General features: G+C 58.3%; 2 protein-coding genes across 3 annotated transcripts; both read left to right on the top strand.

Moving 5' to 3' along the window:
• Window positions 1-10,706: 10,706 nt before the first annotated feature.
• On the top strand, window positions 10,707-23,407 carry DDX59 (DEAD-box helicase 59). Of its 2 annotated transcripts, XR_005070074.1 has the most exons (9): window positions 10,707-11,036; window positions 12,020-12,819; window positions 13,573-13,740; window positions 15,168-15,257; window positions 17,150-17,401; window positions 17,658-17,810; window positions 18,241-18,369; window positions 20,332-21,005; window positions 22,966-23,407. XR_005070074.1 is itself a non-coding variant. In XM_037070513.1 (8 exons), exons 2-8 carry the CDS (start codon window positions 12,031-12,033, stop codon window positions 20,593-20,595), a joined length of 1,845 nt encoding a protein of 614 aa, XP_036926408.1. In that variant the 5' UTR covers window positions 11,139-11,293; window positions 12,020-12,030; the 3' UTR covers window positions 20,596-20,722. The 2 variants fall into 2 exon arrangements, 1 of the variants encoding a protein (XP_036926408.1); XM_037070513.1 differs by lacking the exons at window positions 10,707-11,036; window positions 22,966-23,407 and adding an exon at window positions 11,139-11,293 and having other exon boundaries at window positions 20,332-20,722.
• Window positions 23,408-31,129: 7,722 nt separating this feature from the next.
• On the top strand, window positions 31,130-58,072 carry KIF14 (kinesin family member 14). The gene is made up of 29 exons (XM_037070531.1): window positions 31,130-32,296; window positions 33,730-33,984; window positions 34,883-34,964; window positions 35,410-35,508; window positions 36,467-36,519; window positions 36,997-37,027; window positions 37,400-37,507; window positions 38,286-38,402; window positions 38,708-38,823; window positions 39,705-39,877; window positions 40,043-40,190; window positions 40,415-40,478; window positions 41,601-41,785; window positions 42,818-42,920; window positions 43,339-43,499; window positions 44,844-44,991; window positions 45,466-45,618; window positions 46,761-46,887; window positions 48,181-48,274; window positions 48,704-48,836; window positions 50,863-50,963; window positions 51,299-51,393; window positions 52,534-52,755; window positions 52,895-53,079; window positions 54,147-54,305; window positions 54,711-54,833; window positions 55,890-55,964; window positions 56,876-57,014; window positions 57,306-58,072. The coding sequence occupies exons 1-29, from the start codon at window positions 31,224-31,226 to the stop codon at window positions 57,647-57,649; spliced, it is 4,866 nt and encodes a 1,621-aa protein (XP_036926426.1). The 5' UTR covers window positions 31,130-31,223; the 3' UTR covers window positions 57,650-58,072.
• The last annotated feature ends 9,842 nt before the right edge of the window (window positions 58,073-67,914 follow it).

Here is a 67,914-nt window from a genome sequence, read left to right as displayed (position 1 = left end):
CGGGTTTGATTCCCAGTCAGGGCACATGCCTGGGTTGCAGGCCAGGTCCCCAGTAGGGGACACATGAGAGATAACCACACACTGATGTTTCTCTCCCACTCTTTCTCCTTGCCATTCCCTCTCTCCAAAAATAAATAAAATATTTTAAAAGTTTATCTTAATTGCATTTTTTTAAAGATTTTACTTATTTATCTTTAGAGGGGAAGGGAAGGAGAGAAGGAGAGAAATATCGATGTATGGTTGCCTCTCGTGTGTCCCCTGCCAGGAACCGGGAACTGGCCTGCAACCCAGGCATGTGCCCTGACTGGGAATGGAACCGCGATCGTGTGGTTTGCAGGCCCACGCTCAATCCACTGAGCTACACCAGCCAGGTTAATTGTATTTTTTTTTAAATGTGATTATTTTAGTTTAGAACAGGCATTATGTGGGTTTTACTCCAGTGTCTTTTGACCGATGCAGTAAAATCTGAGGTGCTTTTTCTTAGTGGACATTCTCCAAAGGAAACAAACGACCACACCTCCCCGCCCCCACCCGCGCCTTAGTTTTTCCTTGGTCCCAAAGGGCACTGAAGCTGCAGGATGTCGCTAACCCTTGCCAAGTATAGGATTGGTTTTTGATCAAAGCTCTTACTGAAACACCTTCTCTCCTAATTTCATCCTTTTCCCAAAATGTATTAACGTAAAAAGCAAGAACACGACTTAGGGAAGCAGAAAACCAGGCTGTCCCTAAAGTGTTGGTTTCATTGAACGTGGCGTGTGTGTCTTCAGAATTTGTAAAAAAATAAAAAATAAAAAATCCCCTGACCCCAAGTTTTGTGGTGAATACAGTGCTCCAGCTAAGTTATAAACCTGGGCAGAGGGCCTGGGAGGGACAGGGTTGGGCGGGACGGTGCCCTCACTGACTGCACATGAAACAAAGGAGCATTCACTAGCCCCGCCGGCCACTTCACGGGCCCGTCTGTCCCCAGCTACCATAAGGTCTCTGGAGCAGTCGATGACGTCCACCCAGAAAACTGAAAGTCTCGGAAAGAAATATATTAACATGTCCCTGGCAACTTCTCATTCCCCGGACTCCTGCAGACCCAGTGTTATTCTGGCATGCGTATTGCCTTGGGCCGTGGTGTGCTTTGTCAACAAAACCAAGAAACTTCAAGCTCCGTGTGTTACACAACCCATTTGGTTCTTGTTTGTTGGCTTTAATTTCATGCTCTGTGTTAAAGCAAATAACCACCTTCCCGCCAGACAACTCAAACATCCACTAAAAAACCATGGTTCACTGCTTCAGTTTGATTAAATTCACTTAAAAAAAAAAATCGCAGCCATTGCAACGGGGCTGTGTGTGTGCTCCTCCCCCACGGGTTTTATCTGAGTTAGGGCCTGGTGAGACTCCTCCCTGACACTTTGTCTCCTGGATTTCCAGGAATGTGTTACAGAGAGTGTTCTGGCGGAAAAGCGGACATAGAAATAGAGTAAGGATGGCTTAGTGGAACAGTTCTCAACATTTTTAGTTGTCGACTCCCCATGTTTGACTCTCCATCTCTCATCTGTCTATTAAAATGCCCAAGACAGCCCTGGCTGACTTAGCTCAGTGGATTGAGCACGGGCTTGTGAAGCAAAGGATCTCGGTTCGATTCCCAGTCAGGGCGCATGCCTGGGTTGCAGGCCAGGTGCCCAGCAGGAGGCACATGAGAGGCAACCACCCATTGATGTTTCTCTCCTTCTCTTTCTCCTTCCCTTCTCCTCTTTAAAAATAAATAAGTCTTTTAAAAAAATAAAATGCCTAACACAGAACAAGCAGGCCCCGTGAGCCTCTTTAAAAGAGGTTTAAAAACACAAGAGGAAGACCATGGAGGTGCAGTGGACGAGCTCCCTCTGGGTCACTGTTTCCAGGCATTTTCCTGCCCTGCACGCCCACTCACACCGCCCACAGCACGGCAGGCACCGGCGTGGGGTCTGAGAGATGGTGGACCCCCATTTCTGGTCTTCACAGCAGCACCGCCCCATGCTGCCCCAGCTCCTGTCCTGTCCACGGGGAAGAAAGCCTCAGGTCGTGTCTGTGAGCAACACCCTCTGGGCCCAGCTGCCTCCTGAGGAGCCCCCCCGACTCCCGCTCGTGGACCTCAAAGCAGCGGCGGTGCGCCCCACGCCAAGCTCACAGCTGCATTTCCCCATTCCTTTCGTGCGTCCGGACCTTCCCCTGCTAAATGGGGGCTGGGCCGCTCATGCCTCTGTGAGTCACCGACATACAAACACATACCTGGAACCAAAATTTCAGGGCCTCAGTTCTGTATCCCACGCGGGACTCCAACCCACCAAGTGACGCTTTGTGAGAACTCTCCCCCAGAGAATGTTCGGCCGGGGACACAGGGCGCGAGGAAGGGCGGATTGGCACGGTGGGATCTCCGGCTTTAGAGCGGAGTGGTTATGTGATCACCATGCAAACCTCAGCTGATTCCTTCTTTTTCTTTCTTTTTTCCCTTGTTTGAACCCTCTGGAAAGCTATAATTTGAGTTTAAGAGCAGCAGTTAGGAGAAAACATAATCAAAATCAGAAGCCCGTGCATTAACCTCCTCGTGACCGAGCACCATGTACAAGAGGACTTGGCCATTGTCGTCCCAGCCGGGAGGCTGTTTCCAAACCCCACACGAGCCCTCCTCACGCCCCGAATCCCCCCCTCCCCTGCCCCACGCATCTCTGGGGCTTTCCCCGCATCGCTTCTCTTCCTCGCTGTGGCTAGTCTGGTTTTGCTTCTAGAAAATTCTCCCCCGCCCCCATGGTTAGCCTCAAAGAGGTCTCCGCCCTGCTATTTTTGAAGCAAGCACACAACCTTTTCCATTTTTAGTGTTTTCCCTGCTTTTCATTCTTGAGAAATGGGGTCAAAATAACATTGGAAAAGCTGCAGAAGTTTGAGAATTCACCAAAAGTTCCATGAAGTGAGTGCCCTTGGGTGCAGCGCAAGGCGTGGGAGGGGGGAGGCCCTTTCTTTGGGAGCACAGAGAGCGAGCTAGGCACTCACCCCTCCCTGCTCCTCTTCGGTGTGTCTTTTGCTCGCCCTGCCCTGTCTGGTACCCTCGCCCTCTCCCCGTCCACCCGCCCCAGGCAGTGGCCGCCTCTCGTGGGTAGAACGGCCCTCCATTCAACGTGGGTCACCCCTGCCCTTGGGGAGGCTCTGTGCCTGTAACCTCCACACAGGACGCGTCCTGTGGGCTACCCCTTGACCACTGTCCTAGACTGAAGGAATTACGAAGACATTTGTCCTTTCTGTTCAGGAATGGCCAAGGTCCACGGTCACTCCCAGCTCCCAGCTGCATGGGACAGTGTGAGTTGAAGGCGAGGCTCAAAGGCAATTCAAAAGGTGGCAAAGGGTCTGGGAAACATGGCTGGGTGAGAACCAGGAGCAGAGTGTATCCACTGGCCTCGGGGGTGACTCTTCCGTGTGCGCACCCCTGTCCTGTGGGCTGCGGGGGGTGGCTGGCCTCCTCCCCCTGCCCTGGAACTCCCTGCTCCGGCTGTGACACCAGAAGAAGTCTGTGGACACTGTCCCCTGCGGGTAATCGCTCCCCCTGTGGAGAGTGGCAGGTCACAGGAGGTGGGATGTTCAGCGCGAAGCAGAGCTTCTGATCACAGAGCCTGCATACATCGGGGGCTCTCCCACCGATTCCCAGGGTCAGCCGCTCTCGGACTCCCCCCGGGAGCCGAAGGATTCCTGCCCAGGGGAGGGGATGCGGACAAGACCTCGCTGGTTAGAATCTCGGCAAGTTTGCGAGGGGACTGACACGGGTGACTGGGAAGGAACGCATTCCCACCCCCACCGGTCTGTGAAGCCACCGGAGCACCTTGGTCCCAGGACCACTCTGGCAGTCCTGCCCTGGAGCGCATGGGCGGGAGCCCCTCAGCCTGTCCTCTTCCCTGGGCAGGCTATGGGCCTTTCCGGGCAACGCTTCCCACCAGCACCGCCCACTCGTCCAAACAGACAACAGGGCGCGTGAATGGCTCCTGCTGGTCACCATCAGGAACAAGACAGGAGCCCGCAGAAAAGTCCTTCGGTGATTTCTTGTGCAGGCGCTCCTCAAGGGACCTGGACGACCTTGATTAGCTCTGTGTCCCCCGGATATTCGCTTACTCTGAATTATTGATTCGCTCTGCGTGGTGAGAAGAAGCACTGGTGTTTTTTACGAACCACACAGGGGTCTGTCCTTGGGGTAAGGGGGCTTGGCTTCCCGGGAAAGGAGCCGGGAGATAAAGAAAGACGTCGCTTGGTGCCTTTTGAACTTATGTACGCTCTCCCTTCCCTCTTTCCGGGAAGACTGAAGGCTGAACCCTGCATCAGGACCACAGCTGTAAGCTCTCCAGTCTTCGGGAATATTAGTTACTTAGTAATACCCACGAGAAAGGATTCCCGAAGCCGGAACCAGACAAGGGCGTCACGTTCTGGAAGCACCGTGTCCTGCAGGTTCTGCGTAGGGCAATGGTGCTGTGTCTTCCTTACGTCCTAACAGCTCGTTCACTGAAGCGTGTGAGCTAGTCAGACAGCCTACGTGGTTTTGAAGAATTGTTTTCATTCTCCCATCAGACTTTCCTGATGTGCGTTGACCCCGCCGCTCGCACTAAAGTAATTAATCAACATATACTACCCTTGAGAGAAAAATCCCAATTCTTTACAATGCTTTTCTATCCTCTTTTAGACTCTTCACCATCTATTTTAACGTAATAATTTTAATTCCCAACGTATATGGTTGTACCATCAAGTTGAAATTTAAGATTTTTCTTTGCAACACACATTTCTTGTTGCTTCGATCTATCACCATTACGAGGTTCTAACCGAGCGATGAGCAGTCAGGGGAGCGGAATGGAGCCGGGAATGCGATCCGCTGAAGCGCGTGGAAGCCCTGGGCTCCGCGGGCGAAGCCGCGCTCTCCGTGCTCCCACCCAGACCGAGAAGTCCAGAAGATTCTGGTGAGGCAGCGAACAAGGCGAAGTCAGAAATGGAAAGGCAGTCAGCCTGGAATGACTCACCACCCAAAATGAAAAAATAGAAGCGCCCACAGATTTTGTTATGGGAAGGAAAAAAGAAAGCTTCCTGTATTTTACAACGGAAACGACAGGAAGTTCCCTTAATGGGCTTGAATGGTCTTTGGCCCAGGGACCTCGGACACAATTCCAAGAAGTTACCTCGTTGAGATAAACCGTTTACACCAGTAACTTTGTTTCTTTTTCTTACAAGTAGAAACACTTGTTCTCTGGGGAAGATACTGATGAACAAAAAGCTCACCATCCAAAACCTGTTCCTCTGAAAGTGTTATTTAGAAGCTTTATTGAGTGCGACATACCATGCAATTCACCCATTTTAAGTGTACAGTTCAGTGTTTTTTAGTATTCAGCATTCACCGGGCTGCACAACACCATCGCCGCAGTGCCATTTGGAACATTGTGTCCCCCCCAAAAAAATCCCATCGGCCGTCACTCCTCATTTTTCCTACCCCACGGGCCCCCTGTTCTGCCCGGAACAACCACCCGCATTGTCTAAACATTTGCCTGTTCTGGACGTTTCGTATCAATGAAGTCACAGTGCGTGCCCGACCTCTCTCGCTCAGCTCGGTCTTTCCGACATCCCAGCCCATGTCCAAGCCTCCTGTTCCGTGCTACATTGTTACTCACCGGGCCTCCCTCGCCCACCGGTAATGGGCATTGCCCTGTTTCCACAGGCTGCCACCGGCAGCCCAGCCGTGAATACGGATGTGCGTGGTTTTGCTTCTCCGAGGAATCTAGGAGTAGCATTTCTGGGTCACATGGTAATTCTGGGCTTCATATTTGGAGGAGCTGCCAGACTGCGTTCCAAACGGCCTCAGCATTTTATGTTCCCACCAGCAACCCACAGAGGTCCCAGTTTGTCCGCCTCCCTGTCGGCACTTGTGATTGTCGGTCTGGTTTTTAAATAGCTGCCTTAACTAGTGTGGGGTGGTTTTGATTTGCGTTTCCCTGATAGCCAGTGATGTTGAGTAACTCTGCATGTAGGTATTGGCTATTCGTACATCTTCTGAGGAGAAATGTCTATTCGAATCCCTTGCCCTTTTAAAAACTGGGTTTCTTTTTTGATTGTTGAGTTGTAAGACTCCTTTATATGTCCTGGATACTAGACCCTTATCAGGTGGATATGTGAATTTCAAATCACTTCTCTCATTCTGTGGGTTGTCCTCCTGGATAGCATCGTATCTAGCACAAAAGTTTTCAATGTATCCATTTGTTCCTTTTGCCTTTAGATTTGGTAACTAGGGAGGTTTTGCCTACCCCAAGGTCATTGTCATTGAAGATTACTCCCAGGCTGTCTTCAAGAGTTTTTACACGTTAGCTCTGACATTTGAGCCTACCGTTTTGAGTCCATCTCTGTGTATGGAGTGAGGCAGGCATTCGACCTCGTTTTCTGCTGGAAACCTCTCTGCGCCCGACTCTGCTACGGTTTACGGAACTGGGCTTCGCAGCTCGGGCTTCGAAGCTCGGTACCAGTCTGCTCTTCCCACCCCCGATGACACCTTCCTAAAGTCCCGGTTTCAGGGTGAGTGTGGGGTAGTAAAATAGTCTTAAGGAGGCATCTCCTCAGGTGGCATCTCGGACGCTTCGCTGTTGAGAACTACGCACCTCGGTGAACATTATCTGTGCTTGGAGTTTGGGCAGAAAGAATAATATCGGTCACAGAGACCATAATGTCTGTAATGTACTTGAGAGAGGCGGGAAGACGTTGCTAAAGTTACTCACAATAAAATAATTACTGTTCCATTGCATTAAACCCATGGCTCTAAGAGCCTGTAGCCCCATGTTGCTCTGCGGCGAGTGGAGGGCCTCGCTGTGTAGGCTGCTTGTGTTCATCCCTGAGCCCTCTTCCAGGTCCACGTCCCCTCGGGACAAGCTGTCACCTGCCCTTGGTTCTGTCTACCTGTCCCCAACCCCGCTGCCGCTGCCTTAGCTCAGGCTGCCGTCTTCTCCAGCCGGGAGGACCATCTCGGCCTCTTCCTTCTGTTCTCGCCACTTCTCCACACGGCAACCTGAGTGAGAGAGGAACCCTCGTGGTCAGACGCTGCTGAGGTTCGGGGACCGTGTATTAGCGCCGGCGTAACTCGCCCTAACCGGACTCGGTCCCAATTTCGGTCAGTTCCTTGGACGCGCCCCACTCTCCCGGGAGCCTGTCCTCCCTTCTCTGTCCTGCGTGGCTGCCTCAATTGTCATTAGGCCTTCGGATCTCCGTGTCCTCGTCATGTCCTCTGGAATGCTCCTCCCGAACCCCACGTCTGGTGCACGTGCTGTCCTCTGTGTCCGGTGACACCCTGGGGCATCTCCCCTTCTCTAGGGGAAGCTTGGGTGAGGGCGGAGCCTGTTTTTCTGGTTCGTCATTGCGTTTGCAGCCTTCCACCTGGTAGAGTCCATAAAGCTGTCGAACGAGCCAATAATTCAGATTTTAGAACGTGGAGGCCTTGCCCCACTGTTTACCAGGGAAAGGACCGAAGGCAGTGGTCTGGGACCTTGCGATGACGAAGTGGGGGAAAAATATCAGTGGCCCTCAAGTGCTGTTGCCCTGTGCTTTCTGTCTTCCCATCACAAACATGTACACAGGTTTCCCAAGCCTCCCATATCACAAGAGTGAGGAGTGGCCGTAAACTGGGTGCCACCCCGAAGTTTCCTGGATGAAAGAATGATGGGCATTACTGCTTCTGTTCATGTCTCAACAGCACACGAGAATGACAGGCAGGTCGGCCCGCATTGTTACAGCGTTTCCTGTTCTGAGGCACGGCTTAAGGCAACCTCTGAGAAGGGGCATGTAGGGTATGAATTCCATAGCTCTCGTCTCACTGACTCACCCGGACGTTTTCCTGTCCCTCCCTGCCACAAAGCACCATGCAGACTGGGAGGGAACTTGGACCGTGTCTGTGGTTTCCACGTGAGCCACTTCAGCTAAGGCTTCCCGCGGCCCCGCCCCACAAAGAGGACAGTCACGCCCCGTGGGCGAAGACTTCTGGGAGGAAACACGGCCAGTGAGGTTTGGACCACACCGTGCTCTGGTGAGGGACACCTAATTGGGAATTCGAATCTGAGCTCCTGATGAAAGTGCACGTGGTGGCCAGAGGCACAGGCTCTGAGCTCCGACCCGCTAACCCCGGAAGGTGGGGGGCCTGCTGTACCCTACCAGGCTCCGTCCACGCACACGCAGGAGGGAGCTGTCACTCACTAGGTCGCGTGTTAAGAGAGAAGCATCCCGCGTGTAAGAACTGACGGGTTTTCCACAGGTAAATATGAACGCGTACGGCCAAGTCCCAGGTCTTCCGGAAGAAGGCTGCTGAAAGTCGGAACGTATGTTAGTGGGAGTTATTTCTGAGGTTTCCAGAGGGTTGGGAAGTGCCCGGCATTCTAAAAGTGGTGGCTAAAACCATGACCCTTGATTGGACTATATTAAACTTAAGAACTTTTTGATTCATTTAGAGCTGCCCTGGCTGGGTGGTAGCATGGTCCCACACACCAGAAGGCTGGGGGTTCGATTCCTGGTGAGGGCATATACCTAGATTGTGGGTTTGATCCCTGGTCAGGGCATGTATGGGAAGCAATCAGTATTTCTCTCTCACATCGATGTTTCTCCCTCTCTCTCTAAAGTCAGTAAACATATTTTTAAAAAAATTTAAAGGAAAAGTTAGCACAGAAATAAAGAAAGTGAAAGGATCTTGGACTGGATCCTGGATTGGGAGGAAAAAATTGCTCTAAATGATAGTATTGGAACAACTGATGAAATTTCTCTTACCATGGTTTGTTGAACATCTTTTTGTTATTAACATTTATGAAAAACATGTGTCTTCACATCCAGACTCACTGAAGTTTTGTAACAGGTTTGTGACCTACCAACTCATGGAGTCTGATATATTTTGTGTGTGAAAATGGGCGGGAGGTGCATAATCACACAATCATGAACACATTCCCGATGAGAGAGGACTTCCACTTGACTGGTCACTGCTCGGAGCTACGCACCCTGCCTACGACTTCACACACCCAGCGAACATTCTAGCTCCCTACAACTCAAATGGTTTCTCCCCCAGCATGCACTGCTTCCAGGGCTGGGTGCTGGGGGACATTGTCACACGCTGACAAGACATCTGTGCCCGTACCTCCCTGCTGTGGGGTGCAGGACAACGGCCTAATGTGAACACACTGGGAAACCTTGCTCACGCATGCTGCAGGAGTCAGTGTGGTCCATTCATCCCCCAACCCACCCCCCTTGGTGGGGTCCCCAGATGCCCGGGTGCAGCATCCATCAGCACCCAGGTTGAGACGCACTGCGAGTGTGGGCAGAAGGCAGCCCTAATCCATCGTGGCTCAAATATGTTCCTTTCGCAGCGTTTACAAAAATATACGACCATGTGAACACACGGCCAAGGGGCCCATGGGAGGGAGTGGCCCTGACGCTCAGATTTCATTAGCTTCATGGCGAATTTGCCTCTAATAATAAGAAAATACTGGCGACAACTCAAGCGTCTGCAGGGAAGTGGGCAAACAACTCCACACAAACTACAGGCCCACAATACAACAGCAGAACAAATGTATGTGCTCACACTTCGTGCACATGAGTCAGAAACTCGCTGATTGGCAAGGGTATACACATGTTATTTTCATGAAGCTCAAAAAGGAGAAAAATGAAACGACATCATTTAGGAACGTATCCAACTGTGCCAAAATACTGAAAACGACGAGGAGAGACACACCAAGCCCAGGACAGTGGTTCAGGGAAGCAGCAGGACCCCAGAGGGCACGGGTATGCGGGTGATACGGATAACATGACGCGGTCACAAACCGTCACTTCCTTAGTTTGCTTTAAAATTATTTATAGTCAATATATTACTTTGCATGCATCAAACGTCGGGCTGAAACTATCTAGAAATACTGAAGGCGCCCTGGCTGGTGTAGCTCAGTGGATTGAGCACCCGCCTGCAAACCAAACAACTGCGGTTCAATTCCCAGTCAGGGCACATGCCTGGGTTGCAGGCCAGTTCCCAGCAGAGGACTCACAAGAGGCAACCATACATTGATATTTCTCTCCCTCTCTCCTTCCCTTCCTCTCTAAAGAATAAAATATTTAAAAATATAGAAATAAAATACTGAAGGCACATGAAGATATTTCCTAAGCCATCAGCCTCATTCCCCTGCCCCTTACGTGCGCACGTGCACACGTGGCCCGCAGGGCTGCGCAGCAGAGCGGCGCAGGAGCTGTGGCTGCGTTATTCTTTCGGATGTCGCGATGGGTGTGGCAATGGCGGAACTATCACCCGGCAGGCATCTCACACACGCCACATGAAACGTCCTGTTTAATTTCAGAGTCATTCTGCCAGCCAAAGGCAGCAGGACTGTGTCCAGGCCTCCGGGGACTACGCCCCTCCCTTCACCCGCAGACTTCCCACTTCATGAGGTTGCCAGGCCCCGCACCGCCCCTTCCGCCCTTTGAGGCCGTCTGACTCTTTTTCACCAGCCCGGCCCACGCCATCGCGTCAATTCTTCCTACCGGATCCCCACACCCACCCCTCCTCGCGAGCCGTCCAGCCGAAATCTGGATTCGAGCTTTGCCTTAGGCCGGGAGCCGGGAAGGGGGCGTGGACGGCGCGCCGGGCTGCGGCCCCGCCCCTCCATAGCCCCACCTCCCTCTTGGCCCCGCCTTCCCTCCCAAATGCTGGAGAAGGGGCTTCTTTTCCCCACGCCGCTCCCAGTCGCAGTGAGGCGGAGCCTGTGGGCCGGAAGCCCAGTTCGACGCTTAGAGGAAAGTAGGCTCTGCGCTTCAGGGGACGCCGCGGGCCCGGCGGCTCGGGACTCCGCCTCTTCAGGGACCCGGGCCCTAGACCGCGGCCCTGGGATGGGCGTTCCCTCCCGCCCTCCGCAGCGCCCCTCCCGGCCCGTCTCCTAGCAGCCCCGTGATGCGCAGGCGCCCTGGGAGCTCCGCCGCCGTGATGCGCAGGCGCTCTCAGCGCGGGCCGCCGTGATGCGCAGGCGCTCTGGGTGCGGGCCGCGGTCAGGGTGAGGGCTGCGCGCTTGGGAGGGTCTGGGAGCGCGGGGTGGAGGCTCGGCGGGGGTAGGGCAGCGACAGCAAGGTGGTGGGGCGGCCGCGGGAGCCGGCTCCTGTGGGCCTTGGGCGACTTTGCGTCACCGGCTCTTAGCGCACCCAGAGAGTCTCCCTCCCCGGAGCCTTAGGGTAGCGGTTGCATACACGCAGCTGCGTTTCGGTGGAATCGGGCGGTTGTCCTGAGACCGACTTTTGAGAAAACTGTGCATGAGTACGTTGGTCCCCGAGTTGGGTGGAAGGTCGTCCTTCCCAGCCCCTGCCCTGGGCTGCACAGACGTGTCTGGTGACGGCGGGCACCGCGGAGTCCGGCCGGCCCCAGCGCTGAGGGGAGCCCTCGAGCCCCTGGTGTCCGCGTGGCCGGTGTCCTCCACGGACGCGCGTGTCTGGACTAAGGCTCGACACAGCACAATGTCTTACACACCCGCGTGTCTCTGTGCGGGCAGCCCCTGCCCTGGGAGCCCGCGAAGGGTAGGTGGCACGAGAGGCACTAAACACCGGGCTCGGGCACCCCAGCGCCGTCGCTGTTACTTATTGGGCCAGAGCAGCCCTTTCCTCTGTGCCCCGTGGTTTGGTTTTACAGATTCCCGTTGGGAAGTACCGCTCCTGTTTTGTGAAAAGGCGATAGGATTTACTCCCCATTTCCCTAATACGCTCTTTTGGAGCTCAAGCAGCCAGCAAGCAGGAGTAGGCTGTGCCTGTGTGCCCATGTGGTGTGCACCCGTGTGTGCACACGTGTGCTCTGAAAAGGAATCAGTCTTCTCAGCAGAGAACTGGTGGATGGGAGAGTAGCTTGATAACTGTGTGGTCACGATGCTCTCCCTGGTCCCCTGAGGCAAAGTCCAGGGACACTGGGCTGACTCTAGGATAGCCACCTGGTACTTGATACTTGAACTTGATGGCAGGTAAAATAAATCTCACTATGTACTTCCCTCCACAGCACATTGAAGGATGTTTGTTCCGCGCTCTCTCAAAGTCAAGAGGAACACTCACGAGGACGGCAAAGGCTGTGTGGCCAAGAGAGTGAAACCTGAAGTAGAAGGCCTCCGGTGGGACGAAGGCAGTGGTCACGGTCACCCAGCTGATGCTGGCAGTGCAGAAGAAGCCACGGCCAGCGGCAGGCCCAGTGCAGAACAGTGTCCCTGCCCCAGTCCCCAGGCGGGACCCGAGGCAGGTGCCACGGACAGCTGTCCGCCTGGAGAGCCTGTGAAGTCGTTTTCCAAGACTCAGCGCTGGGCAGAGCCCGGGGAGCCCGTGTGTGTGGTCTGTGGCCGATACGGAGAGTACATCTGCGACGAGACAGATGAGGACGTGTGCAGCCTGGAGTGCAAAGCGAAACATCTGCTGCAGGTTCAGGGGAAGGAGGAGACGGCCGCGGGGAGCCGCCCACAGGGAGCCGGCTCTCAGCCCGAGTCTGCGCTTCCCCTGCGGTATGTGTATCAAGAGCATCCCTTCATCTCGAGCCTTCAGGAGGACCAGGTGGAACACCTGAAACAGCAGCTGGGAATTTCAGTTCAAGGGCAAGATGTTGCCAGGCCCATTATTGACTTTGAGCACTGTGGTTTCCCGGAGGCCTTGAACCTCAACCTGAAGGCCTCGGGCTATGAAGTGCCAACCCCCATCCAAATGCAGATGACTCCGGTCGGTCTCCTGGGGAGGGACATCCTGGCCAGCGCTGACACCGGATCTGGGAAAACAGCTGCCTTTCTCCTTCCTGTGATCATCCGAGCTCTGCTGGAGGTGAGTTCAAGTTCAAGTGGACCCTTCTCAGAAACAAGGGAGGTATTTACCAGCTTTTATACTCAACCATGTTCGAGTTGCCAGCTGAAACTGAATATGTAGAAGTTTGTATTGTATCTGAAAAGCATAATTCTAAGGAATATTTGCTTACGTGATATCGAACAAAAGACCTTTACTGAAGATCTCAAAGATTGCTTTCCTTACAAAATGTTTTCTTCCTAACACATTTGAAAAACCAACGAGTAGGGGAAGGTAACATGAGAAAAAATGCAGCAGTCGACGGTCAAGATTCAGGGGACATTTCCTGCAGGGCCTGAACAGAGCGAAGGGCAGGAAATAGGGTGGGTGTGCCCACAAGTAAGTTCTCTGGACAGAGAACGTGAACCCGGAAGAAATCCAACAGGGAAGGTCAAGGGCAGACAGCCGGCCTTGACCTGGCTCCTCGCGGCCACGTGAGGAGTATCACGGCGTTTGAGTGCGACTTTGCCGGCCCAGCTTGGTCATGGTGGACGCCTCACCTGGGCCTGAGCTTGCACTGTGCAGAGTCTGCCCGTGTTCTGTGAGGCGAGGCTCTCTCCATGATGGCTTTTGCAGACAAACTCTGCAGCGGGCAGGAGGCGGGAGGACTCGCTTCCAGGCAGGCTCACGGGCACAGGCGGGAGCAGAGTGCTCGTGGGAGCTCCGAAGAGCTGGCCCGTATAGCCTTGGGGATGGGTGGCTGCCGTTCTGAGACTTGTTTCCCCGCCCTCGCAGAGCTCGGGTCCGTCCGCGCTCATTCTCACCCCGACGAGGGAGCTGGCCATTCAGATAGAGAGACAAGCCAAAGAGCTGATGAGAGGCCTGCCGCGCATGAAGACCGCGCTCCTGGTCGGGGGCTTGCCCTTGCCCCCCCAGCTGCACCGTTTGCGGCAGCACGTCAAGGTGAGCACCGATTCCATAGGCTGTCTCGGAGCAGCATGGACCTCAGGGGTCCTGTCTTGAGAAGGTTTCGTGGGTGAGTTTAGATGGCCCTTACGTTCTGGCCAAGTGTCGTTTTTATAAAGTTTGTTTTGTGTAGGAAAGGGAAGGACACATTCATCGGGTGCGCGTTGCGTGCCAGCAGCTGCTGGGTGTCTACGCAGGTGTCGTTTGACCGTCATGTCTGCTCCTGGGGCTGCGTGGCTGATTTCACCCTTATGGTCGAGAACGTGACTCTCGGAAAGATGGGATTTGTCGAAGGGTCCAAAGCTCATATACTCGAGGGTGTGACACCTGGGAATAGGGACGTTCTCCCGTGTGACCACAGTGCAGCTGCAGAACCGGGCGGGTCACATCCATGCACCGTGTGCGCACGGGGCTTAGGTGCTGTCATGTCCTCCTCGGGCCACTCGCGTTTGCGAATTGTCCTTTCAGACTCTGTGGCATGGGACTCCGGTTCAGAACCACACGGTGACCCCATGAGTGCACTGCTGGGCCCCCATCTGCAGAAACCCACNTAGGGACGTTCTCCCGTGTGACCACAGTGCAGCTGCAGAACCGGGCGGGTCACATCCATGCACCGTGTGCGCACGGGGCTTAGGTGCTGTCATGTCCTCCTCGGGCCACTCGCGTTTGCGAATTGTCCTTTCAGACTCTGTGGCATGGGACTCCGGTTCAGAACCACACGGTGACCCCGCGAGTGCACTGCTGGGCCCCCATCTGCAGAAACCCACTGATTCAGAAGCACACGTGCCCCCCGTGTCCACCGTAGCTTTCTTTGCAGTGGCCGCGCTTGGAGGCCACCTAAGTGCCCGTCACCAGACAGGTGGAGGGAAGGGCTGTGGTGTACTCACACAGTGGGGCAGGACGAGGCCGAGAAAGAAGGATGCACTCTCACATCTGCGACAGCGTGGGCGGACCAGGGCAGAGAACACGAATACCGCGTGTCCCTCGTGTGTGGAATCTAAAGAGCAAAACACACCAACAAACAAAACTGAAGAAAAAGAATCCCGCGTTGCGTTCAGTTGTCATGTCTCGTTCATCCCTTCCATTGGGGACGGTTCTTCAGTCTGTCCCCTCCCCCCCATCTGGACACTTGCAAGGACTGGAAATGACTTACTTTGACGAATGTTTTCTAACTGACGAAAGTGATGTCCTTTTGACAGGAACGTCACAGAAGAGATGCTTTGTCCTTCTCACACTGCCCTTTTAAAGGACACAGTTTCAGTTGGTTTTTTTCCCAGTGAGAGGACCTGCCAAGCTCCCTCAAGTTTTGTTTTTCCCTTTGTATTTACTCAGTATTTGGGGGGAGAACTTGCACACTGAATTGTCCTTCACCAGACTCCCAGCTTGCTCGTCAATGTTCCCCTTGGCCTGTCCCCTTCCTTCAGGTCGTCATAGCGACTCCTGGCCGCCTTCTGGACATCGTGAAGCAGAGCTCCGTCCAGCTCTGCGGCGTGAGGATCGTGGTGGTGGATGAGGTGAGTACGGCGAGTAGAAACAGGGTCACGCAGCGCCCTGCAGTTCAGGAAAAGCGCGTTCCATTACACGGCTCTGTTGTGTATCCAGGCGTTTCCCCCCCTCCCGAAGGAGAAGGACGGAGGGTCTTTTCTAAGGGCCGCGCTTGGGCTCGCGTGGTGCAGACCGCAGCCAGGCTCCGGGGGGGTGGGGGGGATGACAGGGAACTGCAGCTGTCGCAGTTTGTGAGGGGCAGAAGACACAGCTTGGCTGCACTGCGTTCTCAGGGGCGCCTGCCTTGAACGTGCTGGCTGCCACTTCCCTACAAACACAGCGGAGTCAGTGCAGGCCGCGGTCAGCAGGAGACTGGGAGGTAGTGATGACGCCAGTTGTGTGGCCTTTTAACTTTTCTCTCCACGGAGGCAGAAGTGTCTGTGGTATTCTGTGTTACAACAAGAGCACAGAGGCATTTTGCACTGTGGGCCGCCTGGCGTATTCAAAGAGGACACGTGTGTTGCGGGAGATCAAGCCAGTGCCAGAGCAGACAAGCGTGCGGCGGCCCATCTGCCTGCAGCACACAGCTGCCGTCACACGCGTCACAGCAGCAGCGGCAGAGCAGGGGCCTGGCGTCACCCAGCCACGATCGGAAACATGGGGTGCGAGGTGCTGGCCGGGCAGCCACCCTGCCTGCCTTCCCTGGGCCCCAGTACGCAGTGCTGGAAAGACTAGGTTTGGAGGCTTTGCTGCACCTGCCGTGAGGCCTCGGGGGAGTCGTGGGCCCCCGAGAGCTGTGGCCAGGGTGGCGTAGGGACTGTGACAACATCCTGTGGGCCGAGAACTCCTGTGTGAGGTCGAACAGCACGCCCAGCGCTCCGGATGGCAGTGCTCTGTCAGCCATGCCGCTGCCCCCAACGGGCGACCAGGCGCCCTCCCCTTTGCTGGGACCCCGCTCTTCCACTCTCCCCTCTTGAGAGCCTGAGAAGTGGCCTGGTGTGGAACTTGTGGTCAGCGTCCTTCTTGCTGGCTTCCCTGCACAGCATTTTCGTCATCTTCCACGAACAAGGTGGCTTGGGGCCCCTGCGAGGGAGGGAAACTCAGTGTTTGCGGTGTGGGGAGTGGCTGGCCAGTGGCGGTGCTGTCATTTAGAGGTATACTGTTTCAAGGACGTGCCCATCGCAGGTTTGGGTTGGCCCCTCAGCTTCCCTTCTAGACCCGCACGTCTCTGAAGGCAGGGTCCCTTCGTGCGTGCCAAGCGCAGAGCGGGGCGCAGGACGTGGCTGTGGAGCCAGGCCACCGGGTCCATGTCTCGGCTCCGCCAGGTTGCTGGTCGCCGTGCAACGGGCCCAGGGCCCTCCCCGTACAGTGGGGTTGCAGCGGGGCTGCCTCACGGGTGTCCTGAGGCGTGGCCAGTGCTCGGAACGCTGCCTGGCACGTGGCACACACTCAGCCTGACTGTCCAGCATGCTTGGCTGCTCAGTGAAGGTCTGGGGAGCGGAGGTGTGGCCCTGCGGGCCCTCAGAAGTGACGCTGGCAGTGCAGATGGCTGTTGCGCTGTCGGGGACCAAGGACATCATGAGCGACAAAGCCGTGGGGCGGCACTGAGCACAGAGCGTGCCCCAGAACGCTGGGCGAAGCTCACTGGGGACCGGGGGCGCCTGTGTGTGCCCCTCGGTCTGGTCTCCCCCGACTCGGTTCCGCTCTCGCTGTGTCTGAGGTGTGCACTGTTGCAAGCACATCGGTACGCCAAACGCAATGTTAGATTAACGGGTCTCGCTTCCCAGTCCGTCCTCTGTCTTCGGACGCTGTGGCCGGTACTTCCATGTAAGCGTTTCTCCCTTGTTAACAGCGGGTCTTTCCTTGGGTGGCTGGGGGTTTTCACGTCACGTCAGACGACCGTAGAATGACTTTCTTCCAGGCGGACACCATGTTAAAGATGGGCTTCCAGCAGCAAGTGCTGGACATCTTGGAACACATTCCTCGCGGCTCTCAGACCATTTTGGTCTCGGCCACAATCCCAGCCGGCATAGAGCAGCTTGCCGGCCAGCTTCTGCACAAGCCCGTGAGGATCGCCGCCGGCGAGAAGAACCTGCCGGGGGCCCACGTGCGGCAGATCGTCCTGTGGGTGGAGGAGCCCGCCAAGAAGAAGAAGCTGTTTGAAATCTTGAACGTGAGTTGGAGAGCTGCCGGCCCAGGTCAGCAGGGCAGGTCTGCACGTCTGGTGGACCTAGGAGGAGACTGGGTGTGTGGTGCAGCTTCGGGAAGATCTGGCTTCAGTGTTTGGTAATCAGCAGCCTTGCCTGGTCCAGGATTCTGTGAGAGCCACTTACAGCCTTGTTTGAGGGAAGCTATCCTGACGCCTCTGGAAACCTGAGCCGCGGTCAGCTGTGTTCCGCACAGTGTTAAGTGTGCGTTTTCCTTTTCAGGATGAGAGGCTGTTCCAGCCGCCTGTGCTGGTGTTCGTGGGCTGCAGGCTCGGAGCCGACCTGCTGAGCGAAGCGGTCCGCAAGGTCACGGGTCTGAAGAGCGCGTCCATGCACTCGGAGAAGTCCCAGGACGAGAGGAGGAGTGTAGTACAGGTCAGAGGCGCGGCGCCCTGTCTGTTTTGCGAGCATCTCCTTTTGGAAAGACGCTGTGTTGCCAGCTGGTGTTTGAAGCAGACCTTTTTAACCACTGAGAACTCGAGGGTGGCTGTGACTGCAGTGAACTGCCCCTCTCGCTGGCCTCTGTGGCTGGGAGCGGTCAGCCCGGGCCCCAGGGGGTGTCTGCTAGAGAGCCAACTGGCTCAGAAGCCCCGCTTCCTGACGTCTGGTCCATGTGGACCGGCGCAGGTTTGCCTGAGCACGTGAGGAGAAAAGTCACGTGGGGGCTTGGGAGGGACTCAGCGCCTCCTGTCCGGGACACTAAGACCCGAGTCCTGAAAAGCCGCTGCAGTGACGTGGAAGGAAGGTCAGAGAGGGGAAGGCCGCCCCAGTAGGTAACGCTGTGCTTTGTTGCTTTCCTGCGAAGGGCTTGCTGGACGGAGACCACGAGGTGGTGGTGAGCACGGGGGTCCTGGGACGAGGGCTGGACCTGGTCCGGGTCCGGCTGGTGGTGAACTTCGACATGCCCTCGAGCATGGACGAGTACGTGCACCAGGTGAGGCTTCAGTGTTGGCACCGCGCCTTTCCCTGGGCGAGGCGGGGTCAGTGTGGCGGAGAGAAGAGCAAGTTCTGAAATGGACGTAAAACCTGATTCTTCCTGCTTAGGTATACATGTATGTATGCGTGTAAACTAAATTTTGTTTTTGAAATGTTAGCTAAATTTCTGTAAGTAGTTGGGTTTTGGTTTCTTTCTGTTCCCTTTCTGTTTCTCACTCTCTGCCGCGAGCATGTTCCGTGGCTTTTATAACCAGAAAACAACGGGGCTTTGGTTCACGGTGCTGCGTCTGCCCGGACGAAGAGCACCCGTCAGAGTGTTGGTTGTTTCGGGAATCTCGCCTTCCTCGCCCCCGTGTCCGTGTCCGTTCTAGGCTTTCCCTTCTAAAGCTCCTCTCCCTGGTGCCAGAGACGCCAGCCAGGGGCCCCGCTTCCCCGCAGGAACAGAGCCTGCCCTCGGCGCTGCACAGCCTCCCTGCCGCCCGGCCCTCCTTCCCGGCTCCGCTTTCAGGCCCTTCAAGGAAACCCTTTCTCCGATGTCCTGGGCCTCAGCTCTGCCGCCCCCGCCCCCGGTGGCCCGCGGGACGCTCCCCGTGCCTTTGTTTAGTGTTGTCCCAGTGGCTCGTGCTGGACAGGCCCCTGTCCCAGGGGCCCCCCACCGCCCCCCCCTTCTGCCTGCCGTCACGTAACGGACCGAGACGTTTGCTTCCGAACTCGCAGTGGTTCCCGATGGGGATCTTCCCAAAATGTTGCAGCACTCGGAAGCGCCAGGGCTTCCTGCGGAGCGTGCCGATGTAACTTGAACCTTTTCCGGCCGCCCCCAGGTCAGCCCCGTGGATTTCCGTCACTCACAGGGCACTGTGCTGTCACTCTGCGGGGGGCCTAGGGCCGGGGGGCAGACGTGGAGACCTCCGGGCCTCCTTGAGGTGTGCCCGCGTGCTGGGGTGTGTGTGCCTGTGTCAGTAACCAAAGTGCACACGTGCATACACACACACGCCCGCGATCACAAATAACACAGACAGCAGGGCCATCAGAGGAGAAGTGAGCCTCTTCCCCTGAGTGACCCCCCAAGTTCATGGTCCGAGAAAATGCCTCGGTCTGTGTGTATGTGTCACACAGGCATGTGTGGGCCACCGAGGTGCAGCGTTGGCAGGGCCACGCCGTGCCGCCCGCGGGGGGCCTGGACCTCTTTGTGAAGTGTGTTGCAGATACCGGTGTGGCAGGATAAACGCTCATGTGTGTGCGGGCATGTGGCTGGTTCTGCTCCGCAGGCTGCTGGCGGGGACGTCGGGGCGCCCTGCAACCCGCAGACCCCCACGGAGGGGCCTCCCGGTGTTTGCGGTGTTGTGGTGTTCGCTGCGCGCCCGACGCAGCTCCTCCAGGGATACGTTCCTCGTTGCCACCCGGCTGGGTCAAAGGAGGGGTGCATTCTGCATTGTGATAGGTGTTCCCGTGCCTGTTTTTTTATTTGGGGGGTGGGGGCTCTGTGCTCTAGAGTTTGGAGACGGTGACAGTTGGTTTTCGACGGCTGCATACTGAGATATAAAACCTCTCCGTACAAAGGTCTCAGTAGGCCCGTTCCTGTGCAATTCGCCGGTGTGAAGGGTGGGGTCCGGTGGTTCAGGTTTCAGCCTTGTCATCGAGCTGCACTGCGGTCAGTGCCGGAGACTTCTCAGCGCCCCGGGGAGAAGCCACACCCCCCCCCAGCGGTCACCGCCCATTCCCGATCTCACACGTGTGTGCACACACGCACACACTGAAATGAAACAGGAGTTTCGCAGAAACTGCTTACTTTCACTGCGTGGGGTCACACCCTTCTTTTCTACTTGGGCTGTTTCTTAGAAACATGCCCGTGGCAGCCCCGTAAACCTATTTCCCAAACAGTGAGGTATTGATATAAATTGGGAAAAAGCGGTGTGCCGCGTCCTCGGGGACGCTCTGAAAGCCCCCTTGCTCCTTGCAGGTGGGAAGAGTGGGGAGGTTAGGCCAACACGGGACGGCCATCACCTTCGTCAACAACAGCTCCAAGCGGCTCTTCTGGGACATCGTGAAGAGGGTGAAGCCCACCGGGTCCCTCCTGCCCCCGCAGCTCCTGCTCTCCCCCTACCTGCGCGAGCAGCAGCGGCGGGAGCAGCGGCGGGACGGGCAGGCCCAGGGCCGCCTGGTCACGGGCGCCAACCTCATGGACATCATCCGGAAGCACGACAAAGCTCACGCTCCCAAGTGACCGTGGACCCGGCCTGCGCACCGGCTGTCGGCCCCGTCCGTGAATTTCTGCTTGTTGTTATCTGCGGGCGAGCCCACGGAATAAAAAACATTTCGGTTTTTTAACAGAATATCAAATTTATACAGCACTATCATGTTTATTTTTCTTTTAAATGCTCATACATTAAAAAGGACGTCAGAAAATGAATCGCTAAGTAGAAAACGGTTTTTTATTCCTCGGAGCGGCTGTCGGAACCAGCAGCCTGTGTGGCAGGAAGCGGGAGCAGGAAGGCGGCCCCTTTGCCCAGTGTCCCTGCCGTCCTGCCTGGACGCCGGCCTGGACGCTGGCCTGGAGCTCCTTGTCGGAGGGAGGGGTGCGAGGAAAAGCCAGTGGTAGAAGCAAGAAGAAATGGGAAGCGCACCTTTTACGCGGTAAGTTTGCCATTTCTTTTATTCCCAGTTTTCCTCTCACCGGCCTGGTGAACATACATCGGTCTCTGTTGAATGCGGGCCGCTGACTGAATGCCCGTCGCTGCGCTCATGCTGCTTCTCCGTTGCTGCTCCGGGTTCTGGCCCTTTTGCCGATGGGGCCGATGGTGTTCGATTCGGGAAGGACGGCTGTGCTTTGACATGACGCTGTCACGGCGAGACTCCACTGGCATCTGCTGGCTGGGGGATTGACTAGGGTTACACGTTACGTAAATGTCAACGCTTGAGCTTCGCACCCCAGCATGTGCCCAGAGGGCGGTGGGGCAGCATCTGCTGGCTACCTAGAGTCCCTTCGTCCCCCTGCAAAGGACAGCCTGGGGTCAGAGGTCCCCCGAAGGGCGTGAGCCCTCAAGGCTCTGGGCGTGCTCCCCATGTCTCCATCTGCTGACGTGGGAGGGGCACGTTCAGTGTCGGGGGAGGGGAGGAGGCCGCTGTTAAGACCCTGGTTGTGCCGAGAGGCAGAGACCGGAGCATCAGGGCTGTGCTTAATTTGTAGTGAGCACTGTGGAGCCGTGGGCCGCGTCCCCGGAGCAAGGGCGGTTTCTCACTGGACTCCGACTCCTGCGTCAGTTAAAGCAGGATTGCCCGGCGATCAGGTGGCTTTGCGAACCCGCTTTTTACAGGGGACCCAGCTTTTACAGGGCACGGCGTAAACCAAAGCAGGCGACGCTGGGCCATGGCGCAGCCTCGCCGGTCAGCTCTGGGTCTGGCAGTCTGTCCCCTGCCTCTGCTTAGTCCTTTCCATTCACCTTCCTGCGGCGGCAGTTGGCACTTGCGGCCGCATGGGGCCTGGCTGACCAGCCCTTTCAGACTCTGGGGGTGGCGGCAGCTGGGCGCGCAGTGGGGGGCAGAGTCCCCAGCTCGGGCGCACGGCCAGGGTCTCGCGTCCTGCGTCCTGCGTCCTGCACAGGTCGCGCTCCCAGGAAGCTCAGGGCAACTCAGCAGCTTCCTTTTCTTCCTCCTCCTGCTCCTTCTCTCGGTTCTTCCAGCTTCTCCCAATTTAGATCCTTGGTCCTCATCCCTCACGACCTTCCCTGGGGCACATCTGTCTCTCATGTGCTCCTCCTGCCATCGGGTCTGCAGGGATGTGGTTCCTCACTTGACGTGTTCTGCCGATCGCAGCTTGAGGCTTTTCTTTAACCAGTCCCCGTGTTGCTGAAGTGTCCCCCGCTTAAAGACGTAAAAAGCTACCTTCGGTTCTGGCCGGCAGCTCGGTTGGTGAGAATGTCCTCCCAGTACACCAAGGTTGTGGGTCTGATCCCCAGTGAGGACACATGCAAGAACCAACCAAGTAAGTGGGACGACAAAGGATGTTTCCATCTCTCTCTCTCAAAGCAATTAAAAAAATACGAAAATAAAATAATAAACAGTGCCGTCCAGCATGTCACGAGAGGAAGGACGTGAGATGGTGACCACGGAGGAAGGGCACGCCGAGGAGGGGCCGGCTCTCCTGGGGGCGTGGTGGCGGCCTCACGCCGGCGGGTGGTATTCTGCCACCGTGATTGTTCAGCGTGTGAGGGAATCGCCTGGCTGGAATTTTCCCTGGCCGATTCACGCAGTCACGTGTGCTCCCAGACCTTGCTTCACTCTGCCGGCAACTGGGTTATTGGACAGAAAAACTGAGTTAGGTCTTTAATTGCTTGATTGCCAGGTTGAAGCAAGCATCTTTTTTAAAAATGATTTTATTTACTTGTTTTTAGAGAGAGGGGAAGGGAGGGAGAGAAACATCAATGTGTGGCTGCCTCTCGTGTTCCCCCTACTAGGGACCTGGCCTGCAACCCAGGCACGTGCCCTGACTGGGAATCGAACTGGCGACCCTTTGGTATGCAGGCTGGTGCTCAATCCACTGAGCTACACCTGCCAGGTCTTCTTCGCTGATAAACTGTTCTGTGTTCGTCCGCAGGCTGACTCGCACTCCCCTGTGCCCGTCGGTGAATTCACGGCAACTCCCCTGTTGCCTCTGATGTTTCCTACTGGCCACAGTCAGCACGTTTGCTGCTCGAGGGAGGCAGCTAAGGGACAAGAGGTGACGTGTCATTCAAGGTGACTTTGCTGGCAGCCACAGGTAAACTGACTCCAGGCAGATAGGGCTCCTTTGTTGTCACCAGGACATACTTAGCGTGACTCCAGCGGGCTGGGCCGCAGTGTGAAAACCAGCCAGTGATAATTAGGAGTTCGCGCCAGGGCCTGGTGCGCAGTGGCCTTTCGCAACGTGGCGCAGGGCGTCACCGCCCAGAATGGCACGTGACGGAGGAGGCGAGAGTTTACGTTTGACGGGCTGACGAAGAACAGTGTAACCGTGTCTGCAAACAATTGTAAAATGTCAGCCTGAGCTTTCTGGAAAATCTGCACAGCGTCCTTATTTTTCTTGGTGTCTCAGAAGGAAGAAAACTTGCCAGAGCCGCTTGCAGGTGCCTGCGTCCCAGGTTCAGCTCCAGCGGTTCTGCTTTTCCATTCCGGGGAGTTCGTTCCGGCCTCTCCTCGTCCGCTTGGCTCATCATAGGGGAGGAGGTGTCCCCGAAACTCCTCTCAGATCCGCCCAAGTCTGCACTTTCTCTGCGTCGTACCTCGTGCCCCACCCCCGCCCCCCAAGTCTAGATTCAGGATAACATGCGCTGGGGGCTCTGGGGGGAGCAGGGGGTCGTTACCGAGGCCAGGAAGTTCATTACTGTTTGGTCTGCATGGGCTGTGTTTGAAATGCTCTGTAACAGAGACACATTCACACACGATACATAACAGGATGGGGGAGGCCTACCTTTTGACCTTTGACCTATGCCCCAGCTGTGTGTCTTCAGTTTCCCGCTGAACCTTTTCTTCTTGAACTCGGCCCGACAGCCAACCCACAGGCTTCCTTACGAACAGGCAAATTTCCCTTTTCCGGCTGCCGCCTCGCCCTGACTCGCCTCTCGCCCCGATCCCCATGTCTGCTGAGTCCGCAAGCCCTGTCTGTCTCCTTTCAACGCATCCCCATGTCCGATGCCCCAGGAGCGCGGGCCTCCACCCGAAGTCCAGTGTCACTGGACCCTCACCCTGTCCTGCAGCCTCCCTCCCCCCGGAGCCAGGACTGTTTTTAGGGTTTTGACCTCCCTGCTTCCCTGACCGTTCCTCGCTCAGCAGAGCCTGGCAGTCCCCTGCTGACGGCGACACCGCGTCTGAGGTCTAGGGGACATCTGACACCCACTCACCTCCTTCCCCAAATCATGTGCCTGTCACCTCAGTGGGCTGGCCCTCACTGCAGAGCGTCTGTCGTATTAATCCCCTCATTTCTGTCCCCACGTCACTCTGGCTGCTCCTGACCCCCACGGGGCCCACACTGTGGCCTCATCGGGCTCCCGGTCTCTGCCTCCCCCCCCCCCCCCCCCGTCTCCCATTCCCACCGCTGTGCCTGCTCGCCTCCCCTGAAGCCTAGATCTTACCTTGAAACACACCCAGGGGCCAGGGCCCGGCTTTGAAGTCCAGTCGGCCCGTTCCCTCATTGGCCAGTTTTGGCCACTGTGGTTAAACACGAAATGGGCGGGGGCGTCTGGAGCTGGGCCCCAGCTCAGCCCACGGCTCGGAGTTGGGCAGAGAGTCGGCCTAGAGCTCGGGCTNCCCCCCCCCCCCCCCCCCCCGTCTCCCATTCCCACCGCTGTGCCTGCTCGCCTCCCCTGAAGCCTAGATCTTACCTTGAAACACACCCAGGGGCCAGGGCCCGGCTTTGAAGTCCAGTCGGCCCGTTCCCTCATTGGCCAGTTTTGGCCACTGTGGTTAAATACGAAATGGGCGGGGGGGTCTGGAGCTGGGCCCCAGCTCAGCCCACGGCTCGGAGTTGGGCAGAGAGTCGGCCTAGAGCTCGGGCTGCCCTGGCAGCGGCGGGCGGGGTTGGGGCGGGGGGCGAGCTGCCCTCAGAGATGCCAGCTGGGGCTCAGTCAGCAGTCGGGAGGGCGACCTGGAAGGGTGGGGGGTGACGGAGAGGGAGGGACCCCACACCCACTGCCTATTTCATTTCTCGGTGAAACCCTCTCCCTCCACAGAAAGGGAAGCGGAAGTGGAATGTGGGCAGGAAGGCTCTGTGAGCATGGACCCAGGACCCCAAATGGCCCGGTGCAGGGGGGGGTCAGGAGCACAGGCCGGGGGCCCCACACAGGCCCGCACCCAGCACAGCAGGCAAGCAGGTCCCCACAGTCAGTGCGCCTGTGCGGGGGGCCTTCAGCACCATGGGCACACAGAGCCGACAGTGTCCTCGGGACGAGAGTCGGGTTTCGGGTGGACCTGTGATGGGGGGTATCAGCTCCCAATTCTGGGAACAGTTCTGATCACTCACGATGGAAGCAGGTGAGGGAGTAGGCGGAAATGGGGCTAACTGCGTTCAGCCCCACGGCGCGGGCGGGGCCTGCACCAAGTCCATCTCTCCAGTGTGTGTCAGTGGAGCGAGCCTTCACAGAATTGCCAAAAATTACGAGGAGAGAGCCCTGGGCCCAGGTCACCGTGTCCTCGCTTGAAATGGGGACTTCCTTCTGGAGCAGAGGAAGGGACTGCCCCTGTCTGTGAGGGAATGGGGTGCTCACAGCCTGTTCGGAGTCCGGGCCAGTGCTGGGCCGTTGCTGCCCGGAAAGTGAGCGTCGAGTGACAGAGTGGAGTGGCGGAGGCCACGGGGGAGGTTGGCCCGGGGCTCAGGAATGTGCTGGACTGTTTCTCGAAGGCATTTTTCACCCTCTTTCTGAGCTGACGGCAAAAAGCATCTCTCAGCTTCGGCTCAGGGGCCAGGTGTGCACATGGGGGCTGGGTGTGCACAGAATTCTTTCCATGCTTTTGTGCTCATGCCTTTGCTGACTCGGATCTTGGCCGTGCTCTGTAGTTCTGTGATGAGGCTTCTAGATTAATTACAGGGAGAGAGCAAGGCACTTGACCTGAGCCCAAAGCGTAATTTTGAAGTTTGTGCTACTTTGAGCATAGATAGTCAGGGACATGTGAGCTCCGGCTGGCCTTCAACTTCATAAAGTCAGAAACAGCCTCAAACCACGGACCAGCCCCAAAGAGAGGGCCCACAAAGCCAGATGGATGAAGATGGGGGCCCAGAGGGTGTGGCCAGTGACTGGGAGCCGGAGAGTTCCGTTTCTGTTCGCCCAGCTACCATGCAATGGTCTCACGATTGACTGGCACATTTGTAACCCGACCTGAAGGCCCCTCCCTCCTTCCTATAATGGAGGACGGAGAGAGACAGATGGACCCCTGAGACCAGCACTGTGCCCACTGGGCTCTTAGGGTGGAGCTGGGCCCGCAAGCCCGTAGTGATCGTTTTTATGTTGATTACATGGCTGAAGTTATATTTTTGATGTGTTACATTGAATAAAATACATTACTGAAACGAATTACCGTTTTCTCAACACACCACTCGAAGACTGCAGTCACAGGTAGCTTCCGTGACACTGGACAGGCTGCTTCTGGCTTTCAGGAGGGGGACAGGTTCCTCGGGTAGCAGTTTGCATCCCCCTTGGGAAATCTCAGGAGAGGGGGAGAAACTGACCGACTAGAAGTGAGTTTTCGTTTCCTTCTCTCGCGGGTGCATCGGGCTGCTCGGCCCGACCTCTCCTCGGGTGGGTGTCTGGGACACTTGTGGTGCAGGAATTCGAGAGTGATTCTGAGAAACGCACTGGGAGACGGAAGGACAGAGCGAACGGGACTAATTCTTTGGGCATAATTTCTCGTGAATGAAACCCGTAAGTCCATATGGGCTTACACCATGGCTTCTGAAACCCCTGTTTGTCATGGGAGACAGTGAAGCGCCACCCTCGACTCGTTTGTATTCCAGGGGAAACTGAGAAAATGCCTGTCCAAACAGAACTCCGAACTGTCCCTTGTGCCCCAAACCGTTGTGTCTGGGGCGGGGCAGGGCTGCAAATAAGCAGAAGTTTTTCTGATGGTGGATTTCTTTGTTTCTGGAGTGAGTCAGAGGACCGGCTGTGATTAAGCCTTATGCAAACGGCCGGGGCAGGCAGAGGCGTGTGGCTGGGTGCTGAGTGCCGCCACGAGGCCCAGAAATGCTTCACTCCCCTCAGGACACGCTCTGAGTGCGATTCCTGCCATCCAGGGGGCTTCTTGCAATCAGCTGCTCTTTTTTAAAAAAAATATTTAATTTATTTATTTAGAGAGAGGGGAAGGGAAGGAGAAAAAGTGGGAGAGAAACATCAGTGTGTGGTTGCCTCTCACATATCCCCTAATGGGCACCTGGCCCGCAACCCAGGCATGTGCCCTGACTGGGAATTGAACCGGCCACCCTTTGCTTCACAGGCCTGTGCTCAAGCCACTGAGCTACACCAGCCAGGGCTCAGCTGCCCTTTTAAAGCCACAAATATGAGAAGCAATCACTTGGCAAAATCTTTTTCTCTTCTGTTTTCCAAATGAGAAAACTAATTTCTATAAATGTGCAAATTACAGGAGATTGTAATTTGCTAGCATTTGCTAGCAAGTTTGTAATTTGCTAGGAGACACTGCTAGCGTTAAAATTCACCAATAAAAGAAATGAGATGTTGAACGATTTAGGGGCAAACACGGACAGCTGAGTGACTGACTGGGACACACTCAACATCCTTCCTGAGACCGTGAAATACCTGTTGCTATACTTACTCCGCGACCATTTCATTCTCCAATGTAGGAAGACAGCTACAATTCCACTGGGACGAGTCAGCATTGGTCCCAACAGGGTGTCAGAAATGACCTTGAGCCATGTCGGCAGGGCACAGTGGGAGGAAGGTACCTGACTGAAGGTCAGACTTGGCCTTTTGGAGAAATTTTCCATCCTAAGTGGACCTTTGAGCTTCCTTTAGGTAAAAATAGGTTACCCTATAGGCTCTGAGGCTGACAATGGTTTCTGAACATTACTAATCGTCTCTGGGATGAAACCTGCATGATTCAAAGAGGAAAGAGCGTCTGGAACATTTGCTAACCCCTGAGCTCTCTTCTTTCTATATTAAGAAAGGATTACCAGCTTAATGTAATTGTCTCTTTTCAAATTACTGGCAGAATTGCTAAATGCATTTAGACTGAATCACTGAGTGATCACAACTGATCTCATAAAGACTTCATCCACCAGACCAGACCAAAAAAGAACCCAAGACTCCTGGTCTAATGTATATTCATTCAAATTTAGAAAGTACACATTTAAAACGGTTTTTGTTTGTTTAACTCAGCTTACCAAAGAGTCACAGAAATTTGAGACCCAGAAAGAATCTTCATAGAAGCAGTCATGCTGGGTAGTGCTGGGGAGCCTGGGCAATGACACCCAATTTCCCAAGCTCTGAACTTGACTGTGACTTAAGCGATGTGTAATATCAGGCAAGCTACTCAACTTCCTGGAGACTCAGTTTCCCTCACCTGTGAGAGAGCAATCGTCATAACTGCAGCAGCTCCCTGCAGGGTTGTGCACAAGGAAGGGACTCGGGAATCGCCAGCTGTGACGGTTTAATCTGGGGACTGAGCCTCCCGGATGAAGGGGCTGCAGGAAAGGGATGGGGTGGTCCCACCATTAGGGCCTGGGGGGGCCACAGCTGCAATCAGGTGCTGTGCTCTGAGCACTTCTCAACTTAGTCCTTTGGATTTTAAAACCATTCCTTTCCATTGACCTATTTGTTATCGGACCCAAAGGCAACTCAACACCCACAAAGCAGGAAACTGCAGCGCACATTCTAATAATGAAGAAACGATGAAATCGAGTCAATTGTAGTAAATTTGTATTCTAAGAGGCTGTTAATTGGTCCAAGAGAGTGGTTTTTCTTTAAACCTTAACCTAATCTAGAAGGCTTCCAAAGCACTTGCTTCGCTTCTGAACGGTTTTCTTTCCGTTTGTCTCCCTCTGGTGGATTAAAAAAATACATGTTTTTGTTTTCAGAATAAGTGGATTATTGGGGATAGGTTTTGCTCGAGTTCGGGTAGTGAAATTGCTAGAAAAACGTCTTGCCAGGTTGGGAGTCTTTGCACTGTTTAATTCGTAATTTCATAATTATTATGGAGTGGAGACTTAACAGTTGTAATGAGTGTTATTTTTCCACGTTTTTAGAGCATTTAAGGCACTGAGAGCTTTTCCGGTTTGGGATTTTCAGGATTAAGTGGGAAATGGTCCGTATCAGAGAGTTCCCATTTAGGCGCTCTGCATCGGAAATACTGGAAAAGGGTCGTTGTGATTCACTTGGGGACAAACAGCCGTTTTTACGATGCGGAAGTGGGTAAACTACGCCTCTTTTATGCGGAGGATCGACAGGTGTCATTGTCCTTGTCCTCACTAAGCACCCAGGTTAGCGTTGGCCACCTGCGGCGTAGACCCCCTGCCGTGGGTCGGGCATGCCCACCGTCCACATTCAGGACGAGCCAACTACCCCGGCTTCTAGGGGGCGGTGACCGAAAGTGAATACGCAACTCTCTACGCGACGTCCAGCAGCCAGTCAGAAGGCGGTGTCGACGCGACGTAACCAGATAATAATAACGCGACGTCCACCAGCCAATCAGAAGGCGGGGCGCCTATTCAAATTGTGGGCATCCGGGGAGCGGGCAGTAAGCGCTGCGGCGCGGTGTCGGGGCGACTCCGCGGTGGGGAACCTGAGAGGTATGGGTGCCGTGCGGGGCGCGCGGCCGTGGGGGTGCGGGCGGCGGTGTCGGCTCACGGCGACCCCGAGCCCCGGCGTTCCGTCGCGGCCCCAGAGCAGGTTCCGGTCCCTGGCAGCCGGGAAAGAGGGGAGGGCGGGCGGGCGTGGCGGCTGGACCTCAGGCCGGGTGCTGTCACCGCCAGAGGCTCGCCCGGCGGCGCGGGAAGCTCCCTTCGCTATCCCGCCCTCGCGGTGACGGGCTGAGAACCGAATCCGGGAACGCTAGGGAAGGACGGGCGGTGATTCTTTCCCTGGCGTAGGTCCCGGTCTGATGTAGAAACTCCCCAAATTTTCCATCGCTTCGCGCGAGGAGCAAAGAGTTTTCAGCTGCGGTGGAGCGTCTTGCCTTCCCATTTTCTGCCACCGCAGGAGGAAGGCTCTCTACTTGGAGCCGAAAGCTGGACTGGAGGTGTTCATGCCCAGGTGGTTGTTGGCTGGGAACTTGGAAAGACCTCCTTAAAAATTAACTTACTTTGTTCCCGACAGCAGACACTCCAGGGAGTAGTTTGAGCAGGTGTCACTGTACAAGTGAACTAGGCAGGGAATGCGAAGGCTTGTTTGCCCGGACACGGCCCGTTTGGGCAGAGTTGGCTGCACGCACCGCTGTTCTCTCCCCACTTCCGCCCCGGGCCCCCAGTTTTGATCCTTGGTAGACGCAGATAACCAGTGGTTGGCAGGACCAGCCCTCTGGTTCCAGCTGGGACTGCAAGGTGCCCCGCGGCGGTGCCCATCAGGAAACTTTGAGATGAGTACAGGTTCATTACCCACAGCACCCCGGGGCTGCTTCCACTGCTGGGGAGGGTGATGCCAGGGTCCTGGTCCGTTTGGAGCCGTGGCCCTGGGGGCCACCCAGGAAGCTTCCCTGGTGTTTGGGGTTTACCAAGTTGCAGGTTCCAACTCCCAGGGACCCTATGAATGAGTGATGTCCACAATGTCCTGTCCTCACAGCCCTGCTCTGCCCTGTGGACGCAGCCTGCGGCCCCTTTCCTGGAGTCTGTCCACCTCCCAGTTGGTCCCCTCTTTCCGGCTGCCTCTGTTGTTCCCAGCGTTCATCTTGTCCGACATCGCTGCCTTCTCATGACGAGCCCGAAATAGGACAGACTCAGCGCTGCCGGTCTGTCTCCAGGGTCTGGTTATTCTAGTGCAGGGTGTCAAACTCATTGTCACCGGGGCCACATCAGCCTCGTGGTTGCCTTCAAAGGGCTGAATGTAATGTTAGGACTGTTTATGTGTGACTACTCCTTAACTGTTAAGCGAGAGAGCTCAGTGCTGCTGCTGGGTAGAAACCAGGAGGAGGGCGGCTGGATCTGGCCCTCGGCCCCGTGTTTGCCACCTGTGTTCTAGTGCATTCCTCTGGGAAGCTACTTTCACGGTGAAGGGTTCTCATATTTTTAAAGCCTGTTTGTAGTCTGTGCAATAACATTTTTTTCTCTTTGTAATTTAACAGACACTTTTGGAGACTGATAGGCTGGAAGTCAAACAAACATCCAGAGCAGAGCTTAGGTTCTTCGACAGCCTTCTTTGGAAATAACTCGCTGCCACAATGTCAGCACGCACGGCACACAGTCGAAATAACGGTGATGTCCTCAGCACTTCTCCTTCCCAAAAGGGCTCATCTGCGAACAACCTCAGCCTCAGGAGCAGCCTGAAGCTGCGCGTGAAGTCAGACATGTGTGAGCGTGAGAACGATGACCCGTCGCTGGGCTCTGCCGGGAGGCGTGGAGACATAAACTGCACCTACGTTATCTCTGCCTGTAAAAGGCCCGGGGATGCGGCCCTCACCCCTCGCCCTGCTGGCCGACTGGCCCTTCAGAGGAGAGTTACAAGGAGCAAAGAGTCCTCGCTGCTCGGGAGTGAAATGGGAGAGTCGCCCAAGAAAGTGGCAGAAACGCGCCTCACGCTGCAGCGGCGTGCTCGGACCGGCTCCACGGACCCGCGGACAGCGGTGCGTGCCGTGGGAGGAGCTCCGCGGGAGACCGCTGCAGGCCCAACAGCGGTCAGTGCAGACACCAGCTCACTCACTGCACCGTTGGCACCCTTGACTGCAGGTACGAAAGACACTGAGCTGGTGGCTGGTGAAGAAGGGAAGGAAAGGCTTTCCACCCCCCGCCGGGCAGACGACAGTGCGACACTGACGTTGAAGTGCCTGAGCCACAGCACGCCTGTTGGTCCCCGGAGTCGGACTGAAGTTGTGCGATCAGGACACTTGGCCACGAAACCCGTGCAGAACAAGTGGGATCTCGGGGTGTCGGGACCGGGAAACTTGCGTCATACAAGCACTGGGAAGGACATCGCGAAAAACACAAATGAATTTGGGAGCCTAGAAAAAAGGACACCCACCCAGTGTCCCGCGGAAGGCAGGCTGACCCCGTGGAGCTGCACGCCGCAGCTCAAGAAGCCAGCCACGGCTGCCCCAAAAGCCAGCACGCCCGGCGGCCAAGTCCAGCCAAAGCCGGAAGGCTCTCTTCTCGCAAACAAGAGGGAAGGGCCCCCAGAACACACACTCCCTCCCCCGGAGGAAAGTGCGGGTCGGGGCGGCCCTACAGAGAGAGACCCCTTAAAGGTGGAGAGCAGCCAGGTGACCGTGGCCGTGCGCGTGAGGCCTTTCAGCAAGAGGTACGGGTGTTTTCGCACAGAGAGAATCGCGAGGCTGTGTTGTAGTCTGCTGGTCATTTTGGGTGATTGGCTGTAAAGGTAGAAAGTTGAAATCGCCACAATTTGCAAACGCAGGTTTTTCTAGACCTGCTGCTTTTGGAAAGCCTCTCACGCGGTCTGCTCTCAAGTGTGCACCCTACAGTGGGGTTGCCGGCCGCCCCTTCACAGGCGCCGCCGGGGTCTCTCACCACAAAGGGGTCCTTCCAAACCCTTCCGAGCGGCAGCCGTCCCCACCGGCACCTCTGATGCAGGTGCTTGTCAGGGCGGCCACTTGTCAGACGCGGTTCTGATGGCAGAACGGTCTCTCGTTGAAGTGTCATGGGCAGGGCAGGCACAGGTGACAAGTCTGGGTTGAGAAGATGGACGTGACAAAACGTGCTCCTGGCATCTAGTCATTTTCAAACACTTTGCGGGGCGACTGGACAGCCCAGTTGGTGGCTTTCCCCTCTTTGCGTATGAGCAGGAGGGTCTGCTGGCCACTGTGCTGGGCTCAGCCTCTGGTTAGAACCTGGACCGTCAGTGGTCACAGGCAAGTCACACAGCGAAACACGGCCTTTTGGGGACAGAGTGGGATTGGTGATAGGAGGGCCGAGAGTGCGCAGTCAGAGTGGGGAAGCCCGACAGAAAAGCCGCAGGAGTCGTGGAGGGGAGCGAGGCAGTCAGGGTGAGGGGGGCAGGCTGGTGGGGCCGGGCCCCGGGTGGGTGGAACGTCCCTGGGCTCAGTGGGTGTGCCCTGTCAGCACGGTGGGTGCAGGATGCGCCCCCCCCCCCCCCCCCCNACCCCCCCCCCAGCGAGGTGGCTTCCAGGGCTGATTCTGATCTGAAGCAGAGTCGGGGGCAACAAAGGGACATCGGGGGCCAGACCAGGACATACTACCTTCTGCGGATCTTGAGCAAGTTAGAGATTTCCTCCGAGTCTGTGGTGCATGGAGGGTGGACGTGAAGGTCGTGGATCTGAGGGTGGGAGGGACCCATGGGGTGGTGGGGACACCGCGAGTCACACCAACGTTTACCTGGGTTTGCTGAGATGACCCCTTTCTGTAGATTCGCACATCTGCAATCGCTTTACAGCGTGTTATAAATAAGTGTCTGGCCTTGAACCAGGTGTCCGGTGGGTCACAGGAGTGGGAGAGGGAGAGTCTGAGAGGAAAGTGTGGGGAGACCGTGGGAGCCGGGTCGGCTTTCTGGGGACAGGCCTGAGCTGCACTGTCCCCCGCAGAGCCCAGCCCTCGGTCTGCACACACACCGCAGTCTGTTTGCGGCTCAGCACTCTCCACGGGAAACAAAGGTGTGAGCTTGCCCCGGAGGACGGCCGCCCTCACCGAGGCCCGCGGTGCCGGTGCTGCTCACACCAACAGCAGTGACGTGGCATTTTCCTCTGCTCCTTCCGGAAGGGAGAGGGATGAGGACGCGGCCCAGGTGGTCTTCGTGAACGGGGAGGAGATAGCCGTGCGACACCCTGACATGAGGCATGTGTACACCTTCGTTTACGACGTCTCCTTCTGGTCCTTTGACGAGGGTCACCCGCGATACGCCAGCCAGGCCGCAGTGTACGGGACCCTGGCGGCGCCCCTCCTCGCCCGCGCCCTGGAGGGTTACAACGCCTGCCTCTTCGCCTACGGGCAGACCGGCTCTGGGAAGTCCTACACGTGAGTTTCCTCGCAAGTGCAACTCTGCAGACAGGTTCACATTTTTTTGTTTTAATCTTCACCTGAGGACACACTTACTGATTTTAGAGAGAGGGGGAGGGAGTGAGGGAGAGACATTGGTCAGTTGCCTTTCATACCTGCCTAGACCTGGGACTCAACCCAGAGCCCAGGCATGGGCCCTGACTGGGAATTGGACTGGTGACCTTTCAGTTTATGGGATGAGGCTCCACCCACTGGACCACACCAGCGGGGGCGGTGCACACCCTCCGTGAGAAGCACTGTGGTTGACAGGAAGCACGTTTTGAAACCACCTGGGTCTGGGCTCCAGTCTCCTGGGTTTTCCAGACCGGCTCCACGAACGTGGTGCATTTGCTCAGCCTCTGGGCTTCAGTTCACGTGGCCCCAGGAGCACCGTCAGCCCCATTTCGCCATGCATGTGTTTGTCACCTGGACCGGAGCCCGGTGAGGCTCTGTCGTGAGTGTCGTCCTGAGAATTAGAAGTCAGCCACCTGGCTGGAGGTTCCACGGGCACGCCTGCCCGGAAGGGAGCAGTGGGCGGTTCCACCGCGGCCACACTTTGCGGAGGTTTAACCGTGGTGCAGGGACTGTGCTGGAGCTTTCTCACACAGCCCTCCACACTGGAGAGTTCTCGTGGGCCCCCTTTTTAGTTGAGGACACGAGGCTCACTGGGGCCAAGTGTCTGTCCAAGGTCCCAGAGCTGACGAGGGTGGAATCGAGATTAAGCTTGGGCTGATGGGGCTCCAGAGCCCTGGTCCTTAGACACGAATGACGAGGTTTAATTAGCTGCTCCCGCGCCCTCCTCAACCTGGTTCCACAAGCAAGAGTTTTAAAAACCTGGTTCGTTTCACTTCTGCTCTGTCCACATTGTACTTTCCAGGATGATGGGGTTTGGTGAAGAACCAGGAATAATACCAAGATTCTGTGAAGACCTTTTTGCTCAAGTAGCCAAAACCCCAGAGGTAGGTCCCCACAGGACCTGCAGGCCTTTGAGTGGGGCTAGAGAGGAGGCTGAAATTCGGTCCTGCGTGGTCTGGGCTCAGCTCTGGCCCTCGGCCGGGCACCACACTGGTGGGAGACCCCAGCCCCCCGGGTCAGGTGGCCGCACTCCAGGGCCCCTTCTCCGCCTCCCCAGCCTTTCCCGGGCCCTGCTGCCGGTGGGGCCACTTTGTTCCCGGCCAGGATCCCTCATTAGGGGTCTGGACGTCTGGTTGCTGCTCTCGCCCACCAGAGGGTGTGTTTCTCTGCTCTGGGGCCTCATGGAAAGAGGCTTGTCTGATTTCCATTGGGCTGTTGGGCTGTTGGAGTTTTTACATGTTCTGGGTGCTGGGCTCTTATCAGGTACACACTTTGCAAAGAATGCAAAGACTTTAGAAGTGAATTGCATGCTGTTTCTGTTCTGACCAGGCTAAATACCACATTGAAATGAGCTTCTTTGAAGTATACAATGAGAAAATCCATGACCTTCTGGTTTGTAAAGGTGAAAGTGGACAGACAAAGCAGCCGGTAAGGTCAAAGCCATTTATTATTGGTCTTAATTTCTGCTTTCGTGATGTGTGTAGTTATGCTCGATCTTGAGATGACACGTGTGGCCCAGGCTTCCCCGAAGGGCTGTTACGGGACGGCGGTGCCGGGCTGCGCTGTCTGACTGCATCAGCGCTGCTTGAATAGTGGGGGTTCAGTTCCTTATTCAGTTCCACCTTCTTATTTCAAGCAAGTGTTGTGTGAATTAAAGATGAAACACTTGTCCCAAGATGTGGCTGGGCAACCTAACCACTCAGTCCCCAGAGTCCGCAGAGCTCACACTACCGCAGTGGCAGACAGATGTGCTGTTGCTGAAGCCATGGGTTCCGCGGGACTGTCTGGCAAACCGCTGTCCCGTAGGTAGCGTTTCCTGGGAAACTGAAAAAATTCACAACTACGTGAGCTTTCTAAAAAGCTGCTGTTAGAATTAAAAGTCTTTAATTCTGAAAAGGGCCTCGGAGCGCAAGCTGCTGTCTTCAGAGGCCCCTGCTCTCACCCCGCCCCCTGACTGGGGAGACACCCCAGACTCCAAACCTGCCCGGGCGTTCTCCTCTGTGTCTCTGCGTGGCTGGGGGTTCTGGTCGCAGCGCGCGAGCCGCGTTGTGTAAGTGGACACGGTGTGAGGTGTCTGGGCTGTAGCGGACATGGTCTGCAGAGGCACGTCAGGCCCATGAGTGGCGGCTGCCGTGGGGGGTCGGTGTGCACAACCCGGGACGGGGGGACATGGGGACACTGGGCAGCCGCCGGGCCTGCGCAGGTGGCGGCTCGGATGCAAGGCTGTCTCAGTGCCTCTGGGTCCACGCCTGAGAAGCCACAGGTCTAGTTCTGTGCAGGGCGAGGACACCTGCACGTTAAACTCAGGACGCAGGAAACGCCACCGCACACTGTGTTCCGTGCGCATTGTCTGCACCCTCACTGCCGCTCTGCTTGCTCCCTGCAGCTGCGCGTCAGGGAGCACCCTGTGTCCGGGCCGTACGTCGAAGCTCTGGCCGTGTAAGTAGTGTGGGGGCTCTGTGTTGGCCTGGTGGTCAGGCCCTTCTCAGCCCCCACGGAGGCCTGGCCTGCAGCGTTCACCGTGCTGAGTGGGAAATACTGCCCCATTCTACTCTTCGCACCGATTCCTCCAAGCCGACCAGGGGAGGAGGGGCTCTGATGTGCTGCACGCCCCGAGTGTGAGGCAAGATGAGGGTCACTCACTTCTCCTGTCCACAATCCGAGAGCTTTCTAGAAGGACGGGGCGTGGTGAGGTGCAGACGTAGCTCATCCAGGGAATCTAGGGTTGCGCTGCAGCCCACACACACCAACATGCCCCCACTCCCGAACACACTGTACGTGTCGCCGTGTGTGTGCCCGTGGTCTTAGGCCTAGACTTGCACTCTGCTGGGTTAGGGACAATCACCGTGTAGCTCGCGAGAGCAAGAGTGCAGGCGGCAGTAAAGCCGATTCTGTCTTCCTCCTTTTTGAACACAGGAATGCCGTCAGCTGCTACTCTGACGTCCAGGTAAGGGGGGTACTTTGTTTCTTCCACAGACAGAATGATCGTGACCACATGTGTATGAAAGAACGTTTCTCCTCCCCCGCCATCTGCGTCAGCAGAAGGTCAATCTTGCTGCTATCTCTGAGACTTGCTCTGCCGAACCGGAAGTGAGGGTTCACTGTCGTGTCAGCTCAGGGTCACGGACACTGCCTGTGGAAGTTGTCACTCTCCGACTCCCAGTGCAGTGGTGGTGGGCGGTGGGCGGTGGGGGCATGGGCTGCCGGATGCTACACATTGACTGATGGTCTCCGTTTATGAACCAGCACACGTGTGTCTCCGTGCCGCTCAGGGCACGTGCTCCCGGTGTGACCCGGCCCCGCCGACCTCTCTCCCCAGGGCTGGCTGGAGCTGGGCAGCAAGCAGAGGGCCACGGCCGCCACGGGGATGAACGACAAGAGCTCCCGGTCCCACGCGGTGCTCTCCCTGCTGATGACCCGCACGCAGGTGGGCCGCCCGGGTTTCTCTGGATCTGGGGGGGGGGTCAGTGCGAGATAACGGGTCTAGGAGAGCCACACAACGAGGGGACCAGTTGTGGTGTACGTGGCTCTATGTCTTTCTCGCTGTGTCAGAAACCGGTAATATATTCCGTTGATTTGCCATGGTGTCATTGGTATTGCCTCAGTATGCGATGGTACGTTATCAGTGACACGTGGGACTATTGGACAGTATTCAGAAAATTGTATCGGAAAGTAAAAGGTTTTTAAAGACTCAGCGTGGGTCCCGTCACTGCAGTCAAGCCCCTCTAAACATTTAGTGACTACCGTCTCAGCTGTGTCACAACCCCTGAGTCTGTGTCATGTGAACAGTCCACAGGGCCCGCGACAGCTGTCAGCCACCGAAACTGCATAGTATTTTTTACGTCTGCCGAGTGTGGCACTGACAGTTCCTCGAGGCTCTTCGCCGCCGTTGGGTGTTTATGTTGCTTTTAAGCCCTTGCTCCTTTAATGCTGGGACACACAACCCATCTGGGGCGTGTCCTCGATGTAGTCGTGTCCTCCGGACTTCGTCCCTTCCAAGTCAGGCCCTTCCTTCTGGCCTGTCCCAGTGCTGTGCATGCAGCCTGGGTTCCTTCGCGGTGGCCCCTTATCGCAGGCTCGGGGAGGACCCTTTCAGAAACAAGTGGCTGGCTTGTACCCTTGTACAGCTCTCCCTTTTGAAGGCTCATGTTGGCAGCAAGTCATGGGGACTTACCATGTGTCCTTTCCATGCCGTTTTGCCACAGACGGAGTGTGTGGATGGGGAGGAGCTCGAGCACAGGGTGACCAGCCGCGTCAACCTCGTGGACCTGGCAGGCAGCGAGCGCTGCGGCCCGGCTGGGACCTGCGGGCAGCAGCTCAGGGTGAGGCGCGTCCCCAGGGAGCGGGGCACCTCCCAGGGCTCGGTCTCTAGGGGACTGTAAACGCAGTAGACCCGCAACGACAACCAGGTCTGCACTCGCCTGCAGCTCCTGGGCCGCACTGCAGGGATCGGCGGGAAAGCCGCGCTTTGGGGTGTGAGTGCTCTCTAGTACAGCTGGTGGTTTGGGGGAGACGGGTTAGTCTGTGGCCATGGGGGAGGAGCATGGTTGCGGGGCAGGTGCGTCGTGGGGCAGGTGCGTTCCCGGTAGTGACTGGGCACTGGACTGCGCTTTTCTCCCGCACACAGGAAGGTGTGAGCATCAACAAGTCCTTGCTGACTCTGGGCAAGGTGGTGTCTGCACTCGCCGAACATGGACGCCGGAAGGGAGTGTTTGTCCCCTACCGCGAGTCGGTGCTCACATGGCAAGTGTCCTTTGAACTTGAAAGGGTCGTTGTGTAGCCTGGGGCCACACCGCCTGGGCTGGGCCTCCCTTTGGGAGGTGGGCGGCGACCGCGCTGCCCTCGGAGCAGCAGCGAGGAGGGAACCAGAAGGGAACGGGCCACGCAGGGATCCGCGGTGTCGCTGTCAGCAGGCGAGCTGCGCCCGGAGGCCCCAAGACACACACGGACTACGAGCAGCCAGGCCGGACGGTTTGGGCGCGAGTTTCTCACCAAGGACACGCACTGCATGCACTTCCGATCCCTCACCCTAAGGCTGCACCCGCGGGGTTGACCGCCCGCCCCGAGGCCCCGCGCCGCCACCGCACAGCACCCTCCCTGGCTGCTGCCGTGGTGTTGCCCCCGCAGACCCGGGCAGGAGTACAGGATCCGTTTAAAACCCTCGAAAGTTAGGAGCCGTGGTGTTCACTCTTCATGAATCAAGACGGACTTTTTAGCCGCGCACCCTTTTTCCCTCTAAAATAAGGCCTTTGCGTCTAGTCGGAAACAATGCTTGAGTCTGTGTCGGTGCGGCATCTTCACCATGCACCGGCTCCACAAGGCCGTGGAGTAGCGCTGCACGGAAGTGACCGAGACAGCCGGTCCTTTTCCGGAGCTGCCCGGAGCGCCGAGTGCCCGGGCGCCACCGCTGCCCGCAGTGGAACCCTGGGTGCAGGCGGCCGCACAGCACGCACAGCACGCAAGCGCCGGCGGCGCCGCAGTGCTCGCGAGATCTGGGGGGAGCTTGTGCTGGGGCCAAGGGCGCTGCACAGCCTCCTGGGCCCCCCGTGCGGCTTCGTGCTGCCCGGAAAGTCGCCGATCGGGGCCGTCGAAGCGGAGCCTGATGACGGTCTTTTCTCTCGAAGGCTGTTGAAGGAGAGCCTGGGCGGCAACTCGAAGACGGCCATGGTGGCCACGGTCAGCCCGGCCGCCAGCAGCGTGGAGGAGACCCTGAGCACGCTGCGCTACGCGCGCCAGGCCCGCAGCATCGTCAACGTGGCGCGCGTGAACGAGGACGCGAGCGCGCAGCTCATCCGAGGTGGGCGGGCGGCCGGCGTGGCGCGGGCTCCCGCGCAGGGCGAGGCCGGGTGGGGGTCCGTGGGCATCGGAGGGGCAGGGAAGCCGAAGTTGGAGGAGTGTGCCAACGGCGGGAATTGTTCTATATCGAGTACCACCGGTCATGCGAGTTTCTATAAATATTTAGACCTGAAAGCAGAAATTGAAAAGCTGAAAGCGGCCCAAAGGTGCCATCCGAACATCGACCCGGAACGATACCGGCTCTGTCGGCAAGAAATAACTGCGCTGAGAATGCAGCTGCATCGGCAGGAGCGGGACATGGCGGAAATGCAGAGGTGGGCGGCGGCGTCTGTCCCGGTGGTGGGACGCGACGGGGCAGGGGGTCCGCGCGCTGTCCTTCCCGTCGTCCCACGGGGATGCAGCAGCCGCCTGCAGTCCACCTCGTTCGTTCCCAAGTGGTTTCGTAATCCCTGTGGACTGTCTGTTGACTCTTAGTCACGTGGATGTAAATATACGTGTGTGTGTTTGTAGCTCTTTTATTTTGTTTGTCTTTGGAAAGAGCGTGGAAAGAAAAATTTGAAGAAGCGGAAAAAAGAAAACAGCAGGAGATGAAGGAGTTACAGGTACGGTCTCGCCGTTCTCACTGACGGAGAAGGTGCGGTCGCCGGGAGACCCGTGCTTGCTGCGCCCGATCCACCGGACGCGGGGCTGGAGGGGGTCGGTGCAGTGGTGCCCGGTCAGGGTGTGACGGCTTCGGCCCTCAGCTCGCGGGACAGCCCGTAGACGAGCGAGCTGCACAGCCACTCGCTAAGTGCCTCTGCTCTGCGGGCGTGGGCACTTCTCCTTCCTTAAGGCACGAGGGAGACTCGAACATTTTATAGGGACCGGTCCTGAGGGGGAGCCGAGCGGGCGGTCTGGGCAGAGGTCGGGGAGATCAGGGCAGTGTTTCAGGCGGTCGGTGGGTCTGTGAGGATGCAGAGTGAGAGGCTCCCCGGGGACGGTCTGTCCAGCTTCCGGGAGAGGCGGGATGGGAGTGGGGCTTGGAGGCAGGGTGAGCGTCGATGGGGGCGGGCAGGAAGCGCGGGGCCAGGAGGCAGCTGCTGCAGGGTGGGGAGCAAGGGGTGTGAGGGGCCCGGAGAGTGGGTGTGGCCCTGCGTCATTGCAGCGGCGTGGGGAAGGCCAGAAGGAGCTAAGTGGGGGGTGGTTCTGGTTTGGGGGTAAGGGCTTTGAGTCTGGGCCCAGGGATCTGGGTTTACTCTGTAGGGCACAGGAGGTCTTGGGAAGTGTGGGGCCAGGAGCTGGGTGTTTTGAGGACGTGTTCGGGAGTTAAGTCTGGTAGCAGGTGGAGGGGACTGGAACTGGGCGAGACTGTGGAGCAGGGACCTTGAGGAGCCATCCCGGTGTCTCAGGTGGTTCAGGCCCTGACGTCAGGTGACAGCTGTGAAGGGTGTGGCTCCTGGCAGAAAGGACGGATGGGTCAGGGGAACTGGCCCCGCGTACAGACGGCGGGTGGGAGTGTGCGTGGGCCGGGGATGCCGCAGGACAGAGAGGGAGCCTGGCAGTTGAAGAGAACCGAGGTGCGGGGGCCGACTCCGGACGTCTGCGAGGAGAGGTTCTCGGCAACCGTGACTCAGGGAGACTTCGAGTAGAGCGACCTTAGCGTCCAGCAGAGAGCCCTCACTGTAAGTGGATTTAGCAGCCTGGTGCTCATAGTCATGGGTGGCCTCGTCTCCACCCTCCACCAGAAAGCAGGCATCACCTTCCACATGGACGCCCACTCGCCAAGCCTGGTCAACCTCAGCGCAGACCCCCAGCTGTCGGAGACGCTGTTCTACGTGATAAAAGAAGGCACCACCACCGTGGGCAAGTGGGGCCCCACCTCCAGCCCCGACATCCGGCTGTCTGGGGTGCTGGTGGCTGAGGACCACTGGTAAGTCCGTCCTCTCAGAAAACACGGCACCTGGCCGGTTTCCCGTTGGTGTGCAGACCCCAGTCCAGGGTGTGGGGGCATCAGACTGTGGGGTCGTCCTTCACTCGCAGCTCTTACGGGAAATGGTGTCTGAGTGTCCTGTAAGGATGGGGTGGGTGTGAAGTCACGGCACCCTCGCTTGTGTCTCTGGTGGAGGCTGCCCGCTGGTGGGGAGGCGAGCTCTCTTGGTGCTGCGGGCACAGACGTGGAGCTGAGGGCCTGGGTGGACAGACCACCGTGGAGCTCCGTGCTGTGTGCACTCCGTGCCCCTGTGTCTGGCCTGGCAGCAGCTGCTGTTGGTGTAGTGACACATGTGTGACCTGTCTGGGGCCTGTTGTGTTCTTGGGAGACATCGCTACTTATGTGACTGGCTGTGCTCACACAGAGCACGTCCCAGAGTGGGGCGTCGCTGTTTCCCCATTTCCCCCTGTCCCGTCGATCCAGAGATGAGTTGCACTTTGGGGCTTTTTTTCTGTTCTCCGAATAAAATGACCTGAAGGACCACTGAGCGTCTGCAGCTGCTGCTGCAGAGTCTCACTTGCCAGTCGGGTCCAGCCCGGTGCCCTCATCTCCACTCCCCCCCCCCGGGGGAAAAGCTGCGGCACCCTGTCCCTTGTCTCAACTGTGTGTCAGCCCGGAAAGTCAGAAATGTAGAGAATAACACTGTAAATCTCGTCCATTTAGAGGTAAACCATTATCGATGTTTCAATGTTTTTGTTGAATTTTCTCTGTCTTGGGTGTTTTTTTCCCAAGCAATTATGCTGGAAACGCAGGCACTGCCCTTCCTCCCTGCCTGGTGGGTGAAGGGCCGGGGAGGCCGGGCTGTTCCGGCAACACTCCCGAGTGGGGTCGGAGGGTGGGAGGGAATCTCAGGTTGTGCTGTGGCGAGGGATTGGACCCTTAACACGGGGCGCACGGCCGACCGCCCCCGCTCTCCTCTGGCCCAGCCCGCCGTCCGTGCCGCCCTGGCAGCAGCGCGCTTCTCTCCCGCAGCACCATCCAGCGCGCTGGCGGGGCCGTGAGCCTCTTCCCGGTCGGGGAGGCCAAGACCTACGTGAACGGCAGGCTGGTTTTGGAGCCCACGGCGCTGCACCACGTAAGTCGGCGGGTGCCGTGGTGGGAGGAGGCGCTGGGCTCTTTCTTTGCGGTTCAGCCCGGGAACTCCCTGTCTGGCCCACCTGCCGGGGCGGTGAGGGGCCTCGTTGGGTCCTGGTGCTGACTTGGTGTCTGCAGGAGGGCCTCATGGCCTGCCCGCCGCTGCCGTCAGGGGCCTACACTCCAGTCTCCTCGCTCCAAAGCTGGGTGATGACTCGCTGTTAGGAGGAGCATGGGAGACGTGTGGGGCATGGGCCCCGCGGTTGCTGGCGTGATGACAGCATGAGCAAGTGGTGGTGGCCGTGGCCCTTGTGTCTCGCACTGACGCCGTGCTCTGTGGGGGCCCCGAGTGTGTCAGTTCGTCCGAGCGGTTTCTGGGTCCCACTTGCCACCAGCAGTGACTCTCGTGTGTGCTCCAGGGCGACCGTGTGGTGCTCGGGGGAGACCACTACTTCAGGTTCAGCCACCCAGCAGAGGTCCAGGCAGGGAAGAGGCCGGCCGGGGCAGACGCCCCGGCACGTGAGGGCCCGGAGGACTTTGAATTTGCCAAGAATGAGCTGCTCGCGGCCCAGAGAACGCAGTGAGTGTCATGGTCGGTCTGCAGCAGTGAGGGGTCTCGGGGGGGGACGGGGGGCAGCATCCACCCAAGTCCTCAGGGAGCTCAGCACACGGGGCTCAGCGGCTTGGCACGGGTGCCTCGGCCTGGGTGCTGCCTCCTGGGCACCCACGTGGGCTCCACAGACAGCTGTCCAGCAGGTGCTGGGCGCGGGGGCACTGGGGGGAGGCGTGGCCCCCGGGCCCAGAAGTGGACAGTTTCGACCATGTCCGGCCCTGTGTGGAGCCTGTGGGTGACTCACAGCCCCGACCAGGGACCAGCGGAGCTCTCTAGAGGATGCGAAGGCATCGTTCTACGGGAGGCCTCGGGGACAGTCGGGGGCTCATGTGGACGGGGGACCAGGGTGGGCTGCCCTGCAGGTTCCTGTGGGCAGTGTGGTGGGTTTAAACAGCGTCCTCGGAAGCTCCAGGGTGAAACGGGCCTGAAGGAAGGACTGAGTCTGGGTTTCGTCTGAAAGACATGGGGTCACGGGGCAGTGCAGGCGGACACGAGACGGACGAGAGACAGTGTTGTGTGCTGGGGGACGAGGACGATGAGGGATGTCAGCGTGGTGACCACAGGGGTGGACAGGGCAGGGGGTCCGGGTGGCCAGTGCGGGCTGCTCGTGCTTGTGGCGCGACCCCTTCAAAGTCCGGCCTTGCTCGCGCCTTCCTCTGTGCAGCACGCAGCCCACCGTCTGACCTTCTCGGGGGTGGGGGGCAGCTCAGTGGTCTGCATGGGTCTGCGTGGTTGTGCAGCCCACCCCTGCTGGCTCCCGCCTCCTTGTGGTCCCCTGACCCCCGTCCTGTGCTGCCCCTGCAGCTGGGGGCATCGTCTGCCACGTGAGTGCACACGGTTCGGGCTGCGCGCATGCTCTATGCCGCCACCCGTGCCCTGTGTGTGCACAGCCACGTCAGTCCTTTTCTCATCTGCAGCCCGGACGTGCGGGACACTGGTGGATGCAGTGCTGCCCCTGCTGCACAGCGCCCCCTGGGGGTGTCCGCTAGAGTGTCCACTTGCGCCCTTGCTGCCCCGCACCCCTGGGGCCGCCTGCTCTCACCCAGCGCACCTCCCTCCTCACGAGAGCGGGGTGTGTGCTCACGTGTCCGCACACACGTGCTGAGGGGCACACGCGCACCCCCTCCCCCTCTTCTGTGGTCTCCGTGCAAACGGCGCTCCAGCCACTGGCAGTGTGAGCGCACCACTGACGGCGGGTGGGGGTTCGGTTCTGAGACGTGTGCTGCTGTTCCACGGGAGACACGTGCGCACAGTGGGGGGGCCGAGACTGGGGTAGCTCTGAGGTGGGAGCCCCCGCCCCGTACTTCGCAGGCTGGAGGCGGAGGTGAAGGAGGCGCAGCTGCGAGCCAAGCAGGAGCTGCTGCGTGGCGCCCAGCTGGCCCAGGAGGTGGCCGCGCAGGAGCTGGCCCAGCAGCGGGCCGCCTACGAGCACAGGATCGAGGCCCTGGAGGCGCAGCTGGTACCGGCAGGCTTCTTCCTCCCGTCCACCCCAGTGGCCCCTGTCCCTGCGAGCGGCTGGGGAGGGTGTCGTGGGGGCAGCACGTCCACAGCGGGGGTCGGCCTCAGGTGGCACACGGGAGGCTTCTCAACCCACGTTACTTTCGCTCTTCTGCACCCCCTCTGCCGCGTCCATCAGGGTCCTTCCCCTCCCCCAGGGTCTCAGTGCACACCAGGGCCTTGATAGGCGGTCCCCAAAGCAGAACATCGTCTTTGATGATGTTCTTCCCCTCCCCCAGGGTCCCCTCCCCCAGGGTCTCAGTGGGGAAGCGCCCAGAGCTGCCTGGCGGAAGGGCTGGCCTCCAGCCACGTGGGCCCCCTCCCTGGCCACCTGCTCCCCCAGGGACCCAGGCAGAGACTGTCTGTCCATTGGGGGTAGCTTTTAAAAAAGGCTTTGTATTTCGGCCCTCACTGTTTTTATTACCATCCCTGGAAGAAAGAGGAGTCCCGGAGGAAGGAGGTGCAGGCGATAACCAACCAGAAAGCCGCCCACAGAATCGAGGAGCTGGAACAGGCCAGGCGGCGTCTGGAGCAGGAGGTGCACGTCAGCAGGCGGCGGCTGGAGCTGGAGAGTCTGGCTGCCAAGCAGGCGAGTGCCCTGCTGCGGCGGGGGCTTCTGTCACCCCCCCCACCCCCAGTCGGGGACACGGCCTGCCGGGTCACGTCACTCCAGGGGAGAGTCGAGGGTGTTCTATCAGCTCAGGGGGCAGGGCTTCCTCCAGGGGCTGAGTTCACAGTCCACAGGGCCACCTTTCTTTCTGTCCACCTGGTGGCCTTTCTTCTTCCGTGCGGTGGTGGCTCTCCGAGTGGCATCCTAGGCCAGTGGGGGACTCAGAACAGGTGCGGGCACTCTGAGCGCAGGTGCGGGGTCTGACGGTGCCTGAAGTGTGGTGGCCACCACTGTGGCGTCTCTGCCCTCCTGTCTCGGACCTCAACCTTGTGGTTTATTGGGAAGGGCAGGTTCATTCCTCTCTCATCCAGGTTTGGGGTGGGGGTGGGAGAAAATGGTCCAGAACCCCGATTCCGGGCGCTGTACTAACTCGGTCCCGTGTCCCAGGTCAGCTCTGGGGCACAAAGAGCACATGCTCCCCCCGCCTCCCCCGGAGTTCAGGGGGAAAGCAGAGCCATTTCAACCCTGGGAGCGCTGTGAGTGGGCTGCCACAAGGCTTCTTGATGACCAGGGAAGGGTTTGGGGGCCTTTTAAATGTAACTTTTTTATTTAGTCAAAGGTCCTTGGATGTGAGCTTTTTTGAGTTTTTCCTCTTTTTTTCTAAAGGTTTTTTTAAAATTTTATCAGTGGAAAACAAAAGATTAATCTTTGCTATCAAAAACCCCTGCCCTGGCTGGCGTAGCTCAGTGGATTGAGCGCGGGCTTTCGAACCACAGGATCGCGGTTCGATTCCCAGTCAGGGCACATGCCTGGGTTGCAGGCCAGTTCCCAGCAGGGGACTCACGAGAGGCAACCATACATGGATATTTCTCTCCTTCTTTCCTTCTCTCCTTCCCTTCCCCTCTAAAGATAAAGAAATAAAATCTTTTAAGAAAAAACAAAAACAAAAAATAAACCTAATGATTTTGTTGAAGGGAAAATCACCTTGTAAAGATACTTTATGTATCTTTAATGGCCTTCTGGGCTTATCAAGTGTGTCTAAGGTGCAGTTAACGACCGTGCGTTGGGGTCCTCAGCCTGCTCTGCCGTCTCCCTGCGCGTCTCTCACGCGTGTCCTGCAGGCTCTGGAAGACCACAGCATCCGCCACACGAGGATCCTAGAGGCCCTGGAGGCTGAGAAGCAGAAACTCGCCGAGGAAGTACAGGCCCTGCAGCGCGGTCGGGGCACCGGGGACGAGACCCCCACAGGTGTGTGTGAGACGCCTGAGCCGGCGTCTTCCGAGGCGGGGTCATTCCGTGTGGCCCCCGCAAGGTTAGCGAGAGTTGCCTTTGTTCGTTAAAAGCGTTTTGTTCCAGATGTTGCTGACTTCTGGATCTAAAGTGTGTGAATGACTACTCTAAAATACTCGGTTTTCAGAGTAGTTACGTAAGCAGGTACCAGAGACAGCTGCAAGTCTTGGGTCAGCACGCACCGTGTTTTACACCCCCTCCTTGCGGCCCTCGGCTCTTTATCTGTGGGAGGTGCTCCAGCCGCGGCGCTTGGGCGTCCGTCTCACTTTGACATCGTTGCTGCGTGCCCTTGTGTGTTTCTGTGTAGAGCACACGTGTTGTTGCTGGGACTGGGGTTTTCACTGGGAAGTTCGGTCCCTAGAAGTGCAGTGGTCCCCCGCAAGCCCCCGAGTGCCCGCCACTCGGTCAGCCGCCTCGCTGCGTCGCTGCGTCAGCGGAGCGCTCACCCCTCTCTCACTCTTTGAGGCGCGACCGCGGCGTTACTACTGCCCGAGAAACACTAGTGATTTCTTACCCTCCTTAGGTGCCTGGTCCGTAGTCAAACTTCCATGAGCATTTGTATGGTTCCGTGTTTAAGTTACTTTCGAACTGTTGGTTCTCTCCCTGTTGAGAGGAACAGGGAAATGCGGGGTGTAAATGCGTGTCTTGCTGCTGTTAGGGCCTAACCCAGCCGCGCAGTGAGCACCCGGCCTTTTAGATTCACGCAGACAGCGAACCTCGTTCTCCCGAAGAAGTGTTCACGGTGGAGCCCTGGTCGTAGGTTGGAGCGAACCATATAAAAATGCCTGTGGTAGAGTCTCCCGTTTAAGTTAGGAGAGTGGAGTCGCAGACTCATCCGTTTCCTTTTCATTGTTGTTTTTGTGTCCTGGTCATAAGTGTGGTTATGCTTTTAAGTTTTAGGCCGCTGTAAAAAGGACTGGTTCTGCATCAGCGAGGCTGTGGCCCATTTCCGTAGTCAGGGGACAGAAGGTCCCCAAACCTGTCGGAAGGGGAAGGGTAGTTGGTGGGGTCCCCTGTCCTCTGACCGTGTCACCCTGAGCAGCCTCAGGTGTGTCCCTGGCCTCCGCCGGGGGAAGACCTCGTTTTACGGGAAGGAGATGCTGTTTCACCCACGAGGGCGAAAACAGTGACCCCACGCTGCCCTCACCACGTGTGGCCCTTGGTTGAAGCCACTGGCGGAGAGCGGACGCCTCCCCTAGGGCCGCGCGCCCGGGCTGTGCGTCCCGCTCACGCCCGCGCCCCGCCCCGCAGCGCAGCCCGGCTGGGGCGCCCTGAAGCTGTCGCTGATGCTGCAGGAGGCCAACGCCGTCAGCCGCCGGCTCCACGGGCGGTTCGTGTTCGGCAGGTGGGCGACCGGTCACCCCGAGTGCAGTCACGCCGTGTCTGGGAGGGCTTCGCCTCCGTGTTTTCTCTAAGTTGTTATTTCTTTGGTTTCCCCCAAGACTCGGCTTTCGCAGCACCTGTCCTTGAAGGGGCTGGTGGGAGGGGCGGCCCCCCAGCTGGGCGGGGTGGGGTGGGGCCTCTGAAAGGGCTGTAGGGATGCCCAGGAGCTTCCCGTGGAGGTGAAAATCCATCAGAATTTCACATTGTAAAGGGAATGTCCCTGCTGGACATTTTTTAACCTGTTTTTTAGACATGATTTCACGGTAATAAACTCGTTTACCTGTGAAAAGATTTAATCGGGGTCCGTATTTCTGGGGAAGCTCCTCCCATTGGGCAGCTCCTGGCGTTGCGACCCGGGTGTCTCAGGGTGACCCTTCCGTGGTGTTTCCAGACACGAGCCGCCAGACAGAGGCTGCGGCGCCGAGGCCCGGGTCCGGGTGTGGAACCTGCAGCTGGGCGTCTCCACCGTCTGGAGCCTGGAGAAGTTCGAATCGAAGCTCGCCGCGATGAAGGAACTTTATGAGGTGCGGGCATTATTGAAATCCCTCTCAACCTCGAAATAAAAATGTGAAACTGACACGTTCTCAGGAAAGTCTAGCAGAGAAAAGGCGGGTCTTGTACCCAAACTGACCCCTATTAACAGCCGTGCACTTTTGCAGAAGGGTTCGTGCCGCACCTGTCCCCTCGCGGTTCTGCGGCTCTGACACCTGACACCGATGCCCAAGGAGGCAGGAGGTGGGGCCGGGGACGGGGCCGTTCCCACCGCGTTGAAGGGGGGCAGCGCCCAGCGCGACGCGTCCTCACGGGCTCTGCTCCCGTGCCCCGGGGGCTGTGCCGTGGGTGTTCGCGGTTCACTGTTTCTGTTGTCATGGCTGTGAAAATATCTCAGCATGTGATCTTTTTAATAGCTTCTGTCCTGTCTTCCTTCTTCTACAATTGCACTGAAAATGTGAAATTTCAGCCACACTTTGATGCTGACAATTTGATTGTCAAAAATATTGCCATTTACCAATTTTACCAGTTTGTTTTAATTTGTATTTAATAACTGGTGAATCTGAGGATTTCACTGTTTCCTTGTGGGAAAAGTGTGTGTTCAATCTGGAAAATAACAAAATGAAACAAAGGAAAGCAAATGAGAGAGTCATTAAAATAAAAGTGATAATGGATAAATTGGAAACCTGTGAACTCAAGCTCTGGTTCTTTGGAAAGGGGACCGCGGGGCTTTAGGGCCTTTAAACAAAGAATGTGAACGCCTCTTAAAATCCTGTTACATACGGAACCGTATGTAACAAACTTGGTCACTTTCCAGAAAGGAAAGACTGTGGTAGAGGAAGAATTACGGAAGTTGCCTTAGTCGACAAATAGCAATAAAGTGGGAAGTTTGTCAACAACCAGCCTCAAAAACCAACAAACAAACCCCACGGAGGGACGGGAGCTAGTCCCAGGCAGGTTTGTGAGGGGCCCTTTGGACCCTCCGAGGGCAGACGCCCCGTGAGCGGTCCCAGAGCCTGGCGGGTGACAGCAGTGTCACCGCTGCCTCGATGTCCGGTGCTCGGTCAGGACGAGCCGACACCCACAGGGCCTGGCGGGACGAGTCAGAGGGGCCCCAAGCTCCCTGCACTCTGAGCGCAGCGCCTGTTGGTCCAACCCAAACATGGGCTCACAGAGCGCCTGGCCGGGACCGGTGCAGGGTGTTCACGCGGAGACCCCGCAGCGCAGCCCCGCCACGGGGGCCGACCTCTGTCCCCCCGACGAGGCCGTGGGCAGGAAACGACTGCCTTGAGGTCACTGGGTCATTCTCGCCGTGGCGTGAGTGGCACTGAGACCTGCTCGGTGAGCCGCCCTGCCGACCACCTCACTTCCTGGTTTGCCGGTCACTGCGACGCTCGTCACTCACTTTTCCACGTAGTCGTACTGTCTCTGAGGCCAGTGCTGCGGAGTGTTCTGCTAGAGCTGTGTTAGTGGAGTTAAAATACACTGTTAATCACGGTCAGTGTGTCCAACCCGTAGCTGATTCTTAACATGGGGGATTGTCTCACTTCTCTCCCGAGGGTTTTGTCCTTTTTGTTCTTACTGTCTTGTAAATTACAAGCTTATTATTTGTGAGTTACTGACTGATTTCTGTTGCTGCTATTAATAGATCTTTTTATTTTTATTTATTTTACTTATTTACTTTTAGAGAGAGGGGCAAGGAGGGAGAAAGGGGAAACATCAACGTGTGGCTGTCTCGTGCGCCCCCTACTGGGGACCTGGCTTGCAACCCAGGCGTGTGCCCTGACTGGGAATTGAACCTGTGACCCTTAGGTTCCCAGGCTGCTGCCCAATCTATGGAGCCACACCAGCCAGGGCAGTAGATCACTTATATAAATCCTGCTAGCCTTAAATAATGGATTTTTTTTGACTAGGAATGTGATCTTTTTTAGACTTCTGTCAGATGACCTGTGATTTTGCCAATTTTACATTTTAAGTGTAACAGTACTTTAGAATGTTTTCTTACTGCTAACACTTTCAGACCCCCACGAGCAGGAACCGTGTCTGCTATTTTCGTAGAGTGACCGCACCAGCCAGAGCGAGGACCTCTTCTGCGACCCCGAGGACGAGTGGGAGGCTGATCTGGCGGGGGTCCCCGACTCCTCGCTGTCTAGAAGGAGGTGAGGACGCGTTGGTTACTGGCCTCCTGGTTCTGGGTGCGCAGGGGGCCACCTCCTCAGTTGGGAGGACTACCTGCCGTCCTGAGGGGCACGTCGGTGAGGGGCCCGGCAGAGGCTGCCCTTGGGCCTCCCTGAGTGACCGACTGTGCTTAGGGCGGTGCCTGCAAGTAGTGAAACTTCCTCAGTGAGCCCAGCGAGGTGAGGCCTTGATGAAATATGTCCGTGCAAAGTACACACGTGTGCACCCCTTTTCTTTAGAGAATCTGTGAGTTTGTGGTCTCACGCACACGCCTCCTGTGCTGGGGACCAACCCTCACACCTGCGTCCTCCTTCAGGAGCAGGAGCTTGGTGAGGACCAGGCGGGTCTCTGGCTTCCTGCACGGTGTCCAGGCTCCGTCCACCCGGAAGTCTCCTCCCTCCCGTGCACCAGGTACGTTTCCGGCACCTGCTCTTGCACCCCGAGAACCACGCCAAGTCCCGGCCCCCACCCTGACGTTTCATGTCCTGGAGCAAGTGATTTCAGTAGAAGCTTCCGCCTCCTCTGTAGTGAGGGACGGGCTGCCCCCCCGCCCCCCCATAAAATTCGTGCTGTGTAGTTCATCTTGGTGCCTGAGCGGCGTGGCTGATTGCAGGGTGGAAGGCGTGTGTGTGCACAAATGCTCAAGATTATTACCTTCTTGTGAGAAAAAGCCAAGTGCAGCAGATTATCTGCTGTTACCTGTGTGAGGGGGAGGAGGAGGGGGGGTGCACCCCAGTGCTGTCTCCCGCGTGGGGCGCTGGCAGGGAGAGCCCTCTGGAGACTCATTCCCCCTAGGGTGCCGCGTGCAGCTCTTGGCTCCAGAATAATTGCTTCAGGTACCAAAACTGCTAAAAGAGCCGTTACAGGATCCACCACTCTGCAGAGGACCCCCACTCCCATCAGTGCTGACTGCAGTGCTCACCGCCCTGGAGAGAGGGGGGCACTGTGAACTCATGCCAGCGTGGGAGGCAGCACCCCTGTCTGTTCCAGGCTCTTCCTAGCCCCCACCCCGTGCTTCCCTCCACCTTCCGTTTAGTTTGCTGGTTCTGTTCGCCTGCGGACCGGACCAGAATGTGGTCTTGCTCGTTGGACGAGAACCACTGCGCTCGTGTGGGGCGTCCAGGGTAGTAGTGCGCCTTCCCGAGACACGGAGGGGCTCTTCCAGGCTTGTCCGCCTGCTCGAGTCTGGGCGTCTCCCAGGGGTGCGAGGTGTCGGCCGGTTTTTATCACGTGGACACTGTTGTCCCTAACTGCCAGTGTTCTCGCCGGCTCGGTGTCTTAGGTCTCACGGAGAGGTAAGCGAAGAAGGCCGTTCGTTACCTGAAGGGCCCGCGGGATAGTTGCGTTCTCTGTCACTCACACTGTGGCCGAGGATGGGTGTCGTCGGCAGGGTGGCTGGTCTCAGGGAACTGCGTTTCCACCTTGGCGTCCAGAGATCGGGAGGGACCGACGGGACCCGGCAGCTGATTGTAGAGTGGGCCCGCGCACGCGCATTCGCTGGCGGTGCCGTGTGGGAGAGGCAGGCCGACGGGCGGTCTTCTGTTGCAGCAGGCTCGACGGGGGAGTCAGGCTGCATGAGCTCCGGTTCCTGGGGAGCCCGCCTGCCCGGAATCTGCAGAGACGCCATCGGCTCCTCGCTGGCTGTTCTCGAGCAGAGTCATGAAGACAAGACGGTGGCTGACAGCCTGATGCGCCACCTCCTTGAAGTCCATCGCGGGCTGCTCGCTGTTTCCCAGGCTCACGCGGACCAGGACGAGGACAGCCAGGATGACCGTAAGCAGGCCCTGCGCCGCGCCCACGGGGAAGGCATGGGGTCCCGGTCACGCCTTCCCCGTGTTGAGTGTGTGAGTGGCACAGTGTGAGTCCTTCTCTGTGAAGGGGCTTTCCAGTAACTTCCCTCCTTCTTTCAAAGTGTTCTCCTCCGACTGCGATACCCAGGCGCAGGTGGTCCAGGTCGCCTGTGCCTTCGGACGGCTCGCCGTGCTCGCCGCACACTGGCCGGGTGACGCCCCTCCCGGCCCCAGCGCAGCAAGGCCGGGGGACGGGCTGAGGCAGGAGGTGAGGAAGCTGGGCAGCTACTTACAGGTGTTTCTGCAGGTGAGTCGATCTGCTGACTGTTGTGGGAGGTGTTGACCACGTCCTGCCTGCATCTCCAGATGAGAGCGGTGGGGGGCTGGCGGGTGCAGAGCTAGGGGGTGGAACTGTGGTCCAGCTGAGGCCCAAGCCCGGCGGGGCGGGGCTAAGGGTGGTCTGGGCAGAAATGACGGGGCAGCCACCGAGCTGGCGCTCAGGGTGCAGAGGGGCATGGGGACCGTACACAACTCAGCCCCAACCCCCACTGGCATGTGGGGGCTGTCCTGTGGGCTCAGGTGAACTGCCCACACTTCCTGTCCCTAACCCCCCCCTGGAAAACAGAACCGTGCCTGCTGGCCGGGCCGCTGTGCAGATAGAGGCGCAGCGTCCTGAGACCGTACCTGTGAGTCCCCAGTCCGCGGTTTCTCCCTGTGACTCTCCGGAAAGGACACTCTGAACTCGTTAGGGGTGGAGTCCTGTGGCCCTGAGAGAGGTTTTGCAGAGGGGCCGGGGTGGAGGTTTCAGGTGCCTGGAGGGGACTCCCGCTGAGCCCAGGCGAGACGCACAGCCTCCGTGTGGTCAGCGTTGCTGGCATGCTCCGGAACACTGGCCGGTGACGGCACAGCTTGGGCGAGGCCTCTCGTCCCTCCTGGGTTTGTGCACGCTGGTGCACAGGCCTTGCCAGAAGGGGTGTCCCTGTCCCTTCTGTCCCCTCTCCCCTGCTCCTTCTCCTGGACGCAAGGGCACAGCTTTGTCAGCCACCATCAGGCAGGTGTAGGGACAGGAAAGGGCAGAAGAGCCACCGATGCGTCCTCTCTGGGCACTCACTCCCAGTCCTGTGTCACCACTCGTCCCTGCGCATGTGCTGCGTGGCCTGCTTGTGGGTGATGTCCCGGAGGGAAGAGGGGCCATGTGTCCTAGTCATCCTGCCACTGAGGGTGGCTGAGGCCGGCCTGCCTCGGTGCTGAGACCTGTGTGCGGCCTAGCACCGCATCACTGAGAGCGGTTTGTTTCCTTCACCCTCCCCCTTGCCTGCTCTCCCTGCCTGCCCTCCCACGCGTGGGCTGTCCCGGCCCATCGCCATCTCACAGGGGTGCTGCTCGGACCTCCCGTTGGTGGTGGAGGACGCTCAGAAGAGAGTCACCCGGGCCATGCTGCAGGCTGCGACTCAGGTGGGACAGCTGGCGGTTCTCAGCGGGAGTGACCTGCACCTCCCGCAGGACAGCCGAGGCCCAGGCGCTGGCCTCCAGGTGAGTGGGCGTGGGACGTGCCGGGCAGTCTGCAGTCCCCGCCCCAGCTCGCCGACTGTGGCTGGATGGTGACAGCCTGCGGGGGGGCTTTGCTCGGCCGGTCAGCCGAAGGACACTGCTGTCCTGGAGAGTTTGCGTCCGCTGGTTCGGATGACCCAGGCTGTGGAGGCTGCACCGGCCGTTACAGGGTCTTGGCAACACCATGTCCTGCGGCAGAGGACACGTCCCTCCAGCATGTTGGCCGTGGGGCCCATGGTGACAGACTGGCTGGCCCGCCTCCCTTACGGACTGTTAGTTTTCATGCGGCTTTAGTCGAGTTTCATAAGCTTGGAAGGGATTATTCCTGAAAGCAAACAGGAGACGTAGCCATTACTTAATGAATTGAAAAATCCGAAACCCCTCTAGGAGGACCTCGTGGGCGCCGTCCGGGCCGGTGTTGGCGAGGGGCTGAGCCTCCTGTTGGGCGGGGGACTGGAGAAGGCGGAGGCGCTCCGGCAGCAGCTCCTGGGGCAGCGCCCACAGGGCGAGGTGAGAGGGCGGGGGGCGCTGCGGGTGCGGGGGGCGGTGGAGAAAGTGGAGTTTCTAGGAAACAGTGCAGCTCCGGGAATGAGGTTTTCATAGATGTGTGATTTGAATTTGTGTTAGGTTATACTTTAGGTGAAGAGGCTGCTGGTATCACTGTGTCGTGGGACGTGTCCCCACATGCCCTTGAGTCCCTCTGCCCCTTTGGTTATCACTTTGTAGACCCTTTGGTGTCAGGCAGGGATAAGGCCGCAGCAGGTGGAGCGGCAGTGACCCCTGGTGGTCACTTGCTGTGTCTTTTCCCCCCCTTTGTTTCGGCCTCTGCTTTCCTGTGTAACAGAGCAAACCACCACGCGTCAACCCCGCCCCCGGGGTTCCCACCAGTCTCTTCAGGCCCAGTCCCAGAACCCAGGAGGACGAGGACCCCCAGTGCCCTGCACTGGGCCTCCTGGCCATGCCTCGCCACGTGAAAGTCAGGCCCGAGCAGCCTGGGGTGGGCGGGGGGGCACGCGGAGGGCTGGCTGTGAGCCCGGGGCCTGTGTTTGAAACCTGGTGGCACTCATTCGTTGTCACGCAGCCTCTGACCCCGCCTCCTCACTGTCACATGCAGTAACTAACACCTGTGTCTCAGGTGAGAGCCTGTCACTTCGAAGCCTCACCACTTTGCAAGGCAGGGATGCTTGGTGTCCCCACGGTCACAAGCTGGGTCCCTGTCCAGGCCCTGAGCCAGGCTGTGCCTTCCACCGGCTTGGCACCGAGCCCGGCGTGGGCACGAGTGGGGCTGAGCCGCTGGGCCCGCCCTGCTCCCTTAGAGAGAGGTGCGGTGAGCGAAGGCCAGTCTCGGGGCTGGGAGTGGCAGAGACTTGTCCAGAGTCTTGCTTCTGTGGCCGTGCATCGGCCCGTCTCTGCTGCCCCCTCTGTCCTGCTGCTGGCCGTCCAGCTGTCGTCCTGGTGATGATGCCAGCGCTCCGGCTTCTCGCCAGAGCCCCACCGCCTAGCTCCACAGGGTCTGAGGTTCCTGAAGCCCCACCTGTGTGACGAGATCTCTGGCGTTCTCTGCAGGTCGCCCGGCAGATGAGCACCCACACCGCAGCCTTCATTGGGCGTCTTGGACACACCTTTGCCGAGTGGAGAACAGTAAGGGCTGCTCGCTGCCGTCTTCCGTGGGCTTCGTTCAGGGTGGCATCCTCTCGCGGGGGCTGACTGGCCGGGGGACTGCGGTCTCACCCTCGGCCCAGCGACTCACGAGGCGGAGGCAGGGGCGGTCGTGTGACTGTCGGGCCAGTAACGGGAGCCGTCGTGTGGGCGGCGATCAATGTGGCCGTGCCCGCCTGTCCCTGCCCGGGTTTAGTGACGCTCAGCTTTCGCCTGGATGGTCCCCCTGGACTGGAAAGGCAGGTCTGGTGTCCAGTGTGCCCAGAACTTCTGGAACACAGGTCAGCTGAACAGGCCACTTCATTCTCCTGTCCCAGGTGGACAGAAAGAGTCAAACTAAGTGTGTGATCTGTGTGTTAGAGGGGGAGAAGTTTGTTTATGGCTTGAAAAGTTGTATCTAGGTAAAATAAATGGCAGCTATAAAGTTAAACTTAATGATTGAATACATTCTGTGACGTTAGGTAATAGTGGTCCTGTCGTTTTAGTCCATTCTCCTGGGATGGGGGTTGGACCTTTTTTTTACGATTTTATTTACTTATTAGAGATGGGGAAGGGAGGGAGAGAAACATCCGTGTGTGGCTGCCTCCAACACACCCCCTGCTGGGGGCCTGGCCCACACCCCAGGCAGGGGTGCTGAGTGGGAACTGAAGTGGCGACCCTGTGGTTCACAAGTCTGTGCTCCATCCACTGAGCCACACCAGCCAGGACTTCGGACTTTGGTTTACAGTGAATTGATTCTTGGTCTGAAACCCTGTTAGTGCTGTGCTTCGGCCTCGCTCGTGGGGACAGAGTCAGACCCTCCTCCTCGAGGTCAGGGCCCCGGCACTAAAGCCGCGCCGACTGTGCCCTGCGCCTGTCCTGTGCTTTTCCCGACGTTAACTTTATCCGCACAGGAGTGTTCCAGGGTTCAGGCACAGGGAGGCAGTTCTGGATGCGAAGACTTGGAGAAGATGGTCGCATGCGCCTCCGAATTTCTGAAGCTAGAGCGCAGCTTGGAGCGAACCGCCGAAGTGGCGCTTTCTGCCCTGAGAGGTGCGTGCCCCGCCGGTCGGTGGTGCAGGCAGCACCCTGCAGCTGAAGGGGTCTCGGCCGTTTTGTCCCTGGGAGCTCACTGACTACCCCCAGTTTCCAGCACAGGCCCCGGAGGGGCCGCCCACACGCGTCCCTGGCGCAGAAGCAGGCGCACCTGCCTCCCCTGGGTGGGCGGCCCTCAGAATGGCCCACACGCTTCCGCTGGCGCACACGAGCCACGGCGGGGCCCCAGCCTCCCGGGGGGACCCCTGCCTGGTGCAGGGGGGTTGGCGAGCTTGTCCTTCTGTGCAGGGCGTGGCGGCGATGCGGACCTCCTCAGGACCTGCGTGGAGAGTGTCTGCAGCACGGCCCGGCACGTGGCCAGGGACATGGGTGCTGCCTCTGCGGCCAGTTGCAGGGACCTGGAATCCGAGGCCCAGTTGCTCCTCCTCTGCTTCGAGTCAGAAGAGAGACCTGCCTCGCTGGCACCTGGGGAGGCCCCTCGTCTGACTGGTGGAGCGGGGCAGCTGCTGTCCTCGGCCGGGGGGCCTGGCTTTAGTGGGCACAAGGGCGTTCCCAAGCGCGTCTACGCGCTGCCCACCAGCGCCCCACGGAGCCCTCAGGGCCGCCCGCCCAGCAGGACCCAGTGGGTGTGAAAGGCGTGTGGGATCCAGGATGCGGTGTCTGCCTTCTTTCTGCAGGAGATGGCGCTGAGCAGGAAATGGCTGGCGGGGTTTCCAGGGTGTCGGTCTGCTTTGGGCCTCCGCGGGGCTTGGGTGGCGGGTGCACTGGGGACCTGCTTCGGATGCCGGGACGTTCCCCCAGACGTGCCCTCCCCCGGATCCTGGAGCCGGTCTCAGTAGGTGCTCCCCATACGCGACATCTTGGCGAATAGAGTGAATGGAGCAATCGACACTGAGCGAGTGGCCCCTCGCTGGCTTCTCGCGGCCTCCACATCCGTGTCTTTCGCATTTGCTGGCTGCTCCGTCCATCCGCCAGTTTGTAAATGGTTGGTTTCGGATGTGTGGGCCCGAGCAGCCCGTTACCGTGGTGGCCGTCTTCCCTCCCACCTGCAGCTCGCAGGCATGAAGGGAGGGGTGTGCGCATGGGTGGCGCTCCTGTTCTGGCCCACGTGGTGGCGCACCAGTTGTGAACCGCGGCTCCCCGGCGCGGTGCAGTCCGTCCTGGAACACGCCCCTCCCGGAACAGGACTGAAGACTGTGATGGCAAACCAGGGGACCATTTCCACGGTCATGCCTGGCCTTCAGAGGGGCCGCGAGATGCAGGCTGGGCCCTGTGTTTATGCGCTTGCGTGGTGAAGGTGGGAAGGCAGTGTCTGTGCACGATTCAATAAGGACAGAGATCTGTGTGCTGCGCCACGGTTTTAAAAAGAACTTGTATCTACAATCAAGTAACAAAGATGATGTTCTGCTTTGGGGACCGCCCATCAAGGCCCTGGTGTGACATTTGCACCGCGAGCCTGTGTGTAACTGGGAAAGCCACTTGGTGATTGGCTGGGTGACCCCGACGTGACCAGCGGGAAGGGATGCGTGCCAGGAATGCATGTGATGATGTCCCTGTCAGGGGCGCTCGTGGGAAACCCTGGCCGTGGAGTCACAACTGTGTCCGCAGACAGCGCGCGGTGGGTCCGGGTGTTCCGTGGCGGCGCAGCGCGGCGGACCCTGTCTTTCAGTTTTGCATTTGGCGTCTGAGCTTGTATACCCTCGGACATCTGTGTGCACTTTCATAGGTGTTCGCTCTGCCAAGTGGCCCTTGGGCCTGAGTATTAGGGTGCTCCCCGAAGGTCGTGCCAGTCTGGGGGACCTGCCGGAGTGTCAGCGGGTGGTTCTCATCTCCATGTCCAGTACCCGCCATGGCTTCACTGGTCAGGAACCATTTAGAGTCTCTGTACCATGTTGCACATACATTTACACTCCCCAGTGAACAGTTGCACTGTTCATAAATGAGCGTGTAAAATATATTTGCTACCGGGATCATGTGCGCTAGTAAATGTTATAAAGAGAATGCTTTTAATAAATCTCGTCAGCTGCAGAACTGTCTCTTGGCCTAAGGTTTTCACTGTATTGATTTTTAAAAAATACTTTGTTCCTGACTCAAAATTGCTGCGGTAGCTCTGCCTTGACAAGGGCTGCCCAGGCACCGCTGATCAGACACGCAGCTGGGAAACGGTAGAATGTTACTGGGACGGCTCCTCGGAGTCAAGAACACAGCGTCCTGCCCCGTTTCCCTTGGCGTGGCCGGAATAGGTCTGCCCGCGTGGTTGCAGCCGAAAGCGCCGACACGGACACCCGACACACTTCGCACATTTGGAGGGTGGCCCCCAACCAGGCTGCTCAGACACAGCAGGACCACCTCAGACACACGACTTGCTGTCTTCACGCCTTTCATCTGCAGACGCCAGCAACACCCACGTGGTGGACATCTGAGCTTTAGACGAGGGGAGCACAGGAGGACGCCCTGGCAAGTGGCCGATGTCCTCGGATTCTGGGAAGAGACTCACCTGGGCACAGGGGCTCCCAGGGGCTCCCCTGGCCCAAGGGCAACAGCTGAGCCCAGCAGCCATTGCTGCCCAGGGGCCTCTCACTCCCCCTGCGCCTCGGGGAGCGGCCTGTGCTGAGCTGCCCGCCCGCCCTGTGTCCCTGCCACTGAGCAGCCCTGAGAGAGGAGGCTGGGGATCTCGTTTCAGCCAGTGGGACAGGCTTCCCCCATCCACTCCGAGCTGCTCAGCTGTATCCCATCAGCATCTCTGCTGACCAGTCAGGGCAGCTCCAATCCCACCAAGCAGGACAGTGCCTTTAGCACCAATCAGACTGTGGCGATTTGGACTCCTCATTTGCATGAGGACAGTCCAATCAGGGACCAGGGGTGGGGACTTATATTTACATAAACACCTCTGGCTCTGCAAGCCCACTTTCCAGAGAAGGCTGAACCCTGCTTCTCCCCAGGGGGTCCCGCTGAGACTGGAGGGGCCCCGGCCCAGGACCCCCTCCTGGCCCCCAGGTGTGGCTTCACAATGGAGCTGCGCCGAGTCTCAGCCGGGTGACATCGGGGAACGTCAGTGTCCGTCCTCCTTTCTCATCGCTGGCTGCAAAACCCTTGTCATGGTGGGCACAGGGTCACACCTGGCCCACGCCGGTGCCACTTAAACATTCTGCACGTGCCAGGCCTCACAGCTGCCCCTTCAATGGCACGTAGTGGAAGGCATCTGCCACCGTTAGACTCCCGGGCCACAGAGAGCCGGATGTGAGGAAGGACAGCGTGCTGTGGGTGTGTGCTCCCTGGGGTCCCCCGAAGCACTTAGCAAAGGGCAGGGCGGGCCGATGCGAGGTCCCATTGGGAGCCTGCCGGACAGTGTTTCGGTGTCACCGTGTATCCGTTCGCATGTTTCCCTGCGAACGATGATACCCCTGCGTGGGCCCACCCTCCACGGCCAGTTAACCAGCCAGCGTGCTTGAGTCTGCGGGGCCCGCCCGAGGCCATCCGAGGTCTCACCTCACTGTGGAGAGATTCCGTGGTCACGAGTCGGGAGGCGGTCCGCAGTGCGGTTCAGTTTAAAGCAGGTTGACATTGCCAACACAGCCAGAGGGCACTGCAGAGGGCAAGGAGAGCCTTTATTCCGGTGGCACTCTGCAAAGTGGGGCGATGGGGCCGCTGCTGGAGACCAGCATGTGCTCCCCAAGGGGAAAGGGGGCAACTGCCCGCCTAACGTTCACCCCCAGGTTCCCAATGACGTCCATGTTATGCAAATGAGGTTTTCTAATTAAATTGTACGGTTCCGATGGGTTGGGACAGATGCAAATGAGGATGTCCTGGTACACTTCTGATTAGCCTGGGCCGGTCACAGTCCGTTGGTGACAACCTGAAACCAGGAGCTCCCTCGTAAGAGTCAGAGGGCCAGGACCCAGGGCAGGGGGAGGCTGAGAGCTCGCCTGTGGCTTTTCCAGAAACAGAGGTGGGAAACGCAGCCTGTGAGATGCCTGCCCTGACTCTGAGCTCCGGGGATGAATGTGTCCACCGGGCCCGGCCTCTGGAAAGGGCCTCTGGCAGGCCCCGGCTCTCAGGTGGGTCTGTGCCTGGAGTCCGGGTGGCACCACCGGGGGAGGCAGAACCTCGTGGCTTTTCACCGCCCTTCAGTCGTTTTTAGTCGGTAGCATTTCTGGGGTGCAGTGCAGGCTGCGCATTCCTTTTACTGTCCCCCAGTGCCCAGGCCCATTCCCTCGTCCCCACAGTGGTTTTTGTGCCGGGCTCACCCCCAGGACGAAGCGGTAGACAGACACACGTGAGAAAAGATCAGCTCTCCTCAAGTTTTGTGAAAGACCCGGTTGTCCCTCACGTGCCTTCTTCTGTCCCCCCAGGGGGGTCCCCTGAGGGGGTCCCCTGAGGGTCTTCGCCAGACCTTGCCTGTTGGCTCAAGGACAGGAGGGCAGGAAGGCGTCCTTGTCCCTCCCTCCGTTCCCGAACCCTGCCCTCCCCTGGCCAGGAGACCCACGCAGGTTCAGGTGCAAAGGCGAGTAACTTAAAAACCTGACCCAGCCTCTTTCGGGCTGGAAGTCCTCCAGGACGGGCTCGGCGCTGTTCTGGGAGGGGGTCGGCGTCCCGGGTGAAATGCTAGAGCCGCTTCTGCTGGACCAAAAGGCAGCCGTGAACTTCTGGGAACTGGGGGTGGCTCACTCAGCCGCCCGGCTGCCCCACGACTCTTTGACCAGATTTTTTAAAAAAAGTCCAGTGATTCTCCAGCCATTCTCCTTCCTTCCAAATGTCTCTCCTGCAGCGCACCCCGCGGACCAGCCCGGCTCAGAAGCCTCTTTTCCGGTGACATGACACCCAGCTCGGATGCAAGCTCGCCACCCAGTGCGGACGCGGCTGTCTTCTGGGCGGTGATTTAGGGGACGCTGAACTTAGTAGAACTCACTTGTCACAGACTTACGCATTTAACCGGTTTTGGCATCGTCTTTTTTAAAAGTGGAAATACGATTTGGAGAGAAGCTGAAAGACCACCCAGGAAGGGTTGGAGCAGAACACAGAGCCAGGCCCTCGGCTGCCAACGCCACTTCTGGGGCCAGACAGGAAGCAGAGGGTAGGGGCTTACGACCCAAACCCCCCTGGAGTGGCAGGCAGTGCCACTGGGAGGTGGCCGGGGCACATGGGGCTCGCTGTCCTCCCTGTCCCCCTTCTGCTGCCCGCGCACTGCCCCCCACGGGCCTGCCTGGCTCCCTGCAGGAGGCTCTCCTCAACGGTCTATTATTCCAGGGAAACGTTGAACGGGTTCTGTGCAACCTGAAAGAATGGTGTTTCTTTGAACGTCGTAAGCCTGTACACTGACTGAAACCAGGTCCCCTCTGTGCCCCGGTCCTGCTCCCTCGATGCCCGGCTACTTCCAACCCAGCACAGGGAGGCCCCGCAAGGTCCCCGGCAGACGACACAGAGGAAGTCGAGGAGCGATGAGTAGCGAACATTCCGTATTTCCTTGTCAGAACGAGGAAGGGGAGAATCGGTAGATGCCTTAAAACCCGCCCCGGGGGTTACGTGGGCAGTTCCGGAGGGGAAGTCGCACCCACAGGGGCGCCAGCTCAGCACACACCCCTGGTCGGAGGGCCCCCCTCACCTGCCTCGACCATCAGGGCCCCTCCCTATGTCCTGCCGTGGAGAGCTCCACCCAGAAACACGCGGACAGCCGCCGCTGTGCTTTGTGACACCCTGGCCAGCCCTGTTGTGGGGCTGGTGTGCCCCCAAGCAGTCAGGCCTGACACACTCGCTGGGTGACAGCCAGAAGCCGGGAGCCTGCACTGTAGTCTGAACTTGACCTGTTGACACCCCCTGCCTTCCAGGCTGTAGGAGACGCTGATGGATACTTCCACCTCTGAAGGAACCTGCGGGGGGGCGGGGGCGGGTCCCGGGTGGAATTCTTTCTCCTTTGGGCTGCCTCCACCTCCATGGAAACCTAAGGAAAAGGAAGAGAAAAAATAAACTTCCTTCCAGTCCCCTGATTGTACAGACGCCCCCACACAGGTGGAGCTGATTGTAAAGGCAAAGCTGCAGGGACTAAGGCAAAAAGACCTCTTTCTGGAAGGACAAGCCCAGCTCGTGGTTCCTGACGTGTCTCCGCAGGGTTCTGTTGGGGACGCGCAGTGACAAGCAGCCCTCACGTTGAGGGGTGGGACCCAGTGACCCTGTGTCTCTTCAGACTCCGATCTGACCAGAGCCAAGGCCCAGGAGACAGGTCCATGCCTGGCTTGGACCCTGTGGGCACGCTACCCCCTTTTAGCTTCTGGGAGTCCTTTGCTTTCAGCTGGCGGGTGGGAAAAGGAAAGGGGGGTCCCGTGTGGACTTACCAGGCCAGGGCTGGACACCAGCGGTGGCCAGAATGCGGTCCCACGGCGGGCAGCTGCCTGCAGAGGAGGCTGGACAGCACAGCCCGGGTGGTAGGGGGCCGGATCTCGGGAGCCGCTGCCCCCGGATTCACCCCTTCGTCCCAGCATTCACGGGCCATGGGTGTTTGTTGAGCAGCTACTAGGGGCCAGGCTCTCTCTGCAGCTAAGGGGACCCCTGGGGACGCTGGGCCGGTTTGCAGGAGGTTGTGGTCTCGGGCAGGCACCCTCTCGTGGGAGCCTCACGAATTCCGGGCGTCGCAGCCTCGGGGTGCGGAGGGGAGCACATGGGTCCTGCCGGGAGGCTGCCCAGGGAACGCGGAGGAGCCCCTTTCCGTCTGCGGGGTGGGCGCCCCGCTGCACACAGGCCACACTGCGGGGACCCGTCACCGAACGCGGTCCAAAGGCCGCACGACGTTGGACAGGTCGCCGAACGCGTGTGGTCAGCGGCGAGTGGACAGAAGCGGCAGCTCAGCTCCCTCCGCGGCGCATGGACCCGGTGCCGCCGCGAGGCGACCCGCGTGGCGCCCCTGGAGGGCCCGCCGTGGCCTCCGTCGTGGGGCGGCTGTCGGGCTCGGGGTGCGCCCGCTGCGCGCCTTCCTGCGCGGGCCAACCTCTGCTTTTGACGTTCACGTGCTAAATGCCTCCGCCCGCACCTCATCGGTCCTAATATTTTTAGAGAAGTGACTTCGTCGAAAGAGTTTATGGGTTTTATTAAGGCCCGTTTGTGTCCTTTCTCCCCAGCGAAGAGAGATCGGTGGGAGAAGGTCGCCGCTTTGCCCAGTGAAACCCGCAGCTCGAGGGGCCGGCGGCCTGTCGCCGCTGCAGCGCCCACGGCGGCCGCTGGGTGGCGGCGTCTCCCAGGAATCGGCCGGAGCGCACACTGGACACGGTCGGAACCGCTGAATGGAGGCGAGGCGAGGGGCCCGGGAGAATCTCTCTTTCGGGTTCTCAATACTGGGAAAAGAAGGATCTCTCTAAAACACTCGCAACAAGCTCTCTTGTGACGCTCGGTAGCCAATTCCACTCCTGGAGGCCAACAGGGACGACACAGAGGCAATGCATTCCACGCGCTGCGCTCCTGCGCTCCGTCCACGCAGGCCCGGTCCAGCTCCAGGTTGCGGACTGAGGTTCTCCCCTTCTCCTGGCTGAAGGAAGATAGGGTGAGACGCTCAGGTGGGGACATCAGAGACAGTGGAAGCTGATGGGGACTGCGTGGCCGTTTCTCTTCACTTGTGGCACCTGCTCGCCAGGTGTCCTTGTGGCTGGCCGTACCCCAGACCGATCCATTACAATCTCCGAGCATGGAGCCCACCTGTTGTGCCCTGAAGGTCCCAGGGGATTCCAACGCGGGTTCAAGGTGGACCCCCGCTGGGGAAGTTGCTTGTCTGCGGGGAGAGCCTGCTGTTACTGAGAATTTGAAGTTTGAATTGCGATAGTCAATTCCCTTGGAAACGCAGTTCCTGTCCCCGTGTCTCTGTGGAACGAACACCCACGAACTCGAACTGCTCGGGAAGCCACAAGTCCGAAGCAGGGAAACAGCCCTCTGGCCACTGTGCCTGAGCCCGACGGCATGTGCGGCGGCTGGAGGGGCCAGCCTCTGGTTCCCCAAGTGGGCCGGGGCCCGAGGCCGTTTCCAGGCAGGGGTCACACGCACAGAACTGGGTCTGCAGATGGAGGGAGCCCCCACGTTACCAACTGGTGAACAGGGGCTTCTCACAATCGCCTCAGACGTTTCCGTAGTGTGGAGATGTCCTCAGTGACCACATACTGCCTGGGGAAACTTTTAATGCCAAAGTCATTGTTTTTCAATAAGCCTGTTAGAAATCCCTCGATTTTTGACCCGGGCAACAGTGCTCGGTTCCTGATCCTGTGAGTGACCGAGAGGGAAGTCACCTAGGGTGCGTGCTACTCAAGTAATCTTGCCAGGAGGGCATACAGATGCTTCTAGAAGTTAAGAAACTTGCCCAGAATCCTGCAGCTGCGCACTCTCAACCTTGTCTTGTGTCAAAGGTCGTGAGCTCCCTTGTCTCGTGGTCAGAGCGGAGGTCCCACCCCAAGGACACAGCCCACCAGGTGGAAGTGACTACTCAGATCCCGTGAGGCCCCGGCAGTCCCCCCAGGGTGACCCTGGCTGTGGGGGTGTCAGGGAAAGCCGCTCTCCCCTCGTCTGCCCTGGGTCGATCCACGGGCGACCGAGGAAGAGGTGGCTGCTCTAGAAAACGTGGAGCCGTCTTTGGCCGCTGTGAGGTGAGACGCAGGCGCCGGCAGGTGGCGCGTCAGCCACTGAGTGGCCGTGACCAGGCGCAGCTGTGGGAAAACCTATTCCAATTCGCCCCTAAGCTGCGTTCTGGAAAAATGACCGTTCTATCTATTCCCCCAGGCCCGCTGGATAGGATCCTGGGGAAACGATTGGAATCGAGGGTCAGGTCCTGATTAGTCGCCCCAAGAAACGGCTGTGCTTCCTCCTTTCAGGTCATTAGACCTGGAGACGCATGTGGCCCTGTCAGTGGGGGTGTCAGACGGTTAACTGGAGCTCAGGTACAATGTCCCTTTGCCCTGGGAGGTGGCAGGCCCGCCACCTGGAGAATGTCTTCCCAGCTCTTTCCAGGGCCTCCTTCCGGAGCTCTGCTCTGTCCCCACCAGGCTCTCTGTCCTGGGCCCCCATGGCCATGTCCATCAGAGCGGTCACCATGGTCTGCAGTGACCTCATGCTCTCCCTGGGCCACCGCTCGCCGTCGAAAGGACAGAGTGCGGGACGGGGTCCGTCCTGCTCACCTCCCTGTCCTGCACCTGGGAGAGCGGCCTGTTGTGGGCGCCCAGCAGTGCGGGGTGAGTGTGCGCTGCATGCGTCTGCCGTGAGCCGCTGCACACGCCTGTCGGCCGGATGAGAAAGGTAGGTTAGGAGATTCGGGTCAGCGCACACGTCAGACCTCCCTGGGAGCCGGGCCTCCCCCGCCTCCTCCTCCTTCTCGGCCCCAGGAGTCTAGTTCCTTGTAGGTGGGGCTGTGAGCCCTGCCAGGGTGTCTGACCTGCAGCCCACGGACCGCCCGAGGCCCAGGATGGCTAGGAACGCAGCCTGACCAAAAATTGTGAATTTACCATTAGTGCTTGTACATTTGATGTGTGGCCCACGACAACTCTTCCTCCTCCGGTGGGGCCCGGAGACGCCGGGAGCTCGGACGCCCCTGCGTGTGGAAATCAGAAACAGGATGTGATCGGGTCCCGTCATCTCTTTTTATGGCAACTGGACACGACTTTGTAAGGAGAGCATTGCCGTGGGCACTCACCGACACCTGGCCTGCTCCGTCCTTTCTGGGGCTGTTTCACAGATAAAAGCAAAACGTAGACACCGAAACGTTTTCGAAGAAACCCTGGTGAGTTGAGTGTCACATTGTGAAACGAGGCTGCGGCCCCCCCTCCCCGCCCCCGCCAGGCCCCTGGCACGGAACTAGCGGGTCCTTTCTCCGAGAGACGTTGGAAAACCCAGGAACGCCCTCCTTCGTGCACGCGAAGGGTGTTTTCCAACGGGACAAAGTTAACGTTTGGAGATGCATTTTTTCCCCAACTGGTAAATGCAAATGAAAAATGCTTCCCTCTGTTTTTAAAGGTGAAACGCGGATTTCTGAGAGCAGCCCGACGCAGCGGCGTTCGCCCTCAGCCCCCTCTGTTTATTTACTTTGCCATTATCGGGCCCGTCAGCCGTGTCTCGTAATGCCGCGTGTCACACAAAAGCAAACACAGTCACGTCACATTAATGATGGGGCTGAGATCATATGACTCACTGGCTACAGTTCCATGCCCCCTTGCTATAAAAAACATGACCCGAAATCCTAACCAGCTTCGGAAGAGAAGGCCCCACAATTATGGTATAGTAACAAAGTTCGTGGTGTATACAGTTTGATTGTTTCAATGCTCTGTCCGTCCACTTCCATTTCACCTGCAATTTATAGGCGGCAGTAAAAAGTCAAGTGGAACATGCCCCGTGTGGTCGCTGAAACACAGTATCCCTTTACCCAGTCTGTGTGGCGGGCCGGTGGAACCAGAGCGTGGAACCGGCTTCGATGCTTTTAGTGTTTGAAGTCGGAAGCAGGGCGGTTGCCCCCGCCGACCCTCTGCGTCCTGGCGACGGCTCCCGAATGACAGGGCGGGGTCCCCACCTCGATCCGGCCCAGCACCCCAGCACCCCAGCTGTAGGGAGACTAGGCTTGGCCAGACAGCAGGCGCCCACCAAGGGCTAACTCTGGGGCAGAGACGAGCTGTCCTCTCGGGGCTGTGGCCGAGTCCCAGGGCACGGCGGGGATTTTCGGTAAGAGTGACGGTCACCCTTGGGCCTCCCGTGGCTCCGGCTGGGCTCTTCTCTGGAGGCTTCAGGAGAAAGCTCCCCCCGCCCCCCGCAACCCCGACGGTTTCCTTCGGCCCCGGCGGCTTTTCTTCTTTCCAACAAGTGTTTAGAGGAAAGCGTTGACGCTTATTAATCTGTTTCTCGTCTCCCCGGCGCGCTCACGCTTGGCTGGTGGGGAAGCGGCGGG

This window comes from Sturnira hondurensis, unplaced genomic scaffold, assembly GCF_014824575.4.
Source record: "Sturnira hondurensis isolate 20B ecotype Veracruz unplaced genomic scaffold, ASM1482457v3 Scaffold0018805, whole genome shotgun sequence".
Taxonomy (NCBI): domain Eukaryota; kingdom Metazoa; phylum Chordata; class Mammalia; order Chiroptera; family Phyllostomidae; genus Sturnira; species Sturnira hondurensis.
The sequence above is the reverse complement of the archived record's forward strand: the minus strand, read 5'-3'. Positions and strand labels throughout refer to the sequence as shown.

What these genes read in the sequence shown, in the direction of transcription:
- DDX59 (XM_037070513.1), top strand. Translation starts at nt 12,031, where the DNA reads ATGTTTGTTCCGCGCTCTCTCAAAGTCAAGAGGAACACTCACGAGGAC. An exon ending in GGATCGTGGTGGTGGATGAG is followed by an intron (nt 15,258 to 17,149) that starts GTGAGTACGGCG and finishes ACTTTCTTCCAG; the next exon opens with GCGGACACCATGTTAAAGAT. An exon ending in TGGACGAGTACGTGCACCAG is followed by an intron (nt 18,370 to 20,331) that starts GTGAGGCTTCAG and finishes TGCTCCTTGCAG; the next exon opens with GTGGGAAGAGTGGGGAGGTT.
- KIF14 (XM_037070531.1), top strand. Translation starts at nt 31,224, where the DNA reads ATGTCAGCACGCACGGCACACAGTCGAAATAACGGTGATGTCCTCAGC. An exon ending in CGCGAGTCGGTGCTCACATG is followed by an intron (nt 38,824 to 39,704) that starts GCAAGTGTCCTT and finishes TTTCTCTCGAAG; the next exon opens with GCTGTTGAAGGAGAGCCTGG. An exon ending in CCTTTGCCGAGTGGAGAACA is followed by an intron (nt 55,965 to 56,875) that starts GTAAGGGCTGCT and finishes TTATCCGCACAG; the next exon opens with GAGTGTTCCAGGGTTCAGGC.